The sequence below is a fragment of the Cryptomeria japonica genome, chromosome 1, assembly GCF_030272615.1.
Source record: "Cryptomeria japonica chromosome 1, Sugi_1.0, whole genome shotgun sequence".
In the NCBI taxonomy this organism is placed as follows: Eukaryota; Viridiplantae; Streptophyta; class Pinopsida; order Cupressales; family Cupressaceae; genus Cryptomeria; species Cryptomeria japonica.
The window spans coordinates 597,415,178-597,487,266 of NC_081405.1; positions in this window are offsets into that span (position 1 = coordinate 597,415,178).

Sequence of the window (72,089 nt, forward strand, 5' to 3'; positions counted from 1 at the left end):
ACCAATACATGTAGATATATTCTACATTTTTATTGTATACCGATTTGGACATGGCATGTGCCACATTTTTGTAAAACTTGTATTGACTTGGCATATATGCCTTTTTTGATATATATAAATGTTGATATTCGATCCAATAAATGTGTATTGTGTTCATTATTATGCATTTCATTGATATTGATAGGCATATTCGATACATACAAAATTTGTTCATTGTGTTGCTTACTGTGCATTTTGATATATATAAATGATTATTTATAAAGAATGTGTTCGATGTATTTGGTGGTTGCCCTTTTATAAAGTTACATGAATATTTGCCTATGTAATCAATAATATGAATATAAACAACAAAAACCTATAATATAAAGCATTGCAATTATGGAATATGATTTGATAAGCTTTGTAAAATATTCAATTAACCCTACAAAACTTCTTGTCTCAATCAAAATGAAATTCAATGGTAATGGTCAGATTCGATCCGTGGTAATGATCACTGGATGCTTTTGATTCCTTTCATCAAATTTTGATCTTTGTCCCATTTTCCATTTCTTTTATCTAAATAAGGTGATTTGGGACCATTAATGATCATTTGAAATCATTTGTGAAAGTTTGGGGTCATTTGGATAAAAGATGTAAAAGTCGCTCAGTTGTTGTCAAAGTTGCTCTGTTGTTGTCAAAGTTGTCATTGTTGTCAAAATTTCATCATGGGAACAAAAAAACATCACGAGCATGTCTGGGAGGGAAATTTTACACTAGGTATGCTCCTATTGTGCCTCCCAAGGTGCCCAAATGTCGAGAGCCATACCATACCAACATAATCTCTCAAGTGCCCTGAGTCCAAAAAATGTCAAACTTTGACAGACTATTTCTCATAATCTAGGATGCATATGATCAATCCATTTGGACCTATAGGGTCACATGAGGCTCATCTACAATGACCTATCTTAGTTTCTGACGACTCAGAGCCATTTTCAAATGGTAGCATTTTTTCACCTGCTGCAAAAATCGTCAGTGGAATGTAATGCAAAGTTGCAAGATAGGCCAGATTTGATTCTGTTTATCGTGGGCACAAACCAACATCATGAGCATGTTCGAGTGGGTAGATTTATGCTAGGCATGCTCCTATTGTGCCTCCCAAGGTGCCTGAACATCGAGAGCCATACCCTATCGACATGATCTCTCAAGTGCCCTGAGTCCAAAAAAATGTCAAACTTTGATGGACTATTTCTCACAATCCAAGATGCATATGATCAATCAGTTTGAACCTATAGGGTCATGTGAGGCTTTTCTACAATGACCTATCTCGGTTTTTGATGACTTGTAGCATTTTTTCACCTACTGCAAAAATCGTCAGTGGCATGCAGTGCAAAGTTGCAAGATAGGATATATTTGATTCCGTTTGTCATGGGCACAAACCAAAACCACAAGTGTGTTTGGGTGGGAAGGTTTATGCTAGGAATTCTCCTATTGTGCCTCTCAAGGTGCTCGAATGTCGAGAGCCATACCTTACCGACGCGATCTCTCAAATGCTCTGAGTCCAAAAAAAAATCAAACTTTGATGGATTGTTTCTTGCAATCCAGGATGCATATGATCGATTAGTTTGAACCTATAGGGTCATGTGAATCTCGTATATAATGAACTATCTCATTTTTTGACGACTCAGAGCCATTTTCAAATGGTAGTGGTTTTTCACTTGTTGTAAAAATTGTCAGTGACATGCAGTGCAAAGTTGCAAGATAGACTAGATTTGATTCCATTTATCATGGGCACAAACCAACATCATGAGAACATCTGGGTGGGTAGGTTTATGCTAGGAATTCTCCTGTTGTGCCTCCTAAGGCACTCGAACGTCGAGAGCCATACCCTACCGACACGATCTCTCAAGTGCCCTAAATCCAAAAAATTGTCAAACTTTGACAGACTATTTATCACAATTCAAGATGAATATGATCAATCCATTTGGACCTATAGGGTCACATGAGGCTTGTCTATAATGACCTATCTTAGTTTCTAGCGAATCGAAGCCATTTTCAAATGGTAGCATTTTTTCACCTGTTGCAAAAATCGTCACAAGATAGGCTAGATTTGATTTTGTTCGTCGTGGGCACAAACCAACATCATGAGTGCATCTGGGTGGGAAATTTTATGCTAGGAATGCTCCTGTTGTGCTTCCCAAGGCACCTGAATGTCAAGAGCCATACCCTACTAGTGCGATCTCTTAAGTGCCTTGAGTCCAAAATATTGTCGAACTTTGACAAACTGTTTCTCGTAATCCAGGATGCATATGATCGATCCATTTGAACCTATGGGGTCACGTGAGGCTCATCTACAATGATCTATCTTGATTTCTGATGACTCAAAGCTATTTTCAAATGGTAGCATTTTTTACCTATTGCAAGAATCATCAGTGGCATGTAGTGCAAAGTTGTAAGATATTCAAAACATAGTCACATATATTCAAAAAATAGTCACAAAACATAGTCACATATATTCAAAAACTTGTCACAAAACATAGTCAGAGATATTCAAAAAACATTTTATAAATCATCTCATGGGCTTTTATGCAAAATTTGGCATTTAAATATGTGTGAATCAGCTCATCGCCATTTAAATATACAAAATTTGGCTTTTAAATATGTGTGAATTAAATCATCGCCATTTAAATATACAAAATTTGGCATTTACGTATGTGTGAATCAGCTCATTGCCATTTAAATATACAAAATTTAGCATCTAAATATATACAAATCAACTCATGGCCATTTAATTATACAAAATTATACCCCTAAATATGTACAAATCAGCTCATGGGCATTTATATATACAAAAACCGAATATAGAACAATTCACCAATGATATATACAAAATTATCAAAATCATTCTACCCTAAACCGTAGAATAAATCAAGTGAGCCTTTTGGATTGGCTCTAACCCATATTGTGTCAAGTATTGCCTTGTGGTCAGATTCATGAACTTTCCATAAAATCTTGTTATGAGGTCTACCGCAATACTTAATCAAATGAATATATGTTGCATCAACAAGGTTGGAGAAATGAAGATTATGTCTGTGTATTTCAAAGTCCTCGAACAACCAAACATCAAAATTATCGATAGGGTATCTCCTAATCCATGTGCCCGTCCCGACAACAGACTCTGGATACTCAATACCCTCTCCATCAATGATTGTGGTTGTCAATTTTCTCTTAGGCTCAATACAACGACACAAAAAATAATTCATTCCTTATTCATTGTTGTCTTCTGCAACAACTGCATATACATGACCTGCATATTATAGAATGATAATTAATACCAAAAATAATGTTTGATGTAATAAAATGAGCCAAAAAAAATTCTTGCAATAAAATTTACCCAAAAAATCACCTGGTTCGACTAGATTGCATACATGATCGAAATCAACTGACGCTTCCATTTGGTTCAACTATAGAGCTTTGAGAATTTGGTAGGTATCAATAGGAAGCAATGGTCTACAAGACGATTTGTCAACCCACTCTTGTGATTCACATTCTTCCTAGAAAAAAATACATGCATGAAGAGAAAAAGCATACAATTTGTCTAGTATAAATTACTAGTGAACTTGCATTTGAACTTCGAAATGAGTGCATGTCACTAGATCTTGCAACTATACAAAAATATTGATAGTTTTGAATGTCAGATTTGGTGATCAACCAAAAATATCTATGAGCCATTGACGTACTTGCATTACCTAGTCCCATTGTAGAGTTACATCATCGCACGATTGTTGCTACATCTGTCAACTCAACACCACCTTCATACTTCAATTCTTCTCTAGCTAGGGCTCTTTTTACACATGCTCCTGCACCATTGTGCTCTCCCTTTCCATGTCTAGCCTTAGTGAAATTCCAAAAATGTTGTACACCGCTTGTCACATGCATCCTACTCAACCAATAGAACATCCTTGCATTTTTGAATTGCGAGGTGCAATTATCTGACCATATTATGTGTTGTTTGTATAGTATGTTCCTTTCCCTTAAACTATCATATAAAACTTTAAATCATCCTTGCATAAACTTTGACGAATGTGTATGATCGTCACTTATGTAGAAGTGATACTCTCTTACAACCTTTTTATCCTCCTTTATGCTATCATATGCATTCATGCATGCTATGTGTACAAAAATAGAAACTTTTGTAGAATGGTAATGTGTAGGGAAAAAAGTGAGACTAAGTAAACAAACCCTAATCCCACTCTTGCGTACACACTTGTGGAATACGACAGAGCCTAGGGAGGTAAAACACTTTAGCTACTTCTTGTGAGGAAGAGAGAGCCAAGGATTACCTCTTAGGGTTTCTATTCCTTTTCTATAAATAGGAGTGAATGTAAAGTGCAAATTTGAACGATTAACCTAGAATGCAAGTATACACAAGTAATCTTAATGTAAAACTGAAAGTAACTGATATGCTGCTAGAAATTAGAGATCAGAAGACAAATTCAGAGGTGCACCTGTGCCAAAAATATGAACCAAAATGTTCAGGATAGGAGTGCTATGCCCTTGTCCCGATTTTGTAGACTAGAAGTTGTAACTGATAGGTTGAGATCTAAAGACTGTGAATTACTATCCCACCAAAATCTGCCAAAATCTAGGAGGACCAGGGGGCCATGCCCCTATCCTAGTGGTTTCTGCTTAGATTTGGTCTTTGGAACCATGTCTGTGTGCTTTGCCAGTCCTGAAATTTGCAGCAATGCTCGGATCTCGAATCTGCACCTAGTTGAAAATAGAGTTTTGGGTGGCTATATAGGGTTTTGCCTTAGTCAAACCCTTGTTTCGGTGATTTTTGCCTCAACAAATAGTCAATTTATATAATAAAATAGTGTGTGCAAGAATCTTGTGTGTGTGTGTGCAAGACCCTAAGATGAATGCAAACAATCTAGAGTAACTCTAAAGAGTAAACCCTAAATGCTTGTAATTGACAAAGTAAATGCTCTAAATCAATGATGCAAAGTGATCTAAAGCATGAATATAAATCAAATTGATGAAATGAAGCTCATACAAAGACATAGAAATAACATGAAACCATGCCCAACCCCAAGGGAGAGGTACAAGCCAATCTTCAGTCGATGATCTCCTATTACTTTCCTACATCTTCAAAAGCCCCCAATTGATGAAATACTTCTTGATGAATCCTTGATAGGTGGTGTTGAATGTTTTTGAAGAATTTAAAAGATCTTCTCTTTCACTACATAGAACGCTCCTTGTGATCACTTCGCTCCAAACTTCCCTAGATGCCTTCAAATGAAGAAAGAGAGTTCTTATGTATGAAACCCTAGATCTTAATTTCACCTTTAGGCCGACCTAGTATTTGACTTTCCTGCTAATTTCTTGGGGTTAAGAATTATAATATCATATAATTATGCTCCCAAAATTTTGGGAAAAATGTCGGGGACCTGATGCAACTTTTCCCTGGTCTGACCAACTTTTCACTGAATTTTCAAGGCCATTAGATATGATGATATTAGAGCAAATCCCAAAGTTACTGCTGATTTCGAGATGTTTTTGATGCACTGCAAAAAGGATTGTTAGGAAACACAAGAAAACACACGTTAGTGCTAGTTAGTATTTAATAAAAAATGAAAAAGAAACGAAACTACAATCCTAAGCAAGCATATCAAGAGAGATCAAACATTTAATGGAAAGCATGCAAAAACAAAAGAAAGACACTAGAATCTTCCAAATGCTTGACAACATGTTCATAGCTCCTCCTCCTTTGTTCCTCTCCTCTCCAGGTTCCACATGAGTGTAGCTCTCAACAAGTTTTTGCACTATTATGGATGTCTTGTGGAGGTTCAATATTATGAAAATGATTAAAAAGATTATGCAAATGCAAGCAAACTAGATATGAGAAAGCACCTAGTTAAGCTATATTGATTTTAACCAAAATAATAATGTAGATTATGATTTACTCCTAAAATGCTCTCTTTAAATTTCACTATAGATTAGATGCATACAATATTTCTGGATTATGGCTAGATGATTTTTTGTGTGTGAAAAATGAGAAATGAGAGCTCTATTTATAGGTAAAATGGAGCAATGGATGGTTGAGATTGAGTAATCTCAACAAGGGTCAGGATTGATGGGTTTGTGATCCATGTGAGGGCTTTCAACCCAATCCTAGGATGACAAATTTCAACATGAGATAGCTTGAGAGGAGAAGGGAGAGCATTAAATGCTTGAGATGACTTGAGGGTTACCTTAGGAGTTAATGTTTAGGTTGAGTTGAATGAATAAAGCCTTTATCCAATGAATAATGCTTTTATCCAATGGACAAAATCTTGTGCAAGAGTTAGTGAGGATAACCATGGTCAAAGCAATGAATGCTTGAAGAGACCCATGAGTTAAATGGAGGTTGAGCTAGAGGGAAAGTCTCTAACCATGTGGGTGAGTTGCATTTAACCATTAATGGTTATGTAAGAGCCATAAATGGTTGTGTAAGAACCATTAAGGGTTTAGAAGACTTTAGGGGTTAACTTGTGGGAGAATAAAAGCCATTTAATACTTTTCAAAGACTTTGGAGGCTTTAAGAAGTGACTCCAAGTTGCTTAGGAATGTGACAATAATTAGGAAATGGGTTGGGCTAATTATGAATGGTTTAGAAGAATTTAGAAAGTGGTTAGAAGAGTCTAGAAGGGGATTTAGGATGCAAGTGGGTTTGGTGGGTGAGGGAAAATAGGATTTTAATTAAAATAAAATTCATTATTTCAACAAAATAGGTGCAACTTACATTTATTTTATTTATTTAATTAATTTGGGATGTGGTTTTAATGAATTAATTTAAATAAATTGGATAATTTATTTAGTTAATAGCAGAGGAGTGTAGAGATGAATTAATTAAATGTTAATTTAATTAATTGATGACTAGTGGTTAAATAATCAAATAAATAGTAAATATTCATTTAATTAAGTGGACAAAGTTATGTGACTACATTTGCCCCTCTTTGAGACAGTGCGGTTTATCGTGTCGTTTCAAAGAAAGAAAGAAAGGTGTGAAGAAATATGCCCCATAAATGTTAATTTAGTGGGTGGTATGCCTCCTCAAGAGATGGGCCAAAAAATTTCGAAAAATCGGGTGATCTCTCAAAAAAGAGAAAGAAGTTGGGGGGAGGTAGAAGAGTAGAAATTAACAATAATGGTGAAAGAATGGGAGAAAATGGGGGTAAAACAAAGAAATGAGAGGCATGGGAAGTTCACAGGGTCCACGACGGTGAGCGGGGTGAATTAGGGTTAGGGATGGAGGGGTATATATGAAGGGGAAGGGAAAAAAATAGGTTCATTTGCACCTATCTCCCTAGTAGTTTGGAGCTCTGATAGTGACTTTTGGTGAAGGAGTGAGTAGCGACCATCATGCCTGTGCCTATAGTGGATCACCAACTAGAGAGGATCTGTCGATTCTAGCGACCAAATGACTACGAACCAACGATACGCCAATGTTGAATTTTGGGTTTTGTGCATTTTTGGCATGTTTTTTTCAAGAGTCAAAGTCCAATCAAGACAATAGCGCTAAAACTGTGTTTTAGTGCTTGTCACCTAAAATAGCACTATTGTGCCGCAATGGCGCTATTGTGTAGTAGTATTAGTGCTTTTGTTAGGTTTAGCACGTTCGTTGCATAGTAATAGTGCTATTGTGTTTTTAGCACTTTTGGGTCAATGTTGTAGCGCTATTGCCATGTAATAGCATGTTTGTGTGGTTGATTTAGCACTTTTGTTGTTTTAACGCTATTGTGTATAAGTTGTAGCATGATTATTAGCAAAATAACGCTATTGTGATAAAAATGCCCTAGTGTTAGAGAACATAGCCTGATGCCTCAGTTTGATTGTTTGATTGGTTGTTTTGGTGAATTATAGCAGCCCCATTGAGAGTAGGTCATTATGATAAATGCCTATTGTAGTCTAGGATTGCCATAATTGATTGCCTGTTGAGACCCGAAGATACTTGATCAAAGTAGTTGTTGATAGTCTATGCAGAAAACTTAAGAAAGCTTGTAGCAAAACAAATGATGTTTGTAGGAGGACCTTCCCATTTTATAGATGCGTGAGCGACATCCTGCCACTCAGCAGTTGCGAGAGCAATTGACAAAGGAAAAGATAGACTGCATTGCTGCGACTGGGTTGTACGATATGATGTATCTTCCCGTGATTTAGATGAATCACAGACTGATCACAGCACTGGCCGAGCGGTGGCATAGCGAGACATGTACCTTCCACCTGGTGATGGGAGAGATGACAATGACGCTAGAGGATGTGTGGAGGATACTGCATATCTTGATCAGAGGGGAGCTAGTGACCTATGATCGAGCACTAGGGACGACGATGGTGCATCAGATATTTGCTGATGATGTTTATATTGAGGATGGATCTGTAGCTTGGGAGGAGATAGCAACACTGTATGAGCCTCTACCATCAATGTTAGCGGGGATCATCGGGGGTTTGTTGTGCCCTGATCGACGGTCACATGGATTGGCGGTTGGGTGGGGTCAAGTGATAAAGTATATGGTGATAGAGGGGACCCGCTATGCATGGGGGCCATGTGTACTAGCACACCTATACAAGGAGTTACATGAGGTAGTGTACCGAGAGGCTAGATAACTAGGGGTAGGGATCACATTGCTGCATATCTAGGCTTGGGAGCACCTGCTAGTCACACGGCCAGTCAGCTTGAGGTTTAGGGTGATAGATCAACTCTATGTGTATAAGTATGGAGGTTTGATGAGCCAGCCCCATCTAGGGAAGTTGGAGTTTTGGCGATGGGCTATAGATGACCTAGATGCAGTGATATGGAGGCCGTATATTGAGTGTGAGCCCTGGGAGGATGATGCAGAGGTGCTACCATATGTATTTATGACACATTTTTTGATTGATTGCACATCCTACCTTGTAGAGAGACAGGTGCCAGAGAGAGATGAGGCAGTTTGGATAGAGGTAGGGATTACCGAGGGGGTTAGGGGAGTATGCACGAGCAGTATGGGAGAGATTTTAGTGGGGGCCAGTGTTACCATATGATTAGGCTTTGGCAGAGTTTCAGACCTTACAGGCAAGGCCATGGCATATGAGGTCGAAGATTGTGGATGCAGGAGTGATAAAGGAGTATACGCAGTATCATATAGCACATTCAATTCCATGCATTTCAGATCCTACCAAGCCCATACCGTCTTTTGAGGATGATAGGAAACAACGGTGAAGGAGGAGAGGAGGCATGGGTGGAGGAGGAGATAGAGGTGGTGGAGGAGGAGGAGGAGATGGAGGTGGTGGAGGAGGTTTTGGAGGAGCAGGAGGAGGTGGAGGGGGTGGGGGTGGTGGATTTGGGGGTTGGGGTGGATTTGGAGGTGTAGGTGATGGAGGAGGATGATTACAAAGGAGAGGTAGAGGGGGACAATTGTTGTGACTATCATAGGGTCCATTGATACAGGGGGCAGCTAGAGCAGGAGGTAGGGATATTGGTGGGGGATAGGAGGCTATGGAGATGGGAGAGGGAGCCACAGATGGAGGAGAGGATCCTATGGAGATGGGAGGGGGAGCCATAGGTGGAGGAGAGGGAGATATGTGGGATTTTATGATTATATAGTTGTAGACGTGGTTAGAGGACAATGAGGCAGAGATTGCAACTAGAGATGTCGAACTTTTTGCATGAGAGGCTGAGTTGAGGGTAGTGATGCGAGAGAGAGATGATCTAGTGGATAGATTGAGGGAGTTGCAGGATAGAGGATGAGTTGTAGGTAGAGCATAGGGTCTGAGTGGGGAGGTGCTGAGGGAGATGTGGCGGGCTCAGGAGGAGATAGATTATGGGTGGGGATTATATGAGCAGACAGTACCGCGTAGTCAACGGGAACTGAGCTATTCCCAGATGTGGCGAGTGAGAGTAGAGTGGTCTCAGAGGGTTCAAAGCAGTGGTGGTGTTATGGGTCCTCCTCAGCAAGATGGTGAGTGTGGTGGGGGAGCAGGGTGTAGTGGTGGAGTAGGGGGTGGTTTTGTAGCATCTGGCCAGAGTGCTATTTGAGATTTTTTATGCACTTTGTTACTTTGTTATTGAGACCGTGACTTGGATGGCTCTTGGTAGCCGATATATTTTGACAACATTATACTCTGATACACGGATTCTTTTTGTGATGCGAGATATGATGCGATATATGAGGTGATCTTTTTGTTGTTGTTGTGATGATATGATATGTATGTGATGACATGTATGTTGTTATGCAAGATGATGATTATGATTGATGCATAGATATATGTCACAAATGATTTCCTTTCTATATGCATGTTATGGATGATTTTGCTAATCATGTGGATGCAGGTGGAGAATGGATGATGCTTTTGTAATGCTATTAATGTGATATAATGACAATGTATGCTAAATGTGAATGAATAATGATAGTGTGATATGAGTAAATGATGCATAGTTTTAAGATGAATCTAAATGTTTGAAATGCTTATGAAGATGTTTATGTATGTTTCTAGATGAATGTACTTAAATTGATGAACAAATGTTTATACGAATGTTATGTATGTTTTTTAGATGAATGCGGTTAATGAATAAATGTACTTTAAATAAATGCCACTAAATGATAACGAATAACTGCACCTTAATGTAATTAAAAGGATAATGAATGCACCTACTTAATGAGTCTAAATGAAACTTAAATGATAATGAAATAAATGCATATTTAATGTTTTTAAAGGAATGCACCAAATGAATAGATGAATGTTCTCGATAAATGTAAGTAAATGAGGATAAATGAATTAAGTAACTTAAATGATGATGAATGATTGTGTATGATTGAGATGAATGCAAATTAATGATTAAGATGCAACTAGATGATAATAAATGTACCTTAATGACGAAGTGCATGTACATTAATGACTAAATAGGTAACTAAATGAAGATAGATAAATGAAATGATTTGAAATGTATTTAAATGAAGTTAATGCATTTAAATGAAATGACAAAATGCAAGTAAATGCAGTTAATGCATTTAAATGAAATGACAAAATGCAAGTAAATGAGAACAAATGCACTTGATGGTTTAATTGCACTAATGTGATGAATAAATTTATGCACTTAAATGAATATATTAATGAATCTAAATGCAAGTAAATGATAATAAACTAAATGCATGTATCTCTGGAGTCACTGAGGTCCCACCCCAGTTCCATTGATCTAGTCGACTTGGAAACACTACCAATAGCGACATCTTAGCAAGTACTTGTCGGGTGGGAACTAGAGGGGGTTCCATAACTAGTTGCTAAGCTAGGTGATAATGAAGTCATCCATCTCCTTCTAAATTATTATTCCCACTCGACTCCTCCCTTTGCTGGTGCTGGTGGATCAACTGGGTAGTGGACTGGCTCTCATTCATCCTTGTTATTCTTTCCAACCTGACAGCTTCCTTCTGACCTTTTAGATAGAAAGATAGTTTTCTTATTGCCTCCCATCGGGTGGGGATCCTAATGTATGGTCCTCCCATCCAGTCTTGGCCCAATAGGGGGTGAGGGAATGACTTCATTCATGTACTAGAATTCAACTTATGGTCGAGTATCTGCATTGGCCTAGTCGGGTAACCTTCCTTCCTGTAATGCAAATAAATGATAATGCCATGCTTTCATGATGAGTTGGTGAGAATATGTAGATGTGGAATGAAAAATGTAAGATGATTTATTAGAGAACTCCGTCATGATTTTGTACCCAAGACAAACTTATATTAGGTGCTTTCTCAAAGAAGCCTAAATTACTTGCATGCAAACAATATATATGAATAATGAATGAGTGAATGGATGGGTGAGATGCAACGAAATGCATTATAAAAAAATGAGATGAGATGACAATCCATAGAGTATTCATAGCGCTTTATTTGCATCATCGGGCATGGTAGTATCGTTCTTGGATGAGGTAGTAGGAACCAAGTTTGAGCATTTCACCTGCAAGCAAGCATTTAAGACAAGGAAAAGAAAGTGACCCTCCATTTTATTTCATGCGCAAATGGTTGAGGTATACACTATAGTCAGTAAGCCATAGTGATCCATGACTATATTTTTACATATGATCACGTAGCTTAGTGAGCTTCCCACGTAGACACCATTACTACATGCCCCAAAACTTCATTGGAACAATCCACAAACAACAAACAAAGAAAAAGATATTAGGAACCATCTGGGCTAGTCTAATCACTTGTGGATATCCTAGAGTAGTGTAGGAACCTGATATAAATAAATAAATAAATAACAAACAACCAAGTACTTATCATCCAAACTGAATTTTCTTGTCAAAGAAAATGGTACCATGTCTTGTCTGTGAGGAAGGATGCATCCTTGCGAAGATGATTGTGTATAGATGTTTTTGATTTGGTTGATTGATTTGATAAGTGATCCTCATTGTCTGAGTAGCTCAAACCTGTTTTGTTTTTGTCTCTTGCGATGTGTATGTATAAGGAATACTATACGTTGCAATGTTTTTGATTTGATTTTTGATGTTTTTGACATGTTTTTGGATTTTGTGAGTGTTTTTGAATGTTTTTGGTGTTATCTCAAGACATCTTGAATGAGAAACCCACTGAATCTCAAGTAATGTAGAATCCACTTTCATCAGTAGGTATAAGGACATTACCCCCAGTTAGGTGTCTCTATAAAAGCGTGGATGTAGGACACATGAAGGAATAACCTTGTTTGCATATCAATAACAAGCCATGATATAAATGATGAGTGAAATGGATGTGATCACAACAAGTCTGAAAGACAATGGAGCCATAGCCTTTATGAGTGGCTCCTGTTTACCAAGTTTTCACCACCGTACTTACCCAAGGTGCCATTGAAGTGGTTTTCCACCATTTGGATGAATGATTTTTGCTTTACTAATTTCTTGATTTTTTTGTATTTTGTTTAGGACATTTTCTGAATGTTTTTGAGTATTTTCTAATGTATGTGGAGGACATTGACGCCCTGTACAACTTATATATGAAATCTTTTGAGGTGCATGTTGTTGATCAGATCGGCTAGTGCTTCTCCTTCTGAAGTTGCCAACTGATATACCCCAGACCCGAATACAACAGTGATAACATATGGACCCAACCAGTTAGATTCAAAATTGCCCTGATGTTTTATGTTTGGATGCTTATGAGGATTCTCTTTGAGAACCAGATCTCCTATCTCAAATCTGTGAGGTTTTAATCGATGATTGTAGCTTCTTCTCATGCGTTGCTGATAAGCTTTGAGGTGGTTGTATGCAGCTTGTCATTTTTCATCAAGCAGTTCCAAGTCTTGAAGACATGAGACTCAATAGCTTCATCATCTATCAAATGGTGCAAAGAAACCCATAGGGATGGTATTTCAACCTCAATAGGCAAGATAGCTTCTGCTCCATAGACTAGTGAGTAAGGAGTTGTGCCTTTAGGGGTTCAAATGCTAGTTCGATACATCCATAGTGCTGGATTTAAGTGATTGTGCCAATCACGACCAACATTATTGACTGTCTTTTTAAGGATCCTCAAGATTTTCTTGTTGGATGCTTTGGCCTGACCATTTCCTTGTGGGTAATAGGGAGTGGAAAAGCAGTGTTGGATGTTAAACTTCTCACAGAGCTCACAAACATTCTAATTTTTGAAAGGAAGGCCGTTATTTTTTATGATGGACATGGGTACACCATACCAACAAATGATGTAATTAAGGATGAATGAGGCGATCTGCTTGCCGGTGACTTGGGTAAGTGGAACAACTTCGATCCACTTTGTGAAGTATTCGGTGGTGGTAATTATGAATTTATGGCTGTTGGATGAAGATGGATGGATTTTACCCACAAGGTCAAGTCCCCATTGATAAAAGGGCCATGGTTTTATGATTGGTTGCAATTCCTGTGCTAGTGCATGTATGAAGTCTCTGTGAACTTGGCACTTCTTGCATTTTCTGACAAAATAGTAGGAGTCTTTTTTCATGGTGGGCCAATAGTATCTAGCATGCATGAATTTCTTCGCTAGCGAAGGGTCACTTGAGTGATCCCCACAAATTCCTTCGTGCACCTCTTCCAAGGCCTTTGTAATCTCATCTTGTTCCAAACATTGAAGGAGAGTACCATCAAGAATTTGCCTGTATAGGGTTTCGACAATGATGGTGTATCGAGTGGTTTGGTGGATGAAGGTTTTTCTTTGGTTGTTTGATTGGTTGGGAGGAAGTGTATGGTTATGGAGGCAAGTGAATAACTCACCATACTATGGGGATTCAGAACTGACAAGGTGACATATCATCTTAGTTTTAGGGATATCATATGCGGGGATCTAAAGCTATTCTACCAAGACCTCGTAGCGTGTTGAATTTTGCAAAAGATCTAGGAGAGATGCGATTGTAGCCATTGCGTCGGTAGCTCGATTATGATCTCTAGGTACTTGCTCAAATGTGATAGTTGTAAATGATTCTTTGTAACTATCCACCATCTTTTTATACAACATGAGCTTATCATCCTTAGTTTGATATTCATCGATGACTTGTCAGATGACTAGCTGAGAATTTCCATGTACCTATAGCTCTTTAAGATGCCATTGTATAGCCAATCTAAGTCCTATGATCAAGGCCTCATATTCTGCTATGTTATTGGTGCATGGGAAAGTGAGCCTGTATGACTTTGGGATGCTGTCACCTTGAGGTGTGATGAAAAGAATACCTACCCTTGAGCCATGTCTAGTATATGAGCCATCAAAATAGAGCTTCCAAGGTTGTGTAATTGTGATCATGAAGATCTCTTCATCTAGAAGATTGTAAACAAGAGGATGGTCACCCGTGAGGGGTGCATCAACCAACCAATCTGCAATAGCCTACCCTTTAATGGCTTTGAGATCCACATACTCAATGTAAAATTCACTTAGAATCATAACCCATTTGGCCAAGTGGCCTGTCAATGCTACCTTGCTGAGTAGGTACTTGAATGGATTGATTTTGGTGATGAGTTGTACCTTGTGCGTTAACATGTAGTGCCTCAATTTGGTGGCTGCTAAGATAACTGCTAGGCAAGCTCGCTCAATAGATGTGTGAGTTCATAGCCTACCAATCTGCGAGAGATATAGTATAAAACATATTCTTTTCCTTCTCCATTGTGTTGTGCCAGCAGTGCTCCTAATGCCATATTTGTAGCTGAAATATATAGCAATAGAGGTCTGCTTGGATTTGGTGGGATCAATAATGGTGTATTCATCAGGTATTCTTTGAGCATTTGGAATGATTGCTGGCACTTTGTATCCCATTAAAAGCGGATATTCTTGTGTAATAGATGCGTGAAGAGATGACACTTATCAGCCAGTTTTGCAATGAATCTTCGAATTGATTGTAGCGTCCTTGGAGTGTCCTTAACTGACTTATGTTCTTTGGAGGTGGCATGTCCATGATTGCTTTAACTTTTTTAGGATCTACCTCAATGCCTTTTCTTGAGACAATGTATCCTAGAAGCTTCCCTGAGGTTACTCCAAGACAACTTCTTTGGATTGAGGCGAACATGAAATTGTTCTAATCTGTCAAAGATTTTACCCAGTATTGCTAGATGACCTTCTTTTGTTAATGATTTGGCTAGTAAATCATCAACATAATCTTCCATTATGGTGTGCATAATGTCATGAAAGATGGTAGTTTTAGCTCTTTGATAGGTTGCTCCTACATTTTTCATATCAAATGGCATCACATTCCAATAGTATGCTCCCCATGGGCATGTGAAAGTAGTTTTATGTTGATCTTCTGGAGCAATCTTGATCTGGTTGTACCCTGAAAAGCCATCCATAAGAGAAAGCATTGCATGAATCGCTATTAGATTGACAATCATGTCAATGTTTGGTAAGGGGAAGTTATCTTTAGGGCATGCTTTGTTCAAATCTCTGAAGTCTGTACAGATACAGATGCCCCCATTAGGTTTGCTGACATGTACGATGTTGGAGATCCAATCTGCATAATTGACGGGTTTGATGAAACCAACATCCAAGAGCTTTTTGAGTTCCGCATTGACAAGCACAACAATTTGTGGGTGTATCTTTCTGAGATTTTGTTTAAAAGGTTTATCTCCTTCTGCCACGATTAGGTGATGCATGACCAAATCAGGATCTAAGCCAAGCATGTCTGTATAAGACCATGCAAAGTTGATTTGATGTTTTTGGAAGAATTCCACAAATTTTGGCCGCTCCTCTAGAGTTAAAAGAGATACCAAATGTATTGGATGAGGAGTCTTAGGGGTCCCCACATTGAATTCTTTTGTTTCTTTGATTAAGATCGTCGATCTCTCTTGATTTGTACTAGAGGGGAGGATGCCAAACCTTTCATCCTTAGGCGCCTTGGAGAGGTTTTCACCCTTGGATACACTCTATCTTTTTACTGTTTTGGGATCAACAAGTGCCACTGTGTGGTTTTCACTAGAAGATCCATGTTTTATTGTGATATTTTTGCAGCTGAAAGGTTTGGCATCTGCCCCAAAGTATGCTGCACTGTTAAGTTCGATGGCAAATCCAGCTTTGTGATCCTTGCTTGGTATGTTATCCCGTAGTTCCAAAAAGTCTATGATTGCCTCATCCTTTTGCAAGTGGTCAAGACATGGGGGGTTGGGTTGATTCCATTTGATGAGTTCAGGATGGATAATGGGTATTACCTCATCGATCAAGTTAAGTGCGTGAGAGGCGTCAGTGAGGGTTAAGAGAGTGGCATGAAGGTCCTTGATGGTACTCTCCCTATCAGGTTTAGGCATAGGATGTGACATAGGGCTTGTGGAAGGTGCTTCCAACTCAGGAACCCAAATGGTTTTAATCCTTGCCTTACATAAATAGGTATGTCTTTGTGAATTGGAGGTGGTGATGTGTCTTCCTCATCTGAAGTATTTAGATGTACTGAATCAAATTCCCACTCATGGGAGTTTGTCTCTTAATCACTCTCGAGCACCCAATTACTGTACCAAACCGAGATGTATTTTGAGTTGAATAATGCATTTGTGACTGACTTATGCACTTCTAGAGATGGAATTGTTGGTACTGTGGGTGCCACTGATATTGTTGAGGGTGTTATAAGTTCTTTCGATGCTGTTGGTGGTGCTGATACTACTTATGGTGTTATTGGTGCTGCAGGTAAAATTATTGGTGTTGTAGGTAGGATTATTGGTGCTGTAGGTAGGATTATCGATGCTATTGGTAAGATTATCTGTGCTGCAGGTAGGATTATCAGTGCTGCAGGTGGGATTATCAATGCTACAGGTGTTTTTATTGGCGTAGTTGGTACTACTGATGCTATTGATGGGATTATCAGTTTTGTCGGTGCAATTGGTGTTGTGGGTGCTACAGATATAATTAAGGATGGACTCTTTAGAGTAATTGGCTGATATAGAGGTTTGCTGGGTTTCCCTTTGAATCTAAGCTTAGGAAGAGATTCCTTTTGAAAACCAACTCTAGTTTTGTCTTTGGGTTTTAACTCTGGTTGTAAAGGCTCGTGTTGTCCTTGCTTACAAGGTACCAAAGCACTCTGGCCATCATAGCCCATTCTTTCATGATAGTAAGGCCTTTGCCATATTTGTCTGTGGGGAGCATAGCTATTGGGCTTTCTTTGGAGATGGGGTCTTTGTAGATCCATTCTGCTATGTCTTCATCCATGGTTTCTTCCTCTCGATCTTTACTAGGGATGAATTGCACCAAAATGCATGCTTTCTTGGCCAGTGGGGGTTGAAAAAACTTGTTAGATTTTCCATGAGTTCTAGGGGAGGCGAGTAATTGCCCAATGCAAAAGAGTTGGGTCAGATTATAATCCCTGGGACCTTCCTCAGCCATTTTAATTTTCAAATTCTGTTGCTTTGGTATATGGATGATTGAGCTGGAAAGAGAGGCTAGATTAACATCTGATGTGGAAGGGATAACTTCTTTGTTGTTAGGTAGGGTGATCTTTGGCTGATGGTTAATATTGTTGCAATGTGCAAAGGGATTTGCATCACCAAGGATTGTGATCTCTACATCGTTATGAGGAAACTTGATACATTGATGATAGGTAGATGAGATTGCTTGCATGACATGTATCCAAGGTCGTCCTAACAAGAGATTATATGGTAGAGGAAGGTCTAGAACCTGGCAAACTATATGTTTCACCATCAGCCCAACCCTGATAGGTAAAATAACAACTCCTCTAGAAGAACGCTCTGCATCATCATAGGCCTTAATGGTTATCCTTTTGCTGGGATCCACTGATTCTACCGTATACCCTAATGCTGTGACCAACTGCAAAGTGCATATATTCAAGCCGACTCCATTGTCAATCAAGACTCGCTTGATTTTGTATTGGTTTACAAATCCTTCAATGTGAAGGGATGCATTATGTGGTTGTTGGAATTAATTGTTGTCACTTTCAGAAAAAGTGAGGCATGGTGATGACCTGAGATTGCCAACCATGTTTTGAAATTGATCTGCATTAAGGTTGGCGGGGACTGACGCTTCTTGGAGAGCTTGTTCCAAGATTGTTTTGTGTGATGGAGATAAGTGCAAAAGATCTAATATGGATATGAGTGCGGGCGTTTTATCTAACTGCTCCACAAGATTATACTGATTGGGGAGGGGTCCTGTTCCTTGTGGAGCTTCTTTAATAGTGATCTTGCTACAACACGTAACAAAGTTGCATGTAAGATTTTGATCGTTGATGGTGAGAGTTACAACTTGTTCATTAGCGTCATAGAAGTGATTCACAATATAATTATATGCAACTTGTGTATAATCTGTAGTATCTATGTTTCACCCGGAGGTGGAAGGACCCCTTTGATCATGTGATGGAAGTGGATTTTTGAATGTTAGATGATCATCATTGGATGTTTTAGGGTCATGTCCTTCTATTTCAATTTCTCCTCTATCAATAAGATCTTGAACAAGATCTTTCCATCGATGGAAATTGCTCGTCTTATGCCCTTTTCCCTGGTGAAATTCACAATGTTCAGTATCGCAACACCATGAAGGTTTGACCTGAGGCTCATAGTTAGAGGTCTTTGGCAATGTCACAAGATTAGAAGAGACCAATTGATGCAATATTGTTTCGATGGGTTCCCCTAAGGGTGTGTATGTGCATTTTGGTTTATAGTTCTGTTGCCGTTGTCTTGGTTCCTCTTGTGATGCATTGTGACCTTGATTTTGTGGATGAGGGATGGTGTTGTTTTTAGGAGGGGGATTTTGTCCTGCGAATCTGACCACGGGTTGTGCAATTTTTACTGTTTGGGAATCCACTATCCCGTCATTAACAACGTTCTTGTTCTTATTCCATAAATTTGGTTTATCACTATTATAACGTGGATGAGGGCCATCTTTGGGTTCATTGTAGAATATGGTAAGTCCCTTTTTGATAAGGGCTCATTCACATTTTAGTCCTTGAGTGATCATCTCTTCAAAGGATTATGTACCCTTCATGTCTAGATGGAATTCCATCTCATCATTCAAGTTGGAAATGAATATTTCCACTACTTCTTGCTCAAGAAAATGAAGAGAAAGTCTGCTAGATAGTTGCCTCCACCGTTGCAAGAAAACTGAGAACAACTCCCTTGGTTTTTGTTTGGTGTTGCATAGATTTTCCATGGTAACATCACATTCTATGTTATGTGCATAATGTGATGAACTTTTGGACTAGTTCCTCAAATTTTCTAATGCCACTTGGTAATTGGGAAAATCATTGCGTGGTTGTGCCTCCCAAACTCCGAGGAAAAAGGTGCATTAGATAGGTGTCCTCATAGGTCACCTCTAAATAAGTTGAGTGAAATTCTCGTACATGATCTCTAGGGTCTCCTTTGCCTTTGTAGTTTTCAAACTTGGGTGTTTTAAACCCTCGCGAAAAAGGTGGAATATGAATGTTCCTATCAAAAGGATGGACAAATATCGTTAAGTGAAAACCAGGTAGTCTTCACACCACTATTGAGTTGTTGAGCGAGATTTTCTACCCATTGTCTCAAAATGTCTATTTTGTAGGAGGAGGAGGCAGAGGATTCCCTTGATGATTAAGGTCATATCGGAAGTAATCTCTACCTCTTCCACCATCGTTATGACTATGTTGTTCTGATGTCTGCCGTATCTGTGCAATATCAAAATCAGAGGGTAGTTTAGCACCCTCTTGAGAAAGTCTCAGAAAATGAGCATCTGCATTGTTTCTAAGGATTTTGTGAAAAATTCTATTGAACCTAGGATTGCACGTTGTGCTCTTTCTATAGCTTTGGGAGTTGGAGTGCTAGTATCTTCATCATTTGTGTCTCCTCCAACAGCCTCATGGAAATCATTGAGGTTTTATTCCTCCTCTTCAATCTCTAGTTGTCTACTTTTTGATCTGGTGTGAGTCATTTTGTTTGAAAGTTTTGAGGTTTTGGTGATTTATGAGGGATGGTGATGAAATGTTTTGATGAGAGAAGTGTTTTGTGAAATGTTTAGAAGATGGATCTTTAACACTGAAGGTTGGATGTTAACAAAGTTCTTTGTGAATTGCTCTTGTGTTTTCAACAATTTTGATTTGATAAGGTATAACAAGGCTTGAGATGTGTTACAAACCAAGCTACCTAGCAATGAGAGGTTGCACTCATAAACTAGTTTAAACCCATGTAGAAATGCCTCTTAGGATGATTGATCCTAGATGTAGAGACACTCTAAAAAGTGATTTGTTTTGATTTTAGCAATATTTAAAAGAACTTAGGACAAGACCTTTTTGTGTTTTGAGAGTTGAATGGTTTTGTGATGTGTGAAGGTGAAAGTGGATAGAATATGAACCTCAATAAAAATTTCTGTCACAAAGGGGATTTCTACCTCTTCCTCTCTCTTAGGGGTTGGTGGTTCCCCTCGAGCTATGTTGTAGGTGATACAGATTTGTGGAAAGAAAGTAGGGTTGATTTTTCCTCTGTTTTTGTGATAACTTAAGGCTCTATATTGAGTAAAAGCTCTATTTTTCAAAGGCTCTTTGTTGAATTCATTGGATTTGCCTTGAATATACAAGTACATATGGTGCAAGAAGGCTCTATGTGAGAGAAAAAATTGTCTATTGATATAGAAAAACTTCCTTCTTTTGATAAGAGCTTTTGAACTCAATTGTTTCCTTTTCAATGTAGTTTTTTGATGAAGACTCAATTTTTTTCAAAATGTGAGTGATGGTCATACAAATTGATACTTTGTTTCACTTTTGGATGTTTGTTTTGTTGGTCAATGTTGATGTAAAATTGTGTTGGATGAATAATTGGTTTAAATTTGTTTTGAATTTCTTTGACAAGAAAACACAATGAGCACATAAGCACAATAACCTTGCCTCTTTTCAACAAAAGGCAAAAATAGGTGTGGGTCTAGATCAACCCAATCATGAACTTTATTGACCCCTTTTTCAAATGTATTTTAATATTCCCAAAGATTGAAGTCGACCCAAATTGTTACTGGTTTGACACAAGACGAATACAAGTTAAGCACTTTTTATCCCTAAGGTCAATTGGCCAGTTGCGATATTTTCAGCCTACATCTTGATATTTCTTCAATTTTGGTACTACATACCTTGTGAATCTCACTGTGGCAGGTAAGGATGTGATATACTAAGTCTTGCATGAGCATAACAGATAGATGATCCCTATGATGGGGGATTCACCACTTTTATCAAGCTACAAGTAGCCTTTCAAAAAACCTTGTTTCTACTCAAGGAAATATGTATGGTGAGTATCTTGGGAGCAAAACCATCTATTCTCTTGCACTGAACTTTTCACAAATATCCTCAATCAATAGAATAGGTGGGTTTCTATAATAAAAGGTGTCTAGTAATATTTGATGTTTTTGGACATAATTTCATTCTACAGTGACTCACTGAAGAGCCTTGTAATTTGTGGTGGGGCCCATATGTCTTTTTGACAATTTACAATGTAGGAACAACTATACCCAAGGCAAAAACTTTCGCTCACACCTAATTTCTATAGTGACTTGAAGGATTTATCACGCGAGGTCATTCCCAAGAGTGACATGTCTCTTGGTAGGCCTCTCTTAAAAATAAAACATTTCGAGCATTGCTAAAAATTTTCTCTTCCACCTAGGACCACGAGAGCCAAGGGAGAGGATAGTGTGTGTTAGAAGTAGGACCACACTACATATTTTTGCACAAGTGTGCCAAACACTAAAAACACTTGTTCTTTTTAACCGAGTTATTGCAATGTGATTTAAATGCTATTTACAGATATTGCTCCAACAAACATGATGATGTTTTTAACTTCAAGTCAATATGTTGTCTAATTAGGAAAATGAAAATCATGGTCAACCAAATTGAAGCATGTTTGCTTAAGGGAAAATCGATTTGGAAACATAAATTTGACAAGTTGTTGGTTCTTTTTAACTTGCAAAATGAAATTGATTTTTAGACTTTGCAAGAAAATGAAAGTTTGTTTGTTTTGTTTTAAGCCCAAAGTGAAAATTGTTCCTAACTTGCAAGAAAAAACAAAGTTGTTTGATTGAGTTTGTGGTTCTTTTTAACTTGCAAAATGAGGTTCTTTTTAAAGCTCCAAACTGAAAATTTGATTTGATTTTAAAACCCAAAATGAAAAGTGAAGTTGATTTTAATCCAAAAAGGAAAAATGAGTTCTTTTTAATCCAACTTTAAAACAAAGTTAGAAAACAAAAAGAATTAAAATTCCTAACTTAATTCTTCAAATCTTGCAAAAGAGTTAGCAAAAACCCGCATAAAAAACAAAACAGTTAGTGAAAAAAAAGTTTTTGGTGGGCTTCTACAAGCCTAAATTTTTTGATTTTCGGTTACAATATTTTTTTTACAACTCTTTTTTACAATAGCGCTACTCTGTGTAAACACAGAAGCACTATTTAACACAAATGCACTAAATGACAGCCAAGCACATTGAAAGAATGCCAAAGGCGCTATAAAATGGACAGAAGTGCTAAAAGAATCTGTCACACAAAATGAAAATTATGTCAAACAAAGAGCACAAAAGCTCTAACTAATTACAATAGCGTTATTTAAAGAACAATAGCATTAAAACAAAGACATAGGCACTATTTAAAATACAAAAGTGCTAAATGGAAGACAAATGTGCTAAAACTCCAGATTTCAAAGGCGCTAAAGCGTGTTCAGTAATGCTAAAGCGCAACCTGTGTAGCAATTTCAACAATTCAAACAAGTTAGTAGTTTTAAGTCTTTCGATTCACGTCGAGTTCACCAAATGATGCACTACAAAAAAGATTGTTAGGAAACACAAGAAAACACACGTTAGTGTTAGTTATTATTTAATCAAAAATGAAAAAGAAATGAAACTACAATCTTAAGCAAGCATATCAAGAGATATATCAAACATTTAATGGAAAGCATGCAAAAACAAAAGAAAAACACTAGACTCTTCCAAATTCTTGCCAACATGTTCATAGTTTCTCCTCCCTTGTTCCTCTCCTCTCCAAGTTCCACATGAGTGTAGCTCTCAATAATTTTTTGCACTATTATGGATGTCTTATGGAGGTTCAAGATTATGCAAATGCAAGCAAACTAGATATGAGAAAGCACCTAATTAAGCTATATTGATTATAACCAAAATAACAATGTAGATTATGATTTACTCCTATAATGCTCTCTTTAAATTTCACTATAGATTAGATGCATACAAGATTTATGGATTATGGCTAGATGATTTTTTGTGTGTGAAAAATGAGAGCTCTATTTATAGGTAAAATGGAGCAATGGATGGTTGAGATTGAGTAATCTCAACAAGGGTCAAGATTGATGGGTTTGTGATCCATGTGAGGGCTTCAACCCAATCCTAGGATGACAAATGTCAACATGAGATGGTTTGAGAGGAGAGAAAAGAAGCATTAAATGCTTGAGATGACTTGAGGGTTACCTTGGGAGTTAAGGTTTAGGTTGAGTTGAATGAATAAAGCCTTTATCCAATGAATAATGCTTTTATCCAATGGACAAACTCTTGTGCAAGAGTTAGTGAGGATAACCATGGTCAAAGAAATGAATGTTTGAAGAGACCCATGAGTTAAATGGAGGTTGAGTTAGAGGGAAAGTCTCTAACCATGTGGGTGAGTTGAGTTTAACCATTAATGGTTATGTAAGAGCCATAAATGGTTGTGTAAGAACCATTAAGGGTTTAGAAGACTTTAGGGGTTAACTTGTGGGAGAATAAAAGCCATTTAATGCTTTTCAAAGACTTTGGAGGCTTTAAGAAGTGACTCCAAGTTGCTTAGGAATGTGACAATAATTAAGAAATGGATTAGGCTACTTAGGAACGGTTTAGAAGAATTTAGAAAGTGGTTAGAAGAGTCTAGAAGGGGATTTAGGATGCAAGTGGGTTTGGTGGGTTAGGGAAAATAGGATTTTAATTAAAATAAAATTCATTATTTCAACAAAATAGGTGCAACTTGCATTTGTAGGAGAATGCAAGTGGGGGGGGGGGGGGGTAGTTTAGGTATTTAAATAAATGTTTTATTTATTTATTTAAAGGAGGAAAGAGGTTAAATCAAATAAATGTGTTTTATTTATTTAATTGATTTGGGATGTGGTTTTAATGAATTAATTTAAATAAATTAGATAATTTATTTAGTTAATAGTAGAAGAGTTTAGAGATGAATTAATTAAATGTTAATTTAATTAACTGATGACTAGTGGTTAAATAATTAAATAAATAGTAAATATTCATTTAATTAATTGGACAAATTTATGTGACTACAATTTTGTTATGTGATATCGGTCCTTAAAGGTCGAAATAGGACATAATTAGGGTTTATGATTTAATAATTTATTGGAGGAATAAAATGAAAAGGGGCACACTTTGGGTAAATGACCCAACTTTATAATGATGAAACATGAATTTAGATCTAATTAAATTAATTAATTAACTTAAAGGGAATTAGAAATGAAAGATGCAAAACACACTAAGGCGGGTGCTAAACCAAGTGTGGAATTGTACCACCCTATCAAGGGTGTACAATTTATGATGCACTCATTTTGAGGTTGTAATGTATAATTTTTAGCAAAATCAACTATAGAGACAATGGTACCAAGAGGAAACGTGTCCTTGCATAACTTGAATTGCTCATCTAACAATTGAGCTCTGTGTATGCATTATGTACTCATAAAATAGTTTCTCTTTAAACGTTCTCATAAAATCAGCTACACATATATCATTTTTCAATAACTCATATCTCTTCAATTCTTTTCCATCTTTAACCCCATATGTCACTATCTTGTACTTTCCAAAAGATACTAGTTTCTTACCAATGTCATGTGTTCTATCCAACTATAGACATCTTGGCAAATGTTGCAAACCACCACATGTAGCACAAGAACTTTTCAAACGCATCATCTTATAATAAATGCAACCATCATCTCTTTTACATAACGCACTTGAAATAAATTCTCTTGGTGACTTAGGAGGTGGTTGTATATTGCATTCCTGCAAAACATCTTTAGTGTGCAAAGTACAACATATATGATGATAAATATCATAGTGCATGAAAAATTCAATATGCATCCTACAACAATATGTGGTGCGTACATGATTAATATTAACATAAAAAGGTTTTGCCATTTCCAAAAAGCTTTGACTAATTGTTATTTGAGGAAACTTTTGAAGGAATCTTTCATAAAATTTTGTTTGAGTTATATCCAAATAGTGTTTGGCATGTGGCTCATGATTTCTAGATCCAATTCGCCTTCTAACAACATCTCTTTTGTTAGGCAAAAACCTTGTGTTGTCGTGCCAAAAAGTTTTAATTAATGTTCTAGTGCATCAACAACAACCTTGTCTTTACGTGGTAGTCTACTCGAGAACCCCCAAAGATAATTATTGTTAGGATCCTCTCTTTTCTCCTGCCTATCTAATGCTTTACGTAATGTTGTTCTACTTATGTTTAATTACTTACTTGTTTTGCTTATCAAATGATCTTTTTTAATTTTCTTGCTCATTATGGTTGATGTAATAACACGTCTAGTAACATTGGAATCTTTAGTACGTGATTTTGAACCCATAGCTTGATATGCATCAAATACATTTCTCACAATAGTTCTTTCGCTATTACTTTTAGATGATCTTAGGCCCAGAGTTTTCATTGTCTCTCTAAAATTCAAAATTTTAATCATTTCAACAATTAATTAGCATCTTGCAGTTTGATTTAAGTTTTCAAAAATGTTTTGACATATTATTTTAACCATTCTCCTACAAGTTCATTCATTCATTTTATCAAGCATTGGCTTCAAAATATTCTCATCGATGTCAATTAGATACTTTGGGTTCCTACGAATGATTCTAGGAGGTGTTAGCATCGACGCATTGCGTGCATTAGGTACACTCATCACATCAAATAGAGATAGTGTATGTTCATCATTGCATGCATTAGGTACATTCATTGCAATAGGTTCATATGGTAAATCAAATAGTGTTGGTGCATCTTCATCATTTGTTTGATTATTCATTGTGTGATCTTTGTTAGGATTCCCACAGATACTGGGGGGGGGGGTGGGTGAATCAGTTTCTAACCGGTAATAATATTTTCTTGACTTAAAACATGTAGAGCATATTAATACTGTGTACTAGTAAACAGAAAGTAATGCATTAAACAAAGATAAAAACAACCACATGAAAAACACACCATAACACAATATTTTAATAAGGAAACCCAATGTGGGAAAAACCTCGGTGGGATTTGTGACCCACAATATTCACTTACTAGCCAATAAGAGAATATTACTGCTACAAGAGGGGCCTGCACATGCAGGAAGACCAAGTGCCTAGAGCTCACTGCTCAATTACAAAATGGGAAGTCTCACTGACTTACAAAATGGATTATACAAATCCAATGTCTTGTATTGCTTCAAAATAGCATCTACTATGCCAGATCCAATACCGGTTTATAGCTCTGCTTCTTACATAAACCTTTAACCTATAATTTGCATAATAGGTCTACCTTATTTTGCCTAATTACATTCCTCCATCTATTACAAAATGGTCTACAATGATCTCTCTTATATAAGAGTCATTTTACAACTTGCTAAGTCGGCTTACAATGATTTTACAATAATAAACAAAATATATTAACAACAAAATTCCCGTCGGCTTCTGTGTCGGTATACTTCCTTTTACTGCCGGTGCTGGTGGTCTATGTGCCGGTGTAGAATCTAACTTTACTAGTGCTGGTGGATTGCCTTGCCGGTGACATAAGATTGTAAGGTTGCCATCAATGACAAAACCTTCAATCACCTTCAATGTCTCATTGGAGTGTGCATTTTCCAACAATCTCCCCCTTCGGCATTGATGACAACACTCATGAGAAAAATTTAGATGTGTATCCAAAAATTGAAGTCCAAAAATTGTTACCAAAAATGTGTGCTCCCCCTGAGCAGATGATCCCTAAGTTATTGGATTTTTCTCATACCACTACTCCCCCTTTGGCATCAATGACAAAGGTTGTCAAAGTGTCAATAGAGTGTAGTTTCCTATCTCAACCTTGTAACTGGTTGGTTACTATCTGAAAAAGTTCTGCCAAAACCAAATTTAGGCTTTCAAGAAACTTTTTACTATCTTTTATTGCTACCTCTATTCTTTGAACTGTACTGGTGAGGTGTTGCATTTGCTCTGCTGGTGTTTTCTGTCCTTGAACTAATGCATCAAATATTTCTTTCCTTAAACATGCGAGGTAGTCCAACTTTGGACTTAATCTCCATTTTAGATCCTTAGCCTTACTTTTTATTTTCTCCTTTTCTTTTTCTAGCTTTAGTAACTCTTCCTCAAAACCTGTTATCTTTTGCTCAAAAATTGATAATGAATTAGATGAATTAATAAAATTGTCAGCTAGCTTATTAATTTCCTCCTGTATCTTGCTCATTTTCTTGTATATGTCAACTGTCAAAAATTTTGTCTTACAAGTGTCTTTGTACAAAGTTTTGAACTCTTTTAATGTGCTCCAAAATTTCAATAGAAGTGTGTCAAACTGCCTTGTACACTTCTTTATTTGTTCCTCAAAGAATTTCTGTTTTTCCTTTTCTAACCTCTCTTTGAATGCATCCTCCTTTATTTGTTGAACTGTTACTGTGTTGTTGGTAATATACTTAGACAAAGTGTCAAGTTGACTCAAAGAATCCTTATTATCTACATTACATTTTGGAGCTATCATCTTCAAAATTGGAATTGTGTCATCTATAGCCTTATATGCCTGTGAACTACAATCTGTTATTTTCTTTAGAGAGTCTAAAAGAACTTTAGTTACATTTGTTGTCTTGAATCCTACAGTTGAAGAGCCAATACTCTGAATTCCACTGGTGGGAGCAATATCCTTGCTTGCAGTGACCTCTGGTAGGTCAATCTGTGTTTCCATTTCTTTAAACAAGGGTTTGTCTTGCTCAGTAGTTGCCGATGGCACTAATTATGTATTAACCTGTTCCTGTGCTGGAGCCTGTTGCTTTGCTTGTTGCTCTATTTGTTGTTCTGTTTGTTGTTCTGTGTTACTATTTGCCAGTTTTCGTTCAATGTTATCTGTGTTATCAGTTACCGGTGGCTCAGTAGCCTTATCTGTCTTACCAGTTGTGTCCTTATCTACTACAATGTTGACCTTCTAAGTATCAACATCTACTGTATATAATACCTTAGAATTAGGATTTGTATCCTCCTGTGATATATCCATACTCTCATCAGTCGGTTGATCTTCAGTTGTTGTAACCAGTGGAGTATTTAGAGGTGGTGGGGATAAGTTAACTTTTATTTTTATGCTTGGAGGTCCACCAACCTTTCCTTTTCCCTTATCCTTGTCTTTCTGATATACCTTGATTGGTTTAGGGTTTCTATATTCTTCCTATTTTTCCTTCTCAACAAGGAATATATCCCATGCATTTTCAGTTTCCTCTGCAACCTCATTTACTCTTCCAACCATAAGTGCTACATGCCAGTGTGCAGTTGAGAATACTCTCCGGTTAGCTTCTGAAATCATATCATCTATCTCCTTTGGTGAGTTAACAAGATAAACAACAAGTAGTTTCTCAATCTTTATTTTCTTATCAAGCTCTATAACAACTTGCCTTCTAGCTTCAAGTCTCTTAAATAGTTCTACCGGTACTTCATCTACAATTTGCATCAAAAATTTCTTGTAGATATCAAAGTGTAGAATTACACTATTTTCAACTTTTTCTTTGTCATCAACTGATAGTGAATCATATAATTTGTTGATGTTTTTCAGCTGTCCTTCCTCTATTATTTCATCTAGCAGTTTGTCAATCAGAGCAATATTTTGTTGAGTCCTTTTCTTTGGTGTTATCTTTTTCTTCTTTGGAGTTATCTTCTTGGCCGGGTGCCTTACTGCCTATTGTTTTTGTGTGGTTCTTCTAGGCGAAGGTGTGGATACCATGAAGGTTGTCTTTTCCTTACAACTCTTTTAAATTCAGCTGGCATATCTCTCTCTAAAGAAGTTGCTACCGATGAAAGGTGAGTTTTTGGTGGTTGTGCTTGTAACTCATCTTCAGTGATACCGGTTTTCTTGAGTACATCTTCCTTTATAGCCTTAGCTTGCCTTGAACCTCTTCTTACTGTTGCTTCTACTTTCTTCACTCTCTTCTTGGATTGAATTTGATTTTCAATGGTTTCAACACTGCCAAATACCTCTTCCTTAGGTTCATTTGGTGCTTCCAGAAGGGCTTTTGCATATGTTTCAATGATGTGATCATCTGTCTCATAACCCATTTCAGTAACCCAAATTGTTCTTGGGATAACTGCTTCCATCCAGATCTCATCCTTCTTGATGACAAAACATATCTCATCCTTGTATTTATTTACAATTTCCTGTGACAGTCTGATTCTAGCATTCATCCGAGACTTTAATGCTAGAAAATACTCATTGATATTCTTCTCTTTGTTTTCACCCATATAGTTCAATAAGTCAGATAACTGTTTCCCTACCGGTATGTCAAATCCAAGGTTCTTGTTACCTATACTGGGCACCTATTTTGTTATATGTAGCATTAAAAAAACAAGTAAGTTACCAAATCTGAATGTCCCTTTCTTGTCCTCCTTGATCTTTCCCAGATTGTCAATAAGTTCATCCTTTAACCATTCACATACATCAATTTTCACATTATCTTTAACCATATCATGAGCACTTTTTATGCATAAGCTGGAAACTGAATTTAATCTATTTGCATGAGTTGTTTTGTAACCTAGAATCATGCTAATGAATCTCACATTTATGTCAGTTACATCATTCACCCTTAAAGACCTTTTGTCAGATGTTGCACCTGTTAGGTTCATTACCAAGTCATTTGAGACCTTCTTTGTCTTGTCTGGTTTGTTATCGGTGGAAGGTAACCTTGTTACAACTTTCACAGCTTCCTTGGTAAATTTATGAACCGAATCTAGCCAAAAGAATGCACCATGTACCTTGCTCAATACTATCCTAATAACTTCCTTAGGGAAATCCGAAATGCTGAGGATTTCAGTGAATCCTAGGTGTGAGATTTTTCCAAGATCAAGAGGCAATGGAAAGCACAAATAAGAGAGACAAAATAGATGATAAGAATAAAATATATTCTATCAAGATGCAAAATATGATCAACTGGATCATTACAAGATGTTTAATGATTGTCTGTACAAATAATGTAGATGAGCCTGCTTATATAGGCAAGGCTAGATGGATATGTGAGCACACAAACATGAAATGTGGCTCAATAAGAAACAAGGGTAGGTAGGAGAAATAATATAATAGTCCACATGAGGTGGATCACCCACTGAATGTGGAGTGCAACAACAAGATCAACACCATAAAAGGTGTAAATTCTCCTACACACACTATCCCAATGTGGTATAAACACCCAAGTGTCTCATACCTAAACTACTATAAAATGCATGTACCTAAGTAAACTTAAGTAAGGTGTAATAATATCCAAGATGGATAATTATTTACACCAACACCCGCCCCTTAAGTGCAACTTAGGGGAATGCACTTAAGTCTACAATGCAACTAAGCAATGCAAGATGGGTCCTGACTACTAGGCCATGTTAGGTACCCATGTACAAATGCATGAAAACCAATGCAATGAAATCTCTCACAAAGTGGAGAAAGAGAGAAAAATCCAATGGGAAAAAACCCTCCCCCAAAAGAGAGATGAAAACATACAAGAGAACTCTCATAGAAGAATGTGAGGAACAAAACCCCATGTGAGGAAAAAGTCCCCCCCATATGAGAGAAGAAGAGAAGCTAGGAAGCCCCCCCCCCCCCCCCAATGTGGAATCTGCACCAATGATAGAAGCTCGATGTATGAAGAAACTGCTCCACAAAAGTTGAACAACATTCCTCCCCTTAGGAAGAAACAAAACCAAAGGTGTATCCATGAAGTCTCCCCAATCATGAAGGGAAGATGTATGAAGAAAACTCACGATGAATGGAATCTCTGAAAACTGTTCAAGTGTCCTCATGTCGATGCTGAAAGATACCCCCTCCAAAGGTGGTAAACTGTGCCACACTACTGAAAAAGGCACTCCAAGATCTAGTGGAGATGGATGTAGAACATGTCCCAAAGACTCACATGTCTCCTCAAAACATAAAGAGACCTCCTCCAACTGCTATACATAAGTATCCACAATCATGTCAACCTCGAAAGAATGATCATGTAGAGAATGAACAAGAGGGTCAGAGTGTTCCCTCGCAACAATCGAAGAAGGATCATCTTCATCAAAGAGAAGATGAATTTCATCAATGATGTCTCCCAAATCTACAATGTAGGATTCCACAAACAAACCTGCAATGTCTGTCAAGTAATCATCCCATGAATCTGAAGCTGGAAGACAATGAATATCATGCTGCACTGAATCACATGAAGGCAAAACTGTCGCACTATCTGCATCATCAGGTGCAATAGGTGATGTGATATCAATATGAGGAGATGAAATATAAGGCTAAAGAACGGGGTCACATGTGAGAATCCCCATGTTCAAGTGGCCAAAGTTCTCCTCAAAATCTGAACCATCACAAGAAGTGTGATCATCATGTGTAGAATCATCAATTGTGAAATCATCATCATCAACAAAATTTGAAAAAGAGTATAACCGAGATGCATGATTAACCACCACAATCACAATGATAGCTCTAGTCTCCAAGTCTCTAATGAAAATTGAGTCAAGTGTGAACTCCACAACTCTCTTAGTTGCGCCATGTGTGATTTGATAGATATAAAGGAGACTGTTTATCAAGTGGGGTACACACAACACAACATTGAAGGAGTTATCCCCAATGTCAATAGATCCTTTCCCAATCACATCCATGTATGTATGATTTCCCATCAAAATTTGTGGCATGGTGCAAGGCTCAAATGTAGAGAACATAGACTGCAAAGATGCCATATGATGAGAAGCCCCTGAATCTAGAAGCCATCTCTCTGAATCATGACTAATAGTAGCACATAGAGCTTTTCCTTTTCTTGTCTCAAAAGAGTGAGTCTTCCCACTTGTAGAAGCCATGAATGCTTTCCCTTTTCCTTTTGAATGTGAGGAAGTGGAAGTTGATGAATCATCCTTCTTGTAGACTTTAGGCAAATCAATGTTATGCTTTTTGAGGATATGTGTGAGCTCATCAATCTTCTTAGAATGGCAACGATGCTCCTCATGACCAACCTTTTTACAATAGGCACAAGTAGGTCTCTCCCTCTTTGGTGAATTATCTCTCTTGGAAGAGGATGAATCTCCTTGTTGTGGAGAAGATGATGCTTTGTCCTTAGGCTTTGATTGCCATTTCTTCTTGTTTGAGTTGTCCTTTCCTTGGCTTCCTTTGTTCCCTTGATTTGCCACTAATGCTTGAGAGTTAGAAGCCGTAAGAATGCCCATGCTTATCAACTTAGTTTGTTCCATCATCAACATTTCATTGAAAGCATCAAATGTAGGCATTGTGTAGCTTGAACCCAATGTCATCTTATGGGTTTGGAAACTAGAAACAAATTATGCATATTCTTGTGGAAGCTTGCCTATCAAGTTGAATATCAATTGAGTATCCTTTTTATCAATGCCACAATCTTTGAGTTGTGCCCTCAACTCATTTGCCTTGGTGACATAATCTTGTATAGTATCAAATTTCTTGGGATCTAACATGGTGAGATCACTATCAATTTGATATCCCCTGATCTCATCAACTTGACCATACAAGTCTTGAAACTTTTGCCAAGCATCCTTGATTAGAGTACACTTCTCAATATGAAAAATGAGATCCTTTGATACATACTTTCTTAAGGTACCAATTGCCATGATATTTTTAGTCAGCCAATCCAAGTGACCAACTGGATCAGCCTTAGGATTAGCAGGAGCAACAATAGTTCCATCAATGTAATGAGTTAGTCCTTTTTCCATAAGTTTACTCCATGCATCAATTTTCCAAGTAGCATAATTATGAGGAGTTAAGAGAGGAAAATTAGAAGAACCCATAGCAGCAAAAAAGAAGGAACACAAGAGCATAAAAGCACAAGAGACACCCTCCCAAATTCACTCAATCAAAGTACACCCCCCCCCCCCCCCCAAATGATGATTTTGACACTTTATACTTAGTGTGTGTACAATATTCCACTTGCAAAAAATGGCAAAGTGGACTTCTAATTTCAATTTACAACTTCTCAAAATGAGATCTAAGAGACTTCAACAAATACTGCTAGTGATCTAAACTGAGATCCAAGCAAAATGCAAGTACCAAATATGCCAAAAATGGCCAAATATTGAAAGTACTATTTCTACTTAAAATCACTACAAACAGATGGCAGATTAAGAAACTAGATGAAAAAATATGTACTTTCAAAAAAAATGACACTTGAAAAGGAGTCCATATGAGCTTAAACGAAGCCTCCAAAGTTGTAAAAATTGAGATTTCATGATTCTTGAAAAACCTGTATCTGAAAATCAGAAAAATTATACATCACTATACAGATCATGAAATTCTACCCCAAAACAAAAAAAATTTCTTGAAAAAAGGAGTTTGGATGAGTGAGATATCGCTATTTGAAAATCGCCTGCAAAATTTTAATTTCTGGAAAATTTCCGCCGCAGCGTCGAACTTCAAATGCCTCTAGATTTGGCCTCCGAAGTCTGATTTGGATGAAACAAAAGGCAAAACTAACTTTCTTGGACCTCCTCAATAATGTAGATGAGCTTGCTTATATAGGCAAGGCTAGATGGATATGTAAGCACACAAACATGACATGTGGCTCAATAAGAAACAAGGGTAGGTAGGAAATAGGTGTGGGTAGGTAGGAGAAATAATATAATATTCCACATGAGGTGGATCACCTACTGAATGTGGAGTGTAACAACAAGATCAACACCATAAAAGGTGTAAATTCTCCTACACACACTATCCCAATGTGGCATAAACACCCAAGTGTCTCATACCCAAACTACTATAAAATGCATGTACCTAAGTAAACTTAAGTAAGGTGTAATAATATCCAAGATGAATAATTATTTACACCAACACCAGGGTTTCAATTATTTTGTGTTCGGGTTTTACATTACCAGAATCATCACATATAACAGTCTTCTACATGTTCTTGATTTCCTCATCACCTAATTCTTCTATGTGGCAATGGATGTACATTCTAGGGTCTTTTGCAAAAACAACTCCTTTGGGGATTTGGGAAAATACACCAACATTATCATCCTTTTTAGCTATCTTAGGAACTATTTGAAATATGGGCCTAGGGCATTTGATTACCTTGACTACAGTAGGGTTTTCTATGAATTCAAGTACAGAAGAGGATGCCATGATTATAAATACCTTTTTCTACCTTTGGAAAGATTGATTGCTGAAATGCTTTGCCTCTTTCTCCGAAATGCCTTAGCTCTGGAAATTTCACGCTCTTTGAATGTTTGAATGATCGGTGAAGTGAAATGGAGCCAAAAACACTAATTTATAATGCCAATATGCCAACTACCACATTTAATGCTTGCCAGTTAAGTAATCACTTAACTTTATCTATCGGTATAGAAGTAATTTCAACTTCTTACCATCAACCGAGGGAATAATAGCATATTTCTCATTTGATTGCCAAACCCTCAAGGAATTTTTCTTCAGTTGGATGAAGACTCTCCTGCCGGTGGAGTGTTACTTTCTTCTACCGGTGGAGGAGTATTCCTATCAACATTCAATTCAAATTTCCTAATCCATTGTTTTGAAAATTCCTGCTTTACTTCTTCAACCTTTTCTTTACCTTTCAAACTAGGACCTTTGTTGTTTACCAGAGAGGACTTGCTTCTACAAAATTTAGCAATATGCCCAATTTTGTTACATGCATAACAAGTCACATTATTTCTCTGTATAGCCTTTCCATAACCTATGCCAGTTTGTGTTCTGCATTGATTAGATAAGTGTCCAAATGTCCCACAAACATAATATCTCACATTCATTATGCAATTCTCATAATTATGACCAACTTTGTTGCATTTTGAACATTGACTGGTGGGTGTACAAGTATTCTAATTATTTCTAGATCTACATTGATTTTCTCTATGACCATACTTGTTACAGTTAAAGCATTTGCCATTGAATTTATAAGCAGTAGGTTATCTTACTAGTTTGCCATGATCCTATGTGTTTGCAGTACCAGAGCTTTCACCAGTTTCAAACCCAATTCCACAAGTGTCACCTTTAGGTTTTTGATTCTTCAACAAGTTACCAAGTTCTTCTAAGCTTTTCTTGAATTTCTCTTTATGCTGATTTGCAATATCTAGTTCTCTTTCTAAGACTTCTTTTTGCCTCATCAATTCATTTGAGTCATTCCGTGCATGCATTAGATCTGTCTTCAACATCTCATTTTCATAACCGAGTCTTGTGTTTTCATTTGCAACATCATTCAGTCTTCTAGTCAAGTCTTCTTCATTCTTCTTTCTATCTTCAATTTCTTTACAAAATCTCATAGTCATATCCTGCATCTCATTCTTTGTTGTCATTTTTTCTTGTTTCAGCTTATTCATCAGATCACTAAGAGTTTCTTTTTCATCATTCTCATTTTGCATCTTTTCACAAAGTTCTCTTCTCTTGTTTCTTGAAATAGTAATATTTTCTTGAAGTGATTGAATAATATCCCGAGTTGCTTTTAGTTCATCTTCAAGTTTGATATTTTTCAATTTTTCTCCATCATAGTCTGAGAGAGCTGCTTCAAGTTGCTTCATCAAGTTTTCCATCTCTACCAGTGTCAAGATCTTCCTCAAGCTATTAGGCTTCTGAAAATAGAGGACCAGGCTCTGATACCAATTGTTAGGATTCCCACAGTTACTGAGGAGGGGGGGGGGGTGAATCAATATCTACCCAGTAATAAGATTTTCTTGACTTAAAACATGTAGAGCATATTAATACTATGTACTGGTAAATAGAAAGTAATGCATTAAATAGAGATAAAAACAACCACATGAAAAACACACCATAACACAATATTTTAACGAGGAAACCCGGCGTGGGAAAAACCTTGGTGGGATTTGTGACCCACAATATTCACTTACTAGCCAATAAGAGAATATTACTGCTACAAGAGGGGCCTGCACATGCAGGAAGGCCAAGTGCCTAGAGCTCACTGCTCAATTACAAAATGGGAAGTCTCACTGACTTACAAAATGGATTATACAAATCCAATGTCTTTTACTACTTCAAAATAGCATCTACTATGCCAAATCCAGTACCGGTTTATAGCTCTGCTTCTTACATAAACCCTTAACCTATAATTCACATAATAGGTCTGCCTTATTTCACCTAATTACATTCCTCCATCTATTACAAAATGTTCTACAATGATCTCTCTTATATAAGAGTCATTTTACAACTTGCCAAGTCGGCTTACAATGATTTTACAATAATAAACAAAATATATTAACAACAAAATTCCTATCGGCTTCTGTGCTGGTATGCCTCCTTTCACTGTCGGCGGTGGTGGTCTATGTGCCGGTGTAGAATCTAACTTTGCTGGTGTTGGTGGATTGCCTTGCCGACGACATAGGATTGTAAGGTTGCCATCAATGACAAAACCTTCAATCACCTTCAATATCTCATTGGAGTGTGCATTTGCCAACAATCTCTTCTTCAATTGCATTATGTTTGTTAGGTAAATTAAATTGAGATGTTGAGGATGACATACCTTCTTGTCCATTTTCTCTTATGTCACATAATTTCTTCATACGCCGCCTTTGTCTTTCCTTGTCAACCTCTCGTTGTTCCACCATTCCTCGCTTGTTCTTTCCCATTATCAATACCGGTTGTCCTAAATAGAATCAATTTACACACACACACACACACAAGTTCTTAAACAATCAAATAACTATAAAATTGAAGAATCACAACTATTAAATAAGATATATATGTAAAAAAAAGTTTCTAAATAAAAACTATTAAACAATCACAATAAAATTGACAAAACTAATAAGGACAACAATTCAATCATTTGAAATCATGCAAAACAAAAATTTCACTTACTTCTACATATAAAGCTGTCACAAAAGCATAGTAACAGTTGCAGTGGGGCCTTCAATGATCTCAAAAACTTCTTTTGAGGTTGTTGAGGCTATTGGGTAACTAAAAATTTCTCCAAGAACTGCGCACACACTATGTTTAGTAACCCCGTGCATGCTTTTAGCCCCTAAAAATAATGCCCATATTCCCAGTATCCCGTACACACTTTTAACTTATCAAAACCCCATATTTGTTACTTATAGTAAATAAAATGTTAAGGAAAAGGGAGAGAGAGAGAGAGAGAGAGAGAGAGAGAGAGAGAGAGAGAGAGAGAGAGAGAGAGAGAGAGATGAAGAGAGAGAGAGAGAGAGAGAGAGAGAGAGAGAGAGAGAGAGAGAGAGAGAGAGAAGGGAAGGAGAGAGGGAGGGAGAGGGAGAGAAAGGGGGAGATGAAGAGAGAGGGAGAGGGAGAGGGATGGAGAGAGAGAGGGAGAGAGAGAGGGGGAGGAGAGAGAGAGAAAGAGGGAGATAGAGGGAGAGAGATAATATTATTATGTTCCAAGTGGTATATAACGAGATGGGTAAACAAAATATAGTAATGAAAGAGGTGGGAGGAGAAAGTACTGTGCTACAGGTTGCGGGTTTCATGGAGAACAAAACAATAGAAGTGATAGTGGAAGAGGTAGGAGGAGAAAGCTTGAAAATGTTTCTGAATTTTCTCTACATAAGAAAAGTGGGTGATAACAATTTTTTTGCCAATTATAAACTACTTGCGAGGCTTGCAACCAATTTTTAGATAAAGAAGTTGTTGACCGAGTTGAATTTGTGTATGGATGTGGTATGGAGGAAGGGAGAGAGGGGGAGCATGCTGTTTTTTTTTTTTTGTAAGCAGTATTGGTACTACTTTTTATAATGTAACAATGGTTCATCTTGCCACCTTAGGACACCATATGACCCCTTAGGACATCATATGCTCCTAAAGGGTCATGTGGTGTGCTAAGGGGTCACATGATGCCATTAGGTGTTATGTGGGGTCTTGAGAGAGAGAGAGAGAGAGAGAGAGAGAGAGAGAGAGAGAGAGGATGGAAAAGGGAGAGAGGGAGAGATAGAGGATGAGAGAGAGAAGATATTAGATCAAGGACGTTCCGTTATCTTTTGTTTTATAATATACTGGTAGGTGAAGAGGTTAGATGTTTTTCGAGCCATGTTTGAAGGGGATCTAATGGTTCAAAATAAAGGAGTGATTGTGATAAAGGAGGTGGGAGATAAGATTATTATGTTCCAAGTGGTATATGATGAGATGGGTAAACAAAATATAGTGATGAAAGAGGTGAGAGGAGAAAGTATTGTGTTTTAGGTTGCAGGTTTCATGGAGAACGAAAGAGCATAAGTGATAGTGGAGGAAGTAGGAGGAGAAAGCTTGAAAGTTTATGAATTTTCTCTACACAATATAAGTGGGTGATAATGAAATTTTTGCCAATTATAAACAACTTACGATGCTTGTAGCCAATTTTCAGATAAAGAAGTTGTTTACTAAGTTGAACTTGTGTATGGATGTGGTATGGAGGAAGGGAGAGAGGGGGAGCATGCTAGTTTGTTATTTTTGTAAGCAGTATTGGTACTATTTTTTATATTGTAATAATGGTTCATCCTACCACCTTAGGACACCATATGACCCCTTAGGACATCATATGCTCCCAAATGGTCATGTGGTGTGCGAAGGGATCACATGATGTCATTAGGTTTTTGTAGTGGAAAATTGAACTGTAGTGATTCCCCACTTAGGAGAGAGAAAGGAAATCACTAAGATGATTTTAACTTGGGAGATACTTTACATTCAAAATAGGGGTTGAATTCACTAGATCCAAATCCAAGGGAAACAAGGAGTGAATTCTAAGTGGATTTCAAGTGTTGAAATGTAATTTGCCCTCTTTTGTAAGTAGAAGAGTTTACTTGTTGATTATGCAGAAAATGAAGATAAAAGGGATGAAATAAGGAGCTACCAATTCTGGATCGCACTGTAACTTTGGATCTGAGATATTTAGACTAATACGGATCTGCCCTACAAATTTGGAGAAAATTTGTCGGGACCAAGTTGAAGTTGCATTTGGTCCTCTGAAAAATCCGCAAGTCAAAAAGGGTTTTTTCATCTCTGAAAATGAAGGCTAAATCTGCAATTACAGCTGTGCACCTGAAACCTACACATAGAAAATAAGGGAAGAAAGGTTGTGGATAGGGGTTTGACTTAGTCAAACCCTAGTTGAGGAATCAACCTTGAAAGAAAATAATTGCAAATTCTTAAATGTAAATGATGGAAATGTATACCTTATAGATCTGCAATTTATTGATGATGGTTGCTTTGCTTCTTGAATGTAATCACATATGTTGTATGAAATGACATGAATATGGCAAAACCCTAACACACACACATGCTTTCAAATTAATGTTGTAATGTTGCTCCAATGGATGAATGAAGAAGACACATGAAGAAGGAGATATTTGAAGACTTGAACACTTGAACATTTGATGACGATAATGAAGGCCTCCTCTTGAATTTCGCTTATTTCTTATTCTTGTATATAAAATGATAGGTCTAAATCCCTTTTTATACTCGCCTAGGAGAATTGATTTTCATCTCACTGAAGGCTGACATAGGAGAGATTTAAATCTCAAAGAACAAGTTAAGGTCAAGGGCCAAATGGACCCATTTTAGGGCCACCCAAAGAGAGAGGACATGGGTGCCATGCCCTTGTCTTAAAGGGAAAAGGGGCACCACACCCCTATCCTAACCTATTTTAGGGCCTTGATAGGGTCACAAGGTGGCACAAGAGGAGATTTGGAAGGATGATGTAGAGAGGGGTCCCGATCGAGTAGGGAGATGCAGTCGCAAAGGTGAGGGCCTAAAATATGGTTAAAATTGCAAGGGTCTGTTACTGCATCATTTTATTCCTCATGACAAGAGCGAGTCATCCTATAAAACTTCCATTCAGAGTCCTTATCTTTCTTGTGACACCTCGGTTCAAGTCCTTAGTACGTCTTAAATCCTCTTTCAATTACAAATGTTGAGTTTTAGTAATTGGTTGAACTCTATGAACACGTTGAACCATCTTGAACCGGGTTCAACAGGTTCATTTAGGTTCCATAGGTTCCTAGGTGTCCAGGGAGGTTTTTCATACTAATATTTTCTTTAAGTGTCTTGCAGCGACTCTCTTAAAGTTTCTTGTTCAGTAATATGTTACTTTATTTCTCTCCGGGTTTTGAACTCATTGAACCAAGTTCAAGAGGTTCAAACGTGCTCAACATGTTCAATATAGGACAAATGGTCAGTAGCTTGGTATAATTAATTTTCTCGGCAAGATTTTCTTTGAGCGCGGCGTACATCTTGAACTACTTGAACGCTAATAAAGTCTATTCAGGATGTTCATATGTGTACGAAGTTGGTGGGTCCCGCAGGTTTTAATGATTTGATGGTGCATTCATTACCAAATATGAGGAAGCTAAACCATGTCTTAAATGACATCGATTCCTGGCTTTTCAAAGTAAGTAATCATTTCAGGAACTGACAGTTACTTCAAAAATGCCGCCATGCATTCAATGCATGCGTGCGATGTCCAATCCACAAACTTAACACACTCAGACTGAAAATTGGAATTATTGCATTTAATGTTTCCGTATCATTGCCCTCACTACTAAGGTATGAAGGATTATTAGTGCTCTGCATTTGTTCCTCATTGCTGCAGTTTTGTTTTTACTCGATAGGAGTCTTGTTTGCTGCTAGTCATCATCTAGTTGTTCAACTGTGAAGGTGAGTACTTTTCTTGTTCTCTCTAGTCGTTTTTGCTTGCATTTTATCTCTCATAGAAATTTTTGCTGCAATAGATTAAGGCTTATTGCTTTGAATTATGAAGTCCACACTACATTTGATTGGGAATGTTTTTAGCTTGGCATGCACTGAACCCATAGTTAGCAATACTGACCTAAAAGGGGAAAGTCTTGAGGTTTTCAACGATAGGGTGTTCAAGGGAATTGACAAATCTTTTGGTGTGGAGATTTTGAGTAGCGGTCTCATAGAAGCGATAGCTTTTCCCCAAGCCATTCCTTGCCCATAATTAATTCGGGAATGTATCGCTAGATACGACCCAGTGTCTGAGACCATTAGGAGAGACAATGGTGAAACCCTTCTTGCCATAAATCATGAAGTAATTTCCTCTGTCTTCAAGATACCTGATTACCAGTTCTCCAACTTTTCCCCTGCTCAGTCAATCACTTTGTTCAACGCGGACAAAACCGGACACCGTAACAATGTAGCAAAATTCTGGTTGAAGGTTCCTCAAAGAGGTGGTTCCAGGTTACCCAAGAATCCTAATAAGAATCACATGTTGCCTCACATTCATGATGTTATTCTTTTGTTGCACCGGGCCAGAGGATCTGCTGAAGCTTACAGCTTTGACGATTGGATTTATTGCTATGTGTAGCTGGTTTTGGAAGGGAAGTAGTATCTAGATTGGGCTGAATTGATTGCTGATTCAATGAGAGAACAACTGAGTATGGCTAAACAATTCAAATGGAACTTCTTTATGTCTTCGTATCTCTTGTATTGTTTGGTGTGTGTTAAGGAGTTGGTTGGAATACTGAAACAAATCACTAAGGAGGATTTTTCCATATATGAATTCTATCCCATGCTGCAAAAGGATAAGGCCTTATAGGATTTCAGAAGGGTGGACAATGCTTTTCTGGGTGACTTGTGTCATGAATTGAAGAATATGAAAGCCAAAAGAATCTCTAAGGATGCACAGACATTCATAAAGAGGTTTGTAGTTTTTATATCCAGTTTCCATGCTTCTATTACATAAGGGTAGGCGGCTTTGAAGAGGAGCCCTTCAAGCTCCCTCACTTTTGTTCAGATTGCTTTGTTCTGGCGGAGATATGTAGACAACTGACCTCTTTAGTAAAAAAGGCACAACGCAGGGATAAATGGGAGGGTCATTTTCCCATCCAATTGGGCGTGTTGTCCTGCAGTTCGATGTCCGACGCTTTGAGTATTGGAGCAGATCTCACAAATTTCAATTTTTCCCTGTATCCTGAAAGGAAAGGTTTTGATAATAAGAGTTTTTCCCAAAGTCTTGGTCTAATGCCATACCTCCCAATGCCTCAATTAGAGGATTTCTGGGAAGATTGTACTGATGAAATTGAGGTGTTCAAAAGGGGAAATATGAGGATGGTGTTAGAACAAGTCGTTTCATTACAGGTAAAGTTGGATACTAAGGGGCTTGAAGAGGACTATCTAGAGCTATTCGAACCAGGATACTTAGCCTGTGTCAAAATTGAAATGCCCTCAATTGACTAGGATGAGGAAGAGAAAAATGATATATAGTTAAGGACCAAAGGAGTTTTGGAAAGGACCACAGCGTGGGTTGCCAGGAAGAAAGCAGTGAAATTAGGCATTAAGTCTAATTCAGCGAAGAGTAATGAGGTCTCTCTACGTTCACCAAAGCATCTTTCTAACAATGCTTTTATGCCTGTTTGTGCAGGTAAGGATAAAAAGCCACCCCAGCTTAGACATAGGTCTAATTCAGCTTTGGATTTCTGTACTCCTTGGCATACCCAATCTCGAAGTGCCACTCAAAGAAAGATGGATCAAGCAAAGGATACAGGGGTGAAAGATACGATTCTTGATGCCTAGATATTTGAAGTTGAAGACTTGGATAGCGATGTTGCTAATGCCCTGGATTCTCATACAGTGACTGTGGCTATGCCGCCACCTTCCAAAGCGATTGAAGGAACAACCAGCTCCAGTGCAACTTCTAAGTGGTTGACCACTTCGGTGAATAGAAAGCGAAATTTTCTTCCCGTGACTATTTCGATTCAGGAAATTGTCGTTAAGTACACAGAGAAGAGTCCTAAGCCGAAAAGGTTCAAGACTGCTGCCTGCTTGGACAATGATGAAGGAACTAGAAAATGGGTTGCTGAAATCGCCTCGTACAAACCCAAGGATGAAAACAAGGAGGCTAGCTGTGATGATTTCGAGATCATGAAGGCGGAATTGGGAAATATGAGTAGAGACTCAGACAATCATTTCTTCGAGGCATTGGCAAAGAAAATGCTCACCAGATTGGAGAAAGATGGGCAAGAAAAGAGAGAGCTAAAGTGACACATAAATGTTCTTGCCCAGTTCATCGACAGTATTGGTTGCTTTGGTGCACTCCCAATATCTCATGCTACAGAGAACTTCGACCCAACTTTGCCAGAAAATAAAAAGTTAATGGGCTAAGTTCAACGGGCCAAGAGTATTGCAGAAGCCATGGAGAAATGGATTGAGGGAATAATCAAGGATGGGGAGAAGTATATCTCCGACTCCCGGAGGTTATGCGATGAGATACAGAGTCTTATCGCCGAAGTTCAAAATTAGCTTGTGCTGTGTGAGAAGGAGGAACACAAGTGGTAGAATATCTTGCCTTTGTTCGCCAAAATAGAAGAATATGGAGTTACCAGGTTTTTGACAGAACATTCAATCAAACTGGTAGCGGATGAATGTCAGCTCTTTGTGCTGAAGAAAACCATAATAAGGTGGGTGCTTATCTTCAAGTCTGTGATATCCGATGCTAAGACCTCTATTTTCGAGCTCCAGAATCTCTAGTGTAGTATAGTTAATGATAACAAGGTGGTTAACCCTGACCATGATTGGCAATTGGGAATTTGCGGGTTGAACACACATGATGCAATTAGGGCTTTCCGGATAAACATGGAGAAAATCAAGGCCAAGGGTAGTTTCACTCCAGAAGATATAACAAGGGTGGCTAGGATTGAGTCCATGACTTTCATTGGAAATGATCAGTTGCCGAAACATGCCGAAAAGATGGTGAAGCACCAGTGGAATAAGGAGGCGGCAAAGGCAAAACTCAATGCGATGAAAGTTCTGAACCAATCTATTATTCAAGAACTGACAACCGCCCATGACACCCATAAAAGCGGAGAGGATGATGGTGATGGAAAAGCGACATAATGCATTGATTCAAGCCCGATTTCCTTTATTTTTGTAATTTCTCATGTTTATGCAAAGAGTTCGGGACATCTATCCCAGAATACATCTTGTTGGTTGCATAACTATTTTGGGGGAGGTCAAGTTTTCAGGGAGACCTTCTCTGTTCTAAAAACTATAAATTAAGGAAAGACAGATAGAACAAGGGTTAGATTGGGTGACAAATTTTGGTTAGTTTTTGTTTTTCCGTCTGTTTTGTGAATTTTCTATTTTGTAGAAGGAAGAATCAGACTTCTAAATCTGGAATGGAAAAAGATTTATACATGTATTATCCTGCCTTTGTCGCATAAGAATATATATACAAAGATCATACTATTTTTGGGTGAAAGAAAATCTATGGGTTTTGAATTTGTGTAAACACATATCTTTGCATATGCTTATCTAATCAAATAACAGTAATGACCTTTCCATTGCAGAAAATTATTATTCTTCTGGTACTCCTTCCTTTGAGTGTTTGTTTTCTTTTAGAAAAGATTCATGTTTGGGAACAGATTCGGTTTCTTTAATCTGTTCATTCCTTATTAAACTTGTGGAAATGGTGTACTGAACTTTGATTCAGTTACTTTCATCTCTTGTATTGAAAAGATAGGAAAGATTGTTTTTTTTAAGAAATATGTGTGAAATATTGGCCTCTCATCCAAGAATGAAGTAGGTAGCCTTACATGCTTTCAGGTTAAAAGCTACTACTCAAATTAAATTAATTAAATCATTCCTTGAATAATTGAAATAGGGAGCTGTACCTATGGAAAATTCAGAGGGAAGTGGTTTACACAACACTTACCCAACTGTTTAGTGGAACACTTGTCTTTAAAAGAAGGTGACAAAGTGTAAAATTGATCATTTTAAGAAAAGACAAATCTGTTCACTAACAGATTTTTGGCGACTCTGCTGGGGAAAGTAGAGGAAAATCAAACATTTAGTAGACCAGCATTGCATGGACATGACAAAATTGAACCTATAATCAACAAAAATTTACAGAGTTTGTTTTGTCAAAGACATAGTTCTATAATTCAAGAAAAACGTTGAGATTGAGATTTGCTTAAAAGAGCTTAGGATTCCTAAGGGTGATAACACTGGATTCTCGTCCATATACCAAATCGCAAAGGAGAGAAGGAATAATTGATAATTGTTTTGAAGAATTGAAAGGGTTGTCATTCGCGACAAACTTTACTCCCAAAATAAATGCTAAAGGTAGACCTTCCTCTCCTGTCAGAGTTACTGCTGTATACGGTGAAAATGGATAACAACAATAACAATGTTGGAAGACTAAATGGATTCAACCACAAAAACCCTAGCCTAACAACAACAAAGATCCACCATAACATATGAAGATTACCTAAGACAATGCAAATCAAATGAAATCACAAAGATTATACCATCACATGTCCAATAGGGTTTGAATCTCCATTCTTCCTATCTCCATTGATCTTGCTTGATATATTTGCTCTCAGATTTTATGTGCACAAGAGCTCAACAAAGAACGGAATGTGGTTGCAAGTAGGATCGCATATGAAAAGCATAGTGTAGTCAAGTAGTTGGGTAGTTAGGGTTTGATAATGAAGGAAGCATCTCCTTATATAGAAGACACTATATGAAAATGGAGGGATAAGATTGAGAGGTGTAAAAGGAGGTCGACTATGATTAGAGGGTGGGTAAAGAAAATAATAAAATAATGAAAGGGGTAGGTAGTGTATGAATTAAGAGATGACTGACATGTGTCATGGGTAGAAAAGGCTAATGAATTAATTAAATAAATAAAGATTTATTTAATTAATAAAAGAAGTGGGATCAATTAAATAAATAAGATATTTATTTAATTTAAGAAAAGGATAATTTAAATAAATAAATGTATTTATTTAAATGAGAAATAAGGCTAGAAGAGGATAAATGAATTAATTAAATAAATAAAGATTTATTTAATTAATAGAAGAATTAGACTTAGATAATTAAATAAATAAAGAAATTTATTTAATTAGACATGACAATTTTAGGTGTCTACATTTTGCCCCTCTTTGAGACAATGCGGCTTGTCGCGTTGTTTCAAAGAAGATAAGATGAACTGATGCAAAGTAGCTCCAAGATGGGAATGATATGCCCCCTCAAGAGATTGGATGAAAAATGTTTGAAAAGATCACAGACAATCTCTCGATAAGAAAGAAAGGCTCGAATGGACTGACCGGATAAAGTGACAGAATCACGAGATAACGAAGATTGACTCGGGAAACGAGGGCTAGGACTAAGGCTAGGGCAGTCTATAAATAGACCATGAGGGGAAAACATCCTCATTGTCATCCACACCTTCAAGAGATCAGAGTGCAGAGCAAGATAGAGTAGCAGCAGTCAGCAGCGATGAAAATGGTTCACAGATTCAATTGCATTCGTCAATTTCAAAGGCCAGCAGAGGCAGGAGAGCCGGTAAGTACCACAAAACCTCCTTGTACTTTGTTGTATTAATTGTTGTCATTAATGCATGCTAGGTAATGCAATAAATGTGCTTTAGGTAAATGTCAAAAAGTGTCCAAAACATGTAGGCGCGTCTGTGCTGGTGCCAGGCGCGTCTATGCTGGCTAGGCGCGTCTGTGTTTGTGCTGAAAAAGGCATCTGTGTAGGATGCGATCATGTCTGTGTTGTGTAGGCGCGTTTATGCTAGGCAGGCATGTTTGTGTCTTTTAGGCATGTCTATGCAAAGCATAGGCATGTATGTGTGTTTCAGGCGCGTCTGTGCTAGGTAGACGCATTTATGCAGTCTCTAAGCGTGTTTATGTCATGAAAGTACGTTTGTGTCTAGAAATATGAATTTACATCTTCTAGGTCAAATCGACAGTTCTGTGATGAACATACACTATCGATTGGATAAGCTTCTAAGAGGATACACTCAAACAGGTCCTCTAGGGAAGACTAGGATAGCAAATAGGGCTAGGATTGACAATTCTCTGATAGAACATACGTTGCCAATTAGGAAACTACTCAAGAGGATTCACTCAAGTAGAGGCCCTAGGATAGGATAAATCAAAGGCACTTTGTGATGAACAGTGAGTACCAAAACATAGTACTTTGTGATGAACAGGGAGTACTAATATATCAGTAGCACTTTGTGATGAACAGTGAGTGCAAATGTGAGCAGCACTTTCTGATGAACAGGGCCTACAAAAACACATAGTACTTTGTGATGAACAGGGAGTACCACTAGGATAAATAGCAACACTTTGTGATGAACAGTGAGTGTCACTAGGATAAATAGCATCATATGATAAATATAAGCACTAGGATAAAGAGCAACATTTTGTGATGAACAGGGAATGTCACTATGACTGACATAGTTGATTTGCTTGACTGCAGGAGTACCTAACTATGTTGGAGTCACAGGAGAGATTCTCATCGACTCAGAGTTTATGACCGGAGCTGATAGTTGAGGAGAGAGCAACGGTTCAAGCTATGGGCCTATGACATATTCTGTATGTGCCCAAGTTTTGGGTGAACATGGGTTTGCTGACTGCTTTAGCCGAGAGATGGCACTTAGAGACGTGCACTTTTCATTTGCCGATGGGTGAGATGACAGTCACCTTGGAGGATGTATACTGGATTTTGAGGATGCCAATCAATGGGGAGTTAGTATCCTATGATCGAGATGGAGACAAGGATGCCGTGAGATGAGTATTCCGAGACCCAGGACTGGATATGAGGGCAGGACATGTCACATGGGACACCATGACAACTACAAGATTAGCACTACCAACAGTGCTAGGAGGAGTGATCAGTGGGTTCCTGTGTCCCGATAGGGCAACACGAGGGTTGGCTGTGGGCTGGGGGAGCACCTTGGGGATGCTGGTTACACAACACACCAAATATGCCTGGGGACCGTGTGTGCTGGCGCACTTGTATTACAAGCTGCATCAGTTTGTTTATCATAGATATGTAGGATTGGGCTGCAGGGTTACATTGCTACAGGTGTGGGCATACGAGCATCTACCAGTGACATGACCTATACACTTTAGGGGTAGGGGGCATGGATGTAGCTTTGTGCATTTGTATGACATGATTACATCGCAGCCATAGATTGGTAAATTGGAGTACTGGCGTCGAGTCTTGGATGAGATTGACACGGTGATATGGAGGCCGTACCTTGGGTGCGAGTAGTGGGAGGATGATGCAGTAGAGTTACCATACACCTTCTGAAGTAGATATTTGATTGGGCGGATGCCGTATGTATTGGAGAGGCAGCTAGTGGATAGAGTGGGTAGACAGTTTGGCAGGATTCAGCGGATGCCACGGGGCTTAGGTATGTATGCGCGGACAGTGCACGACCAGGCACATTTTGGGCCACTAGTGTTATATGATCAGGCCGTGATGCAGTTGGTGGAGATGGTTCCCTTGCCATGGGATATGTGGCCAGAGATCGAGGATGCAGGGATGGATGCAAAGTACACTGCATATTGGGCTGAGCATCCCTTCCCATGACTGACAGACCCCGGAGAGCTGATAGATGGGGATGGCGGAGGAGATGATGATGATGATGGAGATGGTGGGGGCAAAGGCCGATGGAGGAGGTGAGGTGTGGTAGGAGAGAGGAGAGTGGTTCCATGGAGGGAGGGTGGAGAGGAGAGACCGGTTCGGGTGGTGAGAGGTCACGGTGGGTTGCCAGTACAGGTGCTAGTAGCACAGGGTCCTAGACAGGTGCAGGGATAGGGACAGGGACAGAGGCAAGTATAGGTACTGGTACAGGGACAGGCACAGGCACATGCACCTGTACAGGGGGAGCCACAGGCAGAGGTACAGGGGGCTGAGGTGGAGGAGGATGAGCTGGTTGAGCTGAGGGAGATCTGCCAGGGATAGGCAGATGAGATTCGGGACTTGGAGAGGGAGAGGGATAGACTCAGGAGGTGACTCAGAGATACTGAGTAGGAGCGAGATCAGGCTATACAGCGCCACATTGAGGCTAAGACAACACTGAGGGCTGGGAGGCAGGCGACAGAGGACACAGGGGCTGGATATGCCTATGTCCTGTGGGCAGGGGAGGAGATCGCTTACTGGCGGGATTTCTATTATGGTGCAGTGCCAGCCGATCAGTGGGCTAGGAGCTTCTGGTTCCCATCACGTACAACGACAACCACTAGAGGGAGCTAGAGGAGACAGATGTCCAGCAGTGGGGTTATGGGTCCTCCACCACCACCAGATAGAGGGGGTAGGAGAGATGATCCTGACGTAGGTCCTTCCAGGGCTTAGACTCCGTCGAGGCTAGGCGGCTCCGAGGGAGGGAGTTCATCATAGCCATAGAGGGCTCCCTATGTATCAGTATTGTACCATTTTTGTATGATGATGTAGACACCTATGGGTGATTGTAGCCATATGATTTTGACATCATTGTATCATGACAATTTTTATATATATATGAGATGATTCATCTTTGCGGTAGCTATATGCATGTGTACCTATGTGATGAGATGTTTAATGATGTATGTTTTATGTGATGGTTATGATATGGATGCAAATATGTACATGATGAAATGCAATATTTTTGTTCTTTTATGTTTTAAATATTATGCCAATGCAATTGTGAATGTATGGAATGCAGATGAATATGATAATGCAAATGACTAGTTACATGATGAGAATATAAAATGTGCTAACATGTGTTGTGTGCAGGATGTGATGCAATTGTGATATCGATATGTATGTATGAAATGCTTATATGTGGTAATGCAGGTGAAACTACATGAGGTGCAAATATTTTTTGGTGTGTCATTATACTCAGTCATGTGATAGCAAGCTACGCGGACTCGAGAAGGACGATGGAAGTCAATCAAGAAAGGGGGGTTGGAAGATAGAAGATATGAAAGTGAAAGAGCTTCTTGTGAGTTATCATCATTGAGCTTTATTATGGCAAGTAGGTTATGACAATCGAGGCATATGTTCGACCTAGAAAGTCATTGTACCTGTTTGCATGGAGAGAAGACAGTCACAAATAAGGAATGCCCCAGTTCATACTAGACTCACAGTGTCCTCATATCCTTGGACAAGTCATAGCATTACTAAGAGACAATCCACAGACAACAAAGAAAAATAGGTGACGATACCCCATCCTCACCTTTCTAGTCAAAGACATCTTGGAGATAGAATCTCTAGTCAAAGACATCCCAGAAAAGCTAAAAGACATGTCACCAAAAGATAAAAATCAAAAGAAAACCAAGACTTGACACCAACATTCACTGTAGTCCTCAAGTTTAGTGTCTCTTGTCACTTGTATAAGTCGTATTTGATTGTGGTCACAATGTTTATTTTCACAAAAAAGATAGATAGCACTGAACCATATGTTGTCTGAGTCTGCTGAAAGATTTGATTTGTTGAAGCACATTGTTGCTGCTGTGTCTCATTTGAAACTGACTGAATCCATGAAACTGATACTTTATTGTGGAGAAGATGAAACTTGATTGCGGATCTGTGATGCAAATGCTACTTTATTATGGATTGTGCGTGAATAGACCGAAGGAAACTGGAAGAAATTGTACTCCTCAGAATGTGTGATGCTCTTAGTTCCAGACCCATCACTAGATGCAGGATTTGCCTTAGCCACAGATAGGAGTTGATTTATTATGGATGGAAAGAGGTGAAAAGGGAGGTTTATTATGAATGGCTAACCAATCTTGGGTAGATCAATAACAAGCCATGATGGTAATGGGTAAGTTTATTATGAATGGATAGGATGTGAGTGTGTGCAAAGTGAAAGGATGAAAGTGAATCCTGAAGGAGGGAGGAGCAATGTCTCTATGCATGGCGCTGATGACCCAGTTTTCACCATGGTACTTGCCTAGGGCACCACTAAAGTGGTTTTCACAATTGGACGAAATTATTTCTCTTTACTTTTTTTATTTTTTCAATGTTTTTTGTGTCACAAGGCGCCTGTTTGCCAGGTTTTCACCAAGTAACGATTTTTTGTTTTTTGATTTTTTTTGTATTTTTGAATTAGGATATTTTGAAGAGCTATGTGTAAAACTGGTGAAGGTGCATGCTGTTGATAGGATCCTCTAAAGGTTCATCCTCTGTGGTTGAGAGCTGATATGCAGCAGATCCATATGCTGCTGTAATGATGTAAGGACCAAGCCAGTTTGGTTCGAACTTGCCCTTCTTCTCTCTGTCTTGCTGATTTTTGGGGTTCTCTCTGAGAACCAGATCACCTACCTCAAATGTGCGAGGCTTGAATTTATGATTGTAACTGTGACTCATTCGTTGTTTAATAGCCTTGAGATGATTACAAGCAGTTTGTCTTTGTTCATCCAATAGTTCAAGTTCTTGTAAGCGAGAGACCCTATAGTCTTCATCACTGATGATGTTTTGCAAGGAGACTCATAAAGAGGGTAGCTTGACCTCAATAGGCAAGATGGCTTCAGTACCATAGACAAGTGAATAGGGTGTAGCTCCTATAGGTGTGCGAACACTTGTGCGGTAGGCCCAAAGTGCGGGATTAAGTTGGATATGCCAATTACGGCCAGCGTCGTCGACTGTCTTTTTTAAGATTTTAAGGAATGTTTTATTAGATGCCTTAGCTTGATCGTTACCTTGAGGGTAATAAGGTGTGGAGAAATGATGGGAAATATGGAAGCGATCACAGAGTTCACAAACATCCTGATTTTTGAAGGGACGCCCGTTATCGGTGATAATGGAAACAGGAATACTGTATCGACAAATGATATAGTTGAGAATGAACGTAGCAATCTGTTTTTCGGTGACTTGCATGAGAGGCATGGCTTTGATCTATTTTGTGAAATACTTTGTGATAGTGATAATGAATTTATGACCATTGGAGGATGGAGGGTGAATCTTTCCTATGAGATCGAGTCCCCACTGACAAAAGGGCCAAGGAGTCGCAATTGGTTGAAGTTCTTGTGCTGGCGCATGAATAAGGTCTCCATGAAGTTGACACTGCTTACATTTCTTGACAAACTGATATGACTCTTTTTCCATATTGGGCCAGTAATATCCAGTCCTGATGAGTTTCTTGGCTAAGGTAGGACCACTAGAATGTGGACCACATATCCCTTCATGTACTTCACGTAACACAATTTGAGCTTTGTCACTTTCTAAACATCTAAGAAGAGTGCCATCTAGACCTCGATGGTATAGGACATCAGCTAAAATGACATATTGAGAAGATTGGTGAATGAAAGTGCGACGTTGGTTATTGGATAGATCAGGAGGTAGGGTATTGTCACGAAGGTATGTGAAAATGGAACCATATAATTGGGACTCAGGACCAACGACACATATCATCTCAGTAGGAGTGATTTCATATGAGGGAACCAAAAGGTTATCCACCAAGAACTCATAGCGGGTCTCATTCGGAGGTAGATCGATCAGTGAAGCAATTATAGCCATGGCATCTGTGACTAGATTCTGCTCTCTTGGTATCTGCTCAAAGTCTATCTTTGTGAAATGTTGTTTTAGGTCATCCACCATTCTTTTGTAAGGCATTAATTTCTCATCCTTTGTTTGGTAATCATCAGTTTCTTGATGGATTAGAAGTTGAGAGTCCCCAAAAACATGAAGTTCCTGGATCTTCCACTGAACAACAATCCATAATCCTGTTGTTAATGCTTCATATTCTACTATGTTATTAGTGCAAGGAAATGATAAGTGGTATGATTTTGGTATAGAATCCCTTTGAGGAGTTATAAAGAGGATGCCAGCTCCTGCCCCATGCTGTGTGTATGAGCCGTCAAAGTATAATTGCCATGGTTTTGCATGTGACACTGTTAAAATGGATTCATTTGAAAATTCCAAAATTAGAGGAACATCATCTATCATGGGAGCATCCACCAACTGATCTGCGATAGCTTGTCCTTTTATTGCTTTTCTATCCACATACTCAATGTCGAATTCACTCAGGAGAATCACCGATTTGGCTAGTCGCCCAGTAAGTGTTGCTTTATTGAGAGGTATTTCAATGGATCGATCCTTGCAACCAACTTAGTCTTATGAGTTAGCATGTAATGTCATAATTTTCGCGAAGCAAAGACCACGACGAGACATGCATGCTCAATTAGTGTGTAGTTTAGCTCATATCCCACCAATGTGCGACTGATGTAATAGACTGCCTTTTCTCTGCCCTCAACAACTTCTTGTGCTAGGAGTGCCCCTAGTGCTGTTGAAGTAGTTGATATGTATAGTAATAAAGGCTAATCTAGAATTGGTGGCATCAAAACTGGCAGATTCAGAAGATAATTTTTGAGTGCCTGGAAAGCTTGTTGACAATTATCATCCCATTTTAATTTGATGTTTTTATGTAGCAAGTGCTGAAAAGGATTGCACTTATCTACAAGTTGTGCTATGAATCTTCATATGGATTGAAGTCTCCCTTGCAAAGATCGAAGTTGACTGATGTTTCATGGTGGTTGCATCTCTAGGATGGCCTTGAATTTTGCTGGATCTGCTTCAATTCCTCTCTTTGAGACAATGAATCCCAAGAGCTTCCCGGAGGTTACTCCAAAGACACATTTCTTGGGGTTTAATCTTACTTTGTATTTTTCCAACCGATCAAAGACAATTGAAAGTATGTCCAAATGTGTATCTCTGTCTATTGATTTTCCCAAGAGGTCATCAACATAATTTTCCACAGTAACGTGCATGAGGTCATGAAAGATAGTAGTCATGGCTCTTTGATATGTAGTGCCTGCATTTTTTAGCCCAAAGGGCATGACATTCCAGCAGAAGGTTCCCCAAGGACAATTGAATGCTGTTTTGTGCTGGTCTTCAGATGCAATTTTTATTTGATTATAACTAGAGAATCCCTCCATCAAGGATAACATCGCATGACCTGCTGTGAGATCGACAATCAGGTCAATATTTGGTAACGGAAAATCATCCTTCGGACAAGCTTTGTTGATGTCTCTGAAATCTGTACATATTCTGATGCTACAGTCTGGTTTACTGACAAGCACTAAGTTGGAGATCCATTCAGGATAATCAATTGGGCGTATGAATCCAACATCCAATAATTTCTCAAGTTCTGCTTTGACTAGTAATGCCACTTGTGGATGCATCTTTCTTAATTTCTATTTCATTGGTTTTGCCCCTGGTTTAACTGTCAAATGGTGCATTACCAAATCCAGATCCAATCCAGGCATATCAGTGTATGACCATGCAAAGTTGATTTGTCGTTCTGTGAAGAAACTTATGGATTTTGACCTTTCTGACTCTTGCAAAGATTGAGCCAAGAATATGTTGTGTGGAACTTCTTCTGTACCAATGCTTGTTTTGATAGTCTCCTCTACCAACATGGATGACTTTTCCTCATATGATGCTGGGAGAATGTCTAGCCTTCCATATTTGGGTGCCTCAGAGAGGTTTTTGCCCTCAGATACATCCTTTCTTTTTACTTTTTTGGGGTCAGACAGTGCCACAGTGTGGTTTTTTCCATAAGACCCTTGGTTTGTTTTTATTTTTATATTTTTGTGACTGGAAGGTCCGACACCCTCACCAAAATATGCCAAGCTATTGAGTTCTATAGTGTATCCCGCTTTATGGTCCCCAGGGGGAAGATCACTCATATGCCAAGATAGTCAATAAAAGCTTCATCATTTTGGAATGTGTCAAACTGTGCAGGTCCTTCATGATCCCAGTCAATGAGTTGGTGCTGGACAAGGGGAAGGTCTTTGATATCTTTGAAGTTAGTGGGGCTAAGAGTGAAGATGCAGTTATATTCTGGTATGTCGAGGTAGTTATCAAGGTCATCATTGGCACTCTCCTCATTAGTCTCGATCGTGAACGAATCCAAATTATCATCACTAGTAGTGCATTCTGGAACAGGTGTTCTCATTCTATGTGATTTCAACCTAGGACCTAGAGACAAGGACTGTGTGGAATCCTTTGGGGTTGTTTCTTGACCAACTTTGAATTTCCTATTAAATTCCTTTTCTTTTGTTGGCTCACTTGGTTCTCTGAATGTCTCAGTGAGCTCATAGTCACTAGAGGATTCGTCTGAACCCCATTCCCATTCATTGGAGTTTGTGGAATAGCGATTTTCTTGTTGAATTTTGGCAGCTTTGATTTGTAATGCTTCTTCTGTCTTTTGAGTATGAACCTTGGAAGTCATGAAACCAAGTCCTTTGGAGCGTTCCTTTTTGAATGTCAACTTAGGTTGTAAAGGTTCAATGATGCATTCCTTTCTTAACCCAAGAGGACTTTTGCCATCATACCCAATTTTTTGTAGAATCTTGAATCCTTTGCCATACTTCTCACATGGTAAAGTGATGTGATCGTGTATCATTTGCAAGGTCTTTGTAAAGAATTTTGTATAAGTCTTCTTCTTCTAGTTCACCCCATTTTTGGAAGATTGTAGGATCCCATTCAAGTGTAATAATAGATACCCGCTTAGTAGGATGTGTTCGTCCATATTCTTTTGGTGAATTCATGACTTGTTGTAAGTACATGGTCTGATTCAAAGTGTATTCACCCATGCCCTTGTCTAGGAATTTCCCTTTGAGCTCACCTTGTTTTGATGTCGAAGGTTTTAATGATTTAGGATCAATGTACGCAGAAGAAGGAATAGATTCGCGATTACTTGGAATGATTGTCTCAGTTTTTGATCTCAATTTATTGCAATATATGAATGGATTAGGATCATCATTAACTGTTATTTCAACTCCATTGTGGGGAAACTTAATGCATTGGTGATATGTAGACGGGACTGCCCTCATTTCATGAATCCAAGGATGTCCTAGCAATATGTTGTATGTGAGCTCCAGGTCTAAAACTTGACAAACCACATCCTTTGTAACTGGCCCAACTTTGAGAGGTAAGGTGACTGTGCCTTTGGATGAACGCTCTTCATCATCATATGCCTTGATGGTGATTTTGTTTGTAGAATTCACAACTTTATCAGAATATCCCAATTGTTTAATAGTGCTCAATGTACAAATGTTTAGACCCGCTCCTCCATCAATCAGGACTCGTTTTATGCGTTGCTTGTGTATGAAGGCTTCAATGTGTAATGGTGCATTATGTGGCTGACTTACGGAGGCATCATCAACTTCTGTGAATGTAAGAGAGTGTGGAATGGAAAGGTATCCCACCATGGCTTGAAACTGGTCCATGTTCTGATCAGTAGGAACGACAGTGTCTCTCAAGATTTTGTCAAGAATAGCTTTATGTGCAGGGGATATGCATAAAAGCTCAAGGATGGAAATAAGCACGGGCGTTTTACCTAACTGTTCTACAAGGTCATACTCAAGTTTGGTTGATGAAGAAGCAGTGTTTTTAGCTGGAGCACCTTGAAAAGTGAATTTACCTCGATGGGTTGTAACAAGACATTCAGAGGTAGGTTCAGAAGAAGCTCCAACGCCTTTCAGAACAATCTTGGGTCTCTGGGTAGAATTCTCAGGGGTTTTGTCCTTGATGATAATGGTAGAGACATAATTGTCCATTGAAATGTGATTGATAGTTGAATCATAGTTATAAGATGCTCTAGTATAGTTGGTCTGGTCATCTGTGGCTGCACCTTTTCCCTTGTCATGCTTTGGGAATGGTTCCTTAAACATTTCATGTTCTTGATTGGATGAGTGTCCTTCAATCTCAATGTCACCTCTATCAATGAGATCTTGTATGATGTTCTTCAGCCGATGAGAATTTCTTGTCTTATGACCCTTTCTCTTATGAAATTCACAATATTCATCATCATTCCACCAATTTGGTTTCACCCTTGGCTCATATGGAGGAAAATCTGGAATTGTGATTACCTTGTTTGCCACTAGCTTTTTGAAAACTGACTCAAGTGGTTCTCCCAATGGAGTGTACTTCCTCCGTGATTTGGAAGTTGTTTGAGTATTCACTTGATTGTTTGTAGAACTTGATCCTGAAAAAATGAATTTGGGTCGCATTGTATTGGCATCTACAACACCATCATTGACTGTGTTCTTGTTTTTATTCCAAAATCTTGGCTTATCTTTTCATTTAAAGTCATCTTTGTTTTCCTTGAATATCTTAATGACTCCTTGTTCAATTAGGACCTTCTCTGTTGCTAAGCCTTTTTCAATGGCATCCTTGAAGGTGGACAAACAAGCTTTCCTTAGATCATAACCAATGTCTTTGTTAACATTTTGGGTGAACATCTCTACCATTTGTTTTTGTGGAATTTCACAAGAGCATCTGCTGGCTAGATTCCTCCATCTTTGTAAAAATGATGCAAAAGACTCTCCCTCTTTTTGCTTGGTGTTGCACAAAGTAGTGACTGATATGTCTGTCTCTATGTTGTAGGAGAAATGTTGGATAAATGCCTCTACTAAGTCACCCCATGACTTAATTCCAGGTGGAAGTTGGGAGAACCATTCCATAGCTTGATTGCCTAGGCTTTGTGGGAATAATCTCATCAAATATGTCTCTTCTGCTGGTACCTCAATGCAAGCTGTGAAAAACTATCTTATGTGTGCCTTAGGATCTCCTTTTCCTCTATACTTATCAAACTTAGGTGTCACAAAGTGTGTAGGAAATGGAGGCATTGGAATGCTTTTGTCAAATGGATAAGGACATATGTCTCTCATTGTGTATGTTGGCTTCGGTGTATTTATGTCCTCCATTTTCTTTTGTAAGTCTCTGATTTTTTGCTCCAAATTGCTCTTAGGTGGAGATTGACTTCTTGGACTATATCCCATGCTTGAGGCACCAATTGGAGGAGGATCATGTTGCATATATGGATGATATTGATCATACACATGTTCATATGGAGGAGGTCTATAATGATGCTGCGTATATGGACCACTTGGTATAGATTCATGTTGAGGAATGAAATATCTGCTTTGTCCATGTATACCATACTCTACAGGCATGTCATGTTCTAATGTGTTGCCCCCAAATTTGACACGGGGTTTCCTTGTGTCCAAATTTTGAGCATGCCTTTGAATATCCAATTGCTTTGGTGGTTGATCCTTAGCATTGATATGTGATTGAGCATATTTTTTTGCATAAGACTTCCATAATGGTCTGCGAAGGTGAGTCTCATATGCTTGGCCATGTGTGTATGGGACCTCTGGTTTTTGAAACAAAGATGATGGTGATTCAGGCACCATATGTGGTCCTCTTTTGCCTCCACTATTAGGCCTCCTTTGATCCATGTTGGAGTGAGTTTGTGGCAAAGGTCGATTTTCCATTATTTGAGACGTCAAATCATGAGGTATCTTGACTCCACTTTGTGCCATCACTTATAGAAAGTATTGTCTATCTCTCCTCATTATTTCCTCAAACAATCGATTGAAATGGGGATTCATAATGGTGTCTTCCACTTCTACTGAATGTACAGAAAAGTTGTCCATATTGTTATTGTGTGTATCATTGTTGTTTGTAGTGTCCATGTTCTCAACATTTGGAATGTTTCTATACTCATCCATGTCAGGTAATGTAGTATGATCATAATTGAAAAAGATATCATTGTCATACTCATAGGAACTCATGTTTGCGAACTCTTGAGCCTCTTTAGCTTCTCTCCTAGATTTTTGGGAATGGGTTTCAACCATGAACTAGGTATTGACCAAGATGTGTGAGACTAGATGAAAATGGAAAGAGTATGGAAGACCAAGAGTTGGATGGAATGTAAATGAATTTGAGGTGTACTTGCAATGTCCAAAATGTAAGACTAAGTATGTATGTATTAGAGTAGGTGTGGCTTCCAAAGAGGATAGTTTCTCTTGATGAGGTAAGTTGACCTTGACTCTAAGTAAGACCAAATGAGACCCAAAGGTGATGGACATTGATGAGGGCCCACTTAGCAAAATGTTGTTGTATGTAGTGTGTTGACAAAGCAAGATGAGGAAAAGCAAGTGACCTTTTGACTCAAGTTTAGACAAATGTGAATGTAATGTAAGGTGTAAAGCAATGATGGACTTTGTGAGAACCAAAGACATGTTGAATGCTAGATGAAACCCTGGAGAGATAAACTAGGAAGCTCAAGAATTCCGAAAGTGACTGTATTTGTTTGCTAGACTGTAAAAGTTTTTCAATACTGAACACAGACGCACCTGTATACTACACAGACGCAATTTCCTGATGCAGACGTGGTTCTGTTTAACACAGACGCGTTTTTGAGATTTTGTCAATGCAATGCTGATTCTTAGAACACAGATGCGTTTCTGCCCTTCACAGACGTGGTTATATGACACAAACGCTATTATGTCAAACACAGACGCGTTTCTGCAAAATTTGTGCAATTTTTTCTAATCTGTGAAGTTGCTTTGTTGTGACCAAATCTGAATGTTTGACTATTTTTTTTTTCGTGACAAGAGGACACAGTGTTGATGAGGACTCAATGTTTGCAAGTGTCTAGACTCGAAAATATGACTCAAAGAAAGTGTGTTGTTCGATGTAAAATTGTTTTGCATACACTCGAAGACACAAAAGACACAATGTTTTTCTATTTGGTCTTGAATGTTTTGAATGTTCAAAATAAGTCAAGCACAATTCTTATGGCTGGCCAAGACAATAGTTGTTGATCCCACATGGGGTTTTACCCCTGAGGCTACTCTATTCAGAGCGGATACTTAGATGCTTGACCTCACTAGCTCCACCCTCAGCACTCACTTCTCGGGTCAGCCAAGCATCAGCCCCCACAAAAACTCCCCGTGGCGAACTTTGTATCTCTACTAAGAACCGTATGTATGTGGGCCGCTACCAGAGGTCCGACCTCCTGCCCCAACAACTAGAAGGATTTGGGCTTCTAAAACAAAAAGGTGCTAGTAACGGCATCCACTTGTGTGGCCATACATGTGGCAGTTTTAGCTTTGTAAATATAGAAGGCTCCCAGTCGGTAGGGGTTACGCCTTACAACTGATCAAATAAATTTGATCAAATGGGTTTATGGGGAGACATAGTGTCGGTATGAACTAATCAGCACACGTTATTCATAGTTTTCACCATGAATACAGTTATTTATAGTGGTTTGGAAGAAGATGGTTTTTCTTTTGCTACCACTTGGGTCGTTCTCTTCTCACTAGTAGTCCTAATGACCACACGGGAAGACAAGCCCTCTAAAGATTTAAACAAAAAGAGCTTATTGCTCAAGACACAAAAGACAATGATTCAATTTTAGTGCACCAATTGAAGTGTTTGCTAGTCTATGAAAAACAAGGCACACAATAAAAATCCAAAACCCTTGCCAAGGACCTGCAACAAAGAGTTATTAGTAGTTTGGATTGTTTCAAATGATCACCCATTCCTGCAAGCACATGAGTTAGGTAAATTTTAGATCCAAAAGACTTTGTGAAATAGGTGCTTTCACCAAAATGATTTTGCTTTCAAGATAAGCTGCACCAATTTCGTTAGCTAGATCTGAAGATGTTAGCTCAAAATAAACCAGATCTGAAAAACCGAATGCCTAAAAACTTAAATCAATAAAAATCCAAAATGCAAAATAAGTGTACACAGATGTGGTTACCATAAACACAAACGTGACTTTTGGACGCAGATGCGCCTGAAAATCACACAGAAACGCCTGAAAATCCCACAGATGGGATTAGGAAACACAGACCCAATTTTTGGAATCTGCAAAAAAAATAAAACTATCGAGGGTGCAGACGCAATCCCAGATGTCACAGAGGTGACAGAAAATCAAAAACGCGATCTAAAAGTACGCAGACTTGAAAATATCGAAATGTTGTCGGAAATGTCAGATCTGCAACTTCAAAACACCAAATCTGCAACAAGGAGGTTAAATGCAAAAGGGACAAGAGTCCCACCGGGCGTGCCAAAATGTATACGGTGAAAATGGATAACAACAATAACAATGTTGGAAGACTAAATGGATTCAACCACAAAAACCCTAGCCTAACAACAACAAAGATCCACCATAACATATGAAGATTACCTAAGACAATGCAAATCAAATAAAATCACAAAGATTATACCATCACATGTCCAATAGGGTTTGAATCTCCATTCTTCCTATCTCCATTGATCTTGCTTGATATATTTGCTCTTAGATTTTATGTGCACAAGAGCTCAACAAAGAACAGAATGTGGTTGCAAGTAGGATCGCATATGAAAAACGTAGTGTAGTCAAGTAGTCGGGTATTTAGGGTTTGATAATAAAAGAAGCATCTCCTTATATAGAAAACACTATATGAAAATGGAGGGATAAGATTGAGAGGTGTAAAAGGAGGTCGGCTATGATTAGAGGGTAGGTAAAGAAAATAATAAAATAATGAAAGGGGTAGGTAGTGTATGAATTAAGAGATGAATGACATGTGTCATGGGTAGAAAAGGCTAATGAATTAATTAAATAAATAAAGATTTATTTAATTAATAGAAGAAGTGGGATCAATTAAATAAATAAGATATTTATTTAATTTAAGAAAAGGATAATTTAAATAAATAAATGTATTTATTTAAAAGAGAAATAAGGTTAGAAGAGGATAAATGAATTAATTAAATAAATAAAGATTTATTTAATTAATAGAAGAATTAGGCTTAGATAATTAAATAAATAAAGATATTTATTTAATTAGACATGACAATTTTAGGTGTCTACAACTCCTATACCTTCTTCTTCAAATCCTTGGCAAGCACTAATGCTTACTGGAGTTCAAGCTCCTTCTCTAGTAGCCATTTATCCTGTGTTCATTATGGCCCAACCATGGGGTGCTGCCGTTGGACCTCTTGCTCTCGTAGCTCATAATCCACTTTCAAAAGGGGCAAGGGATGTCCTACCTAAATATAATGGAGACGGAAAAGTCTCAGTTGAAGAGAACTTGAATTCTTTTAATGTAGCCATTGGGATTTTGGTAGTCCAATATGAAGATGTGGCCGTTAGGCTTTTTGCTCAAACTCTTACTGAGGGGGCAACAGATTGGTTTAGTCATCTGCGAGCAGGATCCATAACTGACTGGCAAACAATGAAAATCGCTTTTGAGAAAAGGTTCAAAAGTGCCAATGATGAACATTTGTTACTGGCTCAGCTCACACAAATGAAAAAAGAAATTCATGAGCCAATGAGGGACTATGTAGTCAGGTATAATAAGATTATCCATAAAATTCTTCAAGCCAAAAGGCCAACCGTTGATAATCAACAATGTTTCTTCATAAATTCTATGCCTCTTGACGTAGGTTTTCACCTTAGAAGAAGTAGGCCGACTTATCTTGAGACTGCACAAAATGAAGCTATACAACTTGAAGATGATCTGATAACAACTGGGAAATGGAGGAAAGATGTACAAACTCCTCAAGGTCAACCTCAGGCATCTACCTCTTCCACTGACCCAGTTGTTCAACGGTTTGTCAATGATATGATTGCTTTGAAGAGGCAGATACCAAAACCTGGAAGTTCCTATCCGCAACCTTATCAGGATTTAAGCAGAAAAACTCCAAATCAGTATAACTATGGACGACCGTTGCAATCACCTGCTGCTCCACAAAGATTACAAATAGAGGCACCTCCTGACAAGGGTGTCATGTGTTTATTCCATCTTACCACAGATCATGATGGGGGTTCTTGTCCTGATATGATAAGACATGTTCAGATGCAAAACACAAAGGATGAATTAGGTGAGTTCACTGAAGAAGAAAAAATTCAAGAGGTACCCGGTGACTCTGGATCATTCTACCTTGAATATGAGTCGGATTCAAAAAGAGGTAGCAACATTTTGGTGACCCTTGAAGGTCCTGCATGTGCAATTCTAACAAGGAATCAACAAACTTCCTAGTCTTCTCCTTTTGTGAACTCTTCTGGAGGCAATTTCAAAGGTAAAGATCTCCCAAATAATAGTTTTTCAAAGACCTCTGAGGTTAGGATTTTGCAAAAGAATCATGAAGATAACAATAGATCTTCCTCTTCCTCCTCCTTTGACATCATTGAGTTTTGTAAAGCTTCTACTATTCAACTTCCCACTACTGAGTATTTGAAACTGAATCCAAAAGAACTAGATAAGCTGGTCAAATATGTTAAGGGAGACTCTTCTTTAGAGTCCTTGGTGCACAGATGTGTGGAGAATAGTGATTTGATTGCTGCTGAAAAATCTTCATCTGTCCCGTGCCCATCAGCTAACTTGGCTAATCCCTATGATTTTTATGATGCTAAAAATGGGCTTGAGGTTGAGATTCTGAAACCTGAACCTTTCTACATATCCCTTCTCCTGAATGGTCAGAAGCTTAGCAATTGCATAATAGATTCAGGGGCATCAGACAACATAATTCCTTCACCTGTGGCTAGGTCTCTAGGTTTAACTCTCACGAAAACATTTGGGAGATGCTTTTCGATGGATGGGAAATAGGTTTCTCTTATTGGACAGGTAAAAGATGTCCAGGCAGTGCTAGCAGCATGCCTTGATAAAAGAGTAAAATTGACTATCCTAGTTGCTGACATTCCTGCAAGTTATAGGATGCTCTTGAGTAGAACTTTTTTTAAGGACCTTGGAGGCAAAATCAAGATGGATTGGTCTGAAGCTATTATTCCTCTTGGAAAACAAAAAATCAAGCTTGAACCTGAGCCGAAAAATAAGTACACTATTTTTCCTTCGGATAACCCCAAAACCCAGATTTTGTTTCAAGAATGCGAGTTTGGAAACTATCTCATCCTTGCACATGGCGAAAGGAAACCAGAAGAAGCCGTTGATGAACTTGGCGGGTTGTGGTAGATGGAATTTGATGGAAGTTGCGCCAACTCCGGTTCTAGAGTAGGGGTAGTTTTGCTATCACCCACTGGTAATATTTTTCCATTTTCTTTCAAGTTGGATTTTAAGAATACTAATAATACTGCAGAGTATGAGGCATTATTATTAGGATTAAATGAGGCTAGATGTAAAGGTATCAAATTGCTCAAAGTTAAAGGTGATGTAGAGTTGATTGTCAGACAGGTGAGAAATATTTATATAGTTAAGAATGACAGATTGAGACATTATAGAAATAGGGTTCGGGATGAGTTAGAATTTTTTGACGCTTTCTTGATTGAAGCCATTCCGAGGGAACAAAACAGTAGGGCAGATTCGTTGGCCGTTTCAGCTTCACTTTTGTTACCGCATCCAGACTTTAAGGATAATTCATATAGAATTGAAATGATTTATAGGCCTAGTGTCCCTAAGAATGTAAATCATTGGCAAGTATTTGATGCAGATGCCCAGATCAAAGATTTTCTGGAATGTGCTCAGTCATTCTCCCAATCATATTTTGAAGGTTCTGAAAATAACTACAAGGAGTTTAGTCCAGACCCGAATGTTGATCCCACAAATAGTTTTATTCAGCTCAAAGGCAACAAAATTTTGAAAGGGCTAGTGACTCTGGAGAGGTTTTTCACTAGAGATGATGCGTTCATAGGCAAGAAAGTCCCCAAGGATGATGGGAAAGGAAGTTGCGAGAAAATAAATTTGGGTGATGAGTCTAACCCAAAAGAGATAACAATTGGCAAGTGTTGTTCTACGGAGGAAAAGTGAATACTTGGCACACTGCTGAAACAATACATTGATGTTTTTTCTTGGTCTTATGATGACTTGAAGGAGTTTAGAGATGGGCATTTTTAGCATCAGATTCCATTGAAGCCAGACGTTTCTCCTTTTAGAGAAAAATTAAGGAATTTCAACCCCATAATGACGGATGCAATTTTTTAAAGAGGTTGATAAAATGCTTAAGGCTAGGATCATATATCCAATTCATCATTCTACCTAGGTAGCCAACATTATTCTCGTAAGGAAGAAGAATGGGGAGATTCGTATTTGTGTCGATTTCTGTAATTTGAATCAGGCAAGTCTAAAGGACAACTACGCTTTACCCAATATGGACCACATTCTGCAGACGGTTTCTCTGGTTACAATCAAATTAGTGTTGCAGAGCATGAACAACACAAGACAACATTCATCACTCCATGGGGAACATTCGCATATAACCGTATGCCTTTTGGTTTAATAAATGCCGGAGCCACCTTTCAAAGAGCTATGGATTCCTCTTTTAAGGATTTTCGAGATAGAATTATTGTTGTTTACCTGGATGACCTGATGGCATTTTCTAAAGAGAGGAAGAACAATTTCAAGGATCTGAGGGCAGTTCTGCAGCGTTGTCGAGAGCATGGGTTCTCCCTGAACCCAAAGAAATCAGTTTTCTATGTCACAAAGGGCAAATTGCTAGGACATATTGTCTCAAAGGAAGGAGCCAAGATTGATCCTGAGAGAGTTAATGCAATTCAACATCTCAGTTTACCTTCAAAACAGACTACAGTAAGGTCGTTCTTTGGTCAAGTGAATTTCTTAAGGAGATTCATTCCAGAGTTTGTAGAAACTACAAAACACATCATCATCTTGTTGAGTGAACAACATCCTTTCAAATGGACTGAAGAGGCCAAAGAAGCTTTCGAAAGAATCAAGGGTTCAGTTGAAAATGCGCCTACTCTCATTAACCCAGATTTCACAAAAGACTTCATTTTGTATTGCTATGCATCAGAACATACGATGTCCGGAATATTGTTACAGTTGGATGAATCTGGGGCCGAAGCACCTATAGCGTTCATGAGTATTCCACTCAAGAAGCACGAGCTTAAGTACTCACTCTTGGAGAAACATGCCTTTGCTGTAGTCAAGGCTGTGAAACAGTTTCAGTATTATATTCTGCACTCTCACTCTTTGGTTTTTGTTCCAGATTCTGCGGTGAAAAGCATTTTAACTCAGCAAGAGGCCGAACTCAATAAAAGAGCAACTTGGGTAGCAAAAATTCAAGAATATGATTTAGATATTCGCCCTACGAAGAAAGTCAAAGGATAAGGCTTATGCAGGTTAATAGCAAAAAATGAGATGGAAACAGAGCATAATTACCATTAACTCTTTTTGCTGGATTGCAGGATACTTGATTCTCTGATGTGGTTTATTACTTGACTTATGGTAGTTGTCCAAGTCATTTGTCAGCAAAAAAGCAAAGGAATATTAAGTTAAAGGCCGCTAAGTATGTAATTTGGTGGGATGTTTTGTACAAAAAAGGTTTGGATGGAACATACTTAAGGTGTGTAGATAAACATCAACAACAAAAACTTTTGGAGATTTACCATGGTGAAGCTTGTGGGGGACACTTCTCATCATCCATTACTGCTTTCAAAATTTTGAGGAATTGTTTTTATTGGCCAGGCATATTTAAGGATGCATATATTTATGTTAAGGAGTGTGAGAAATGCCAACTCTTTTTCGGGAAGACACATTTAGCAGCCCTGCCTTTAAGGCCTGTGATAGTAGATGAACCTTTCAAACAGTGGGGCATTGATTTCATAGGGCCAATAAACCCTCATTCCAGTGCTGGTCATATGTACATTTTGACAACAATTGACTACTTTACCAAGTGGGTGGAAGCCATTCCCACTAAAAAGACAAACTTAGAAGTTGTGTGTAGTTTTCTCAAGGATTACATCCTAGTTCATTTTGGGGGTCCCCAAAAGATTGTTGCAGATAATGCATCATATTTCTCTTCTGAGGAGTTAACTATGTTTTTCTATGAGCATCAGATTGCTCTCTCACATTCCTCTGATTACTTTCCACAGGGTAATGGACTGGTAGAGTCCAGCAACAAGAACCTGATAGCCATCATGAAAAAGTTGGTTGACAAAAATGCTCGAAATTGGCATAAGAAGGTATATGAAGCTTTGTGGGCAGATAGAACCACGCCCAAGAGGGCCATTGGAATGACACTTTTTGAGCTTGTGTATGGGATTGGTGCAAAACTTTCTTTACCTCTGGAGTTATCAGCAGCCAAGCTACAGAAAGTAGTGGAAGATTCTTTCTTTTAGAATGCTTTAGAGAAACGAGTTATGTACCTGATGAAGTTGGAGGAAGAGAGGGAGTTACTAGTGGATAGAATCATGGTGCATCAGAGCCGAGTGAAGAGGATTTTTGACATGAGAGCTCGGCCAAGAGGTTTCCTAATAGGAGATGAAGTGCTGTTATGGGATAAAAGGAAAGAGCCAAAGGGTGCTCACAACAAGTTTGATTCATTATGGAAAGGCCCTTTCAAGATCTGTGAAGCGGTGGGACAAAATGCTTTCAGACTCAGCTACACTGATGGAGTGGTTATGCCCTATACCTACAATGTGCAAGATCTCAAACTCTACAAATTGTAAGTCCTATGGTCGAGAGTTTTTGTATATAATAGCTTAGGTGTTTGTTAGTTGTGAGTCTCCTTCTCCTTCCCCTTTTTGTTTTTGGTCATGCGGAACTAGAGTTTAGGAGTTCTTTGCATTTTCCTTCGTAAAATACAATCCCCAGTCAGAGCCAATGTTACTGCATCATTTTATTCCTCATGACAAGAGCGAGTCATCCTATAAAACTTCCATTCAGAGTCCTTATCTTTCTTGTGACACCTCGGTTCAAGTCCTTAGTACATCTGTAAATCCTCTTTCAATCACAAATGTCCAGTTTTAGTAATTGGTTGAACTCTATGAACACGTTGAACCATCTTGAATCGGGTTCAATAGGTTCATTTAGGTTCCATAGGTTCCTAGGTGTTCAGGGAGGTTTTTCATACTAATATTTTCTTTAAGTGTCTTGCAGTGGCTCTCTAAAAGTTTCTTGTTTGGTAATATGTTAATTTATTTCTCTCTGGGTTTTGAACTCATTGAACCAAGTTCAAGAGGTTCAAATGTGTTCAACATGTTCAATATAGCACAAATGGTTAGTAGCTTGGTATAATTAATTTTCTCCTCAAGATTTTCCTTGAGCGTGGCATACATCTTGAACTACTTGAATGCTAATGAAGTCTGTTTAGGCTGTTCATATATGTACGAAGTTGGTGGGTCCCGCGGGTTTTAATGATTTGATGGTGCATTAATTACCAAATATGAGGAAGCTGAACCATGTCTTAAGTGACGTCGATTCCTTGCTTTTTGAAGTAAGTAATCATTTCGGGAACTGGCGGTTACTTCAAAAATGCCACCATGCATTCAATGCATGCGTGCGATGTCCAATCCACAAACTTAACACACTCAGACTAAAAATTGGAATTATTGCATTTAATGTTTCCATATCATTGCCCTCACAAATAAGGTATGAAGGATTAGTAGTGCTCTGCATTTGTTCCTCACTGCTACAGTTTTGTTTTTCCTGGATAGGAGTCTTGTTTGCTGCTAGTCATTGTCTGGTTGTTCAACTATGAAGGTGAGTCCTTTTCTTGTTCTCTCCAGTAGTTTTTGCTTGCATTTTCTCTCTCATAGAAATTTTTGCTACAACTGATTAAGGCTTATTGCTTTGAATTATGAAGTCCACACTACATTTGTTTGGGAATGTTTTTAGCCTGGCATGCACTGAACCCATAGTTAGCGATACCCACCTAAAAGGGGAAAATCTTGAGGTTTTGAAAGAGAGGGTGTTCAAGGGAATTGACAAATCTTTTGGTGTGGAGATTTTGAGTAGTGGTCTCATAGAAGCGGTAGCTTTTCCCCTAGCCATTCCTTGCCTAGAATTGATTCGGGAATGTATCGCTAGATACAACCCAGTGTCTGAGACCATTAGGAGAGACAATGGTGAAACCCTTCTTGCCATAAATCATGAAGTAATTTCCTCTGTCTTCAAGATACCTGATTACCAACTCTCCAACTTTTCCCCTGCTTAGTCAATCACTGAGTTCAACGCAGACAAAACCGGACACCATAACAATGTAGCAAAATTCTGGTTGAAGGTTCCTCGAAGAGGTGGTTCCAGGTTACCCAAGAATCCTAATAAGAATCACATGTTGCCTCACATTCATGATGTTATGCTTTTGTTGCACCGGGCCAGAGGTTTTGCTGAAGCTTACAGCTTCGACGATTGGATTTATTGCTACGTGCAGCTAGTTTTGGAAGGGAAGTAGTATCTAGATTGGGCTGAATTGATTGTTGATTCAATGAGAGAACAACTGAGTATGGCTAAACAATTCAAACAGAACTTCTTTATGTCTTTGTAACTCTGGTATTGTTTGGCGTGTGTTAAGGAGTTGGTTGGAATACCGAAATAGATCATCGAGGAGGATGTTTCCGTATATGAGTTCTATCCCATGCTGCAAAAGGATAAGGCCTTACAGGATTTCAGAAGGGTGGATAATGCTTTTCTGGGTGACTTGTGTCATGAATTGAAGAATATGAAAGCCAAAAGAATCTCTAAGGATGCACAGACATTGATAAAGAGGTTTGATAGTTTTTATATCTAGTTTCCATGCTTTTGTTACATAAGGGTAGGTGACTTTGAAGAGGAGCCCTTCAAGCTCCCTCACTTTTGTTCAGATTGCTTTGTTCTGGCAGAGATATGTAGACAACTGACCTCTGTAATCAAAAAGGCACAACCCAAGGATAAATGGGAGGGTCATTTTCCCATCCAATTGGTCATGTTGTCCTACAGTTCGATGTCTGATGCTTTGAGTATTCGAGTAGATCTCAGGAACTTTAATTTTTCCCTGTATCCTGAAAGGAAAGGTTTCAATAATAAGGGTTTTTCCCGAAGTCTTGGTCTAATGCCATACCTCCCAATGCCTCAATTAAAGGATTTATGGGAAGATTGTACTAATGAACTTGAGGTGTTCAAAAGGGGAAAAATGAGGATGGTGTTAGAACAAGTCATTTCATTGCAGGTAAAGTTGGATACTAAGGGGCTCAAAGAGGACTATCTAGAGCTATTTGAACCAGGATACTTAGCCCGTGCATAAATTGAAATGCCTCCAATTGATTGGGATGAGGAAGAGAAAGATGATATATAGTTAAGGACCAAAGGAGTTTTGGAAAGGACCACAACGTGGGTTGCCAGGAAGAAGGCAACGAAATTAGGCGTTAAGTCTAATTCAATGAAGAGTAATGAGGTCCCTCTACATTCACCAAAGCATCTTTCTAACAATGCTTCTATGCCTGTTCGTGTAGGTAAGGATAACAAGCCACCCGAGCTTAGACATAGGTCTAATTCAACTTTGGATTTCTATACTCCTTGGCATACCTGATCCCAAAGTGCCGCTCAAAGAAAGATGGATCAAGCAAAGGATACAGGGGTGAAAGATATGATTCTTGATGCCCAGATATTTGAAGTTGAAGACTTGGATAGCGATGTTGCTAATACCCTAGATTCTCATACGGTGACTGTGGCTATGATGCCACCTTCCAAAGTGATCGAAGGAACAACCAGCTCTAGTGCAACTCCTAAGTGGTTGACCACTTCGGTGAACAAAAAGTGGAATTTTCATCTCGTAACTATTTCGATTCAGGAAATGGTCATTAAGTACATAGAGAAGAGTCCTAAGCCGAAAAGGTTCAAGACCACCGCTTGCCTGGACAATGATGAAGGAACTAGAAAATAGGTTGCTGAAATCACCTCGTACAAACCCAAGGACAAAAACAAGGAGGCTAGCCCTGATGATTTCAAGATCACGAAGGTGGAACTGGGAAATATGAGTAGGGACTCAGACAATCATTTCTTCCAAGTATTGGCAAAGAAAATGCTCACCAGATCGGAGAAAGATGGGCGAGAAAAGAGAGAGCTAAAGTGACACATAAATGTTCTTGTCCAGTTCATCGACGGTATTGGTTGCTTTGGGGCACTCCCAATATCTCATGCTATAGAGAACTTCGACCCAACTTTGCCAGAAAATAAAAAGTTAATGGGCCAAGTTCAACGGGCCAAGAGTATTGTAGAAGCCGTGGAGAAATGGATTGAGGGAATAATCAAGGATGGGGAGAAGTACATCACCGACTCCCAGAGGTTATGCGATGAGATACAAAGTCTTATCGCCGAAGTTCAAAATCAGCTTGTGCCATGGGAGAAGGAGGAACACAAGTGGCATAATATCTTGCCTTTGTTCGCCAAAATAGAAGAATATGGAGTTACCAGGTTTTTGACGGAACACTCAATCAAACTGGTAGCAGATGAATGCCAGCTCTTTGTGCTGAAGAAAACCATAATGTGGCGGGTGCTTACCTTCAAGTTTGTGATCTTCGATGCTAAGACCTCTGTTTTTGAGCTCCAGGATCTCCAGTGCAGTATAGTTAATGATAACAAGGTGGTTAACCTTGACCATGATTGGTAATTGGGAATTTGCGGGTTGAACACACAAGATGCAATCAGGGCTTTCCGGATAAACATGGAGAAAATCAAGGCCAAGGGTAATTTCACTCTGGAAGATATAACAGGGGTGGCTAGGATTGAGTCCATGACTTTCATTGGAAATGATCAGTTGCCGAAACATGCTGAAAAGATGGTGAAGCACCGGTGGAATAAGGAGACGGAGAAGGCAAAGCTCAACATGATGAAAGTTCCGAACCAATCTATTATTCAAGAACTCACAACCGCTCACGACGCCCGTGAAAGTGGAGAGGATGATGATGATGGAAAATCAACATAATGCATTGATTCAGGCCCGATTTCCTTTATTTTTGTAATTTCTCATGTTTATGCAAAGACTTCGGGACATTTGTCCCAGAATACATCTTGTTGGTTTCATAACTATTTTGGGGGAGGTCGAGTTTTCAGGGAGACCTCCCCTGTTCTAAAAACTATAAATTAAGGAAAAACAGATAGAACAAGGGTTAGATTGGGTGACAAATTTTGGTTAGTTTTTGTTTTTCCCTCTGTTTTGTGAATTTTCTGTTTTGTAGAAGGAAGGATCAGACTTCTAAATCTGGAATGGAAAAAGATTTATACATGTATTATCATGCCTTTGTCACATAAGAATATATATATATCATAGTATTTTTGGGAGAAGGAAAATCTGTGG